Source organism: Hemitrygon akajei, chromosome 1 (assembly GCF_048418815.1).
Source record: "Hemitrygon akajei chromosome 1, sHemAka1.3, whole genome shotgun sequence".
In the NCBI taxonomy this organism is placed as follows: Eukaryota; Metazoa; Chordata; class Chondrichthyes; order Myliobatiformes; family Dasyatidae; genus Hemitrygon; species Hemitrygon akajei.
In genome coordinates, this window is record NC_133124.1 from 201,940,329 (window position 1) to 202,012,417 (window position 72,089).

General features: G+C 44.3%; 1 protein-coding gene across 1 annotated transcript; it reads left to right on the forward strand.

Moving 5' to 3' along the window:
• Nucleotides 1–20,747: 20,747 nt before the first annotated feature.
• LOC140739225 (beta-microseminoprotein-like) lies at nt 20,748–46,105 on the forward strand. Its single transcript, XM_073067358.1, has 4 exons — nt 20,748–20,846; nt 22,865–22,949; nt 33,891–33,993; nt 45,581–46,105. Exons 1-4 carry the CDS (start codon nt 20,838–20,840, stop codon nt 45,687–45,689), a joined length of 306 nt encoding a protein of 101 aa, XP_072923459.1. The 5' UTR covers nt 20,748–20,837; the 3' UTR covers nt 45,690–46,105.
• The last annotated feature ends 25,984 nt before the right edge of the window (nt 46,106–72,089 follow it).

The following is a 72,089-nucleotide window of genomic DNA, read 5'->3' on the forward strand; positions in this document are numbered from 1 at the left end:
CGAGATTACTACCTTTGCGGTCCTTCTTCTCCACTTCCTTCCTAACTCCCTATATTCTCCTTTCAGGACCTGTTCCCTTTTCTTACCTATGTCATTGGTACCTATAAATACCACGACCTCTGTTTCCTCACCCTCCGACTTCAGGATATCTTGGATGTGATCAGAAACATCCCAGACCCTGGCACCAGGGAGGCAAACTACCATCCGTGTCTCCTGATTGCGTCGACAGAATCACCTATCTGACGCCCTAACTATCGAGTCCCCTATTACTACTGCCTTCCTCTTCCTTTCCCTACCCTTCTGAGCTACAGGGACGGACTCTGTGCTGAAGGTACGGCTGCTGTTGCTTCCCCCAGGTAGGCTGTCTCCCCAACAGTTCTCAAACAGGAGTACTTACTGTCAAGGGGTACAGCCACTAGGGTGCTCTCTAGTACCTGACTCTTCTCCTTCCTCCTCCTAACCGTGACTCACCTGTCTGCCTCCCGTGGTCCCGGTGTGACCACCTGCCTGTAACTCCTCTCCATCAACTCCTCACTCCCCCGATGAAGGTCATTGAGCTGCAGCTCCAGTTCCCTAACACGGTCCCTTAGGAGCTACAACTCGGTGCACCTGGTGCAGATGTGGACGTCCAGGAGGCTAGGAGACTCCAGGACCTCCCACATCCGACACCGAGAACAACAAGCTGCCCTCACACTCATACTTTTCCCTTTCCTCAAGTAACAGGAAAAACTGAAACCTAAACCTACTTTGCCTCGCCCACTTCCGGCTAAGCAAGCTGAGCCAAAGCCCTTAAGCCTTCACTCTGCTCCCGACTCACTCTGCTGCCCGCTGTATAAGGCTGTGTCCTTTAAATCTTCCCCGCTTCACTGCCCAACATCACACGCCTGCGCAGTCCCGCCTCTCTTAACTCTGATGAGAAGAAGAAAAATATAGATACTCATCCATACTTTGGTTAAGTGTTGCAATCAAATCTGCCTCCACCAGTTCGTCTGGCCGCACGTTCCACTCTCGCACCAACCTCTGAATGAAGAAGATCCCCCGCAGTTCTCCTCCAGCATTTCACCTTTCACATTTAATCTGTGACCTCTAGTTCAAGTCTTACGGAAGACCAGCTGAAAAGGCCTGTTTGATTTACTCTTTTAATACCCCTCAGAATTTTCCATGGTTCAGTCAAATATTCCCTCATGATTTAATGTCCAGGGAATAAAGTCTTTTGAACCATTACATCGACTCATGGAATTAAGTCTCAGCAACATCCCTGGAAATTTTTAGTGTGCTTCAACGTGATTATAATCTTTCCAATAGCTAGGTCCCAGCTGTCACGCTGCGTTCTCAGAGGACTGGACCCAAGTGCGGAGGAACGGCAGGATCCCCAGAAAGAGACGGAAACCATAAGTTAGATACTGGGACACCAACAGAGCTTCGGCGGAACGACTGCAACACCATAAACAACTCATTCACTCTGACACGATAACACCCACCAAGGCACTGATTTATATAAGCCTAGAATGCGGGAAACATGTCCCAGTGACAATTAACTTGACAAGAGGAAAGCAAAAAGACAAGGGCTTAATAACTCTAATTAAGACATTGATTAGCATGTACAGGTGGTCAAAAACCTAGGAAACTGAACGCTCTCCAGCAAGCCCCAGGGTTCACGAGCCCGCACTGCATGGAATAATCTATATTTCGCTTGCCCAGCGACTTACACAACTTTAATATATCTTCTCAATTCCTGTCTCCGTACTCTAATTTATGAAGGCCAGTGTTGTTAAAAGGCTCTTTACCACCTTATCAAACTGAGAAGCCACTTTAAACCAATTATATATTGTGAATTATGAATCCTGTAAATGACATCCTTCCAACAATGTACTTAACATAGAATAGTACAGCACATTACAGGCCCTTCGGCCCACAATGTTGTGCCAGCTCTCAAACCCTGCCTCCCATATAACCCCCCCCCCACCTTAAATTCCTCCATATGCCTGTCTACTAGTCTTTTAAACTTCACTAGTGTATCTGCCTCCACCACTGACTCAGGCAGTGCATTCCATGCACCAACCACTCTCTGAGTAAAAAACCTTCCTCCAATATCCCCCTTGAACTTCCCGCCCCTTATCTAATGTCCTCTTGTACTGAACAGTGGTGCCCTGGGGAAGAAAGTGCTGGCTATCCACTCATCTATTCCGCTTAATATCTTGTACACCTCTATCATGTCTCCTCTCATCCTCCTTCTCTCCAAAGAGTAAAGCCCTAGCTCCCTTAATCTCTGATCATAATCCATACTCTCTAAACCAGGCAGCATCCTGGTAAATCTCCTGTGTACCCTTTCCAATGCTTCCACATCCTTCCTATAGTGAGGCGACCAGAACTGGACACAGTACTCCAAGTGTGGCCTAACTAGAGTTTCATAGAGCTGCATCATTACATTGTGTCTCTTAAAATCTATCCCTCGACTTATGAAAGCTAACACCCCATAAGCTTTCTTAACTACCCTATCTACCTGTGAGGCAACTTTCAGGGATCTGTGGACATGTACCCCCAGATCCCTCTGCTCCTCCACACTAACAAGTATCCTGCCATTTACTTTGTACCTTGCCTTGGAGTTTGTCCTTCTAAAGTGTACCACCTCACACTTCTCCGGGTTGAACTCCATCTGCCACTTCTCACCCCACTTCTGCATCCTATCAATGTCTCTCTGCAATCTTCAACAATCTAACACACTATCTACACCACCAACCTTTGTGTTGTCTGCAACCTTGCCAACCCACCCTTCTACCCCCACATCCAGATCGTTAATAAAAACCACAAAAACTAGAGGTCCCAGAACAGATCCTTGTGGGACACCACTAGTCACAACCCTTCAATCTGAATGTACTCCCTCCACCACGACCCTCTGCCTTCTGCAGGCAAGCCAATTCTGAATCCACCTGGCCAAACTTCCCTGGATCCCATGCCTTCTGACTTTCTGAATAAGCCTACCGTGTGGAACCTTGTCAAATGCCTTACTAAAATCCATGTAGATCACATCCACTGCACTACCCTCATCTATATGCCTGGTCACCTCCTCAAAGAACCCTATCAGGCTTGTTAGACACAATCTGCCCTTCACAAAGCCATGCTGACTGTCCCTGATCAGACCATGATTCTCTAAATGCCCATAGATCCTATCTCTAAGAATCTTTTCCAACAGTTTTCCCACCACAGACGTAAGGCTCACTGGTCTATAATTACCCAGACTATCCCTACTACTTTTTTTTGAACAAGGGGATAGCATTCGCCTCGCTCCAATCCTCCGGTACCATTCCCGTGGACAATGAGGACATAAAGATCCTAGCCAGAGGCTCAGCAATCTCTTCCCTTGCCTCGTGGAGCAGCCTGGGGAATATTCCGTCAGGCCCCAGGGACTTATCCGTCCTAATGTATTTTAACAACTCTAACACCTCCGCTCCCTTAATATCAACATGCTCCAGAACATCAACCTCACTCATTTGTCCTCACTGTCATCAAGTTCCCTCTCAGTAGTGAATACCGAAGAGAAGTATTCATTGAGGACCTCGCTCACTTCCACAGCCTCCAGGCACATCTTCCCACTTTTATCTCTAATCGGTCCTACCTTCACTCCTGTCATCCTTTTGTTCTTCACATAAATGTAGAATGCCTTGGGGTTTTCCTTTACCCTACTCGCCAAGGCCTTCTCATGCCCCCTTCTTGCTCTTCTCAGCCCCTTCTTAAGCTCCTTTCTTGCTACCCTATATTCCTCAATAGACCCATCTGATCCTTGCTTCCTAAACCTCATGTATGCTGCCTTTTTCCACCTGACTAGATTTTTCACTTCACTTGTCACCCATGGTTCCTTCACCCTACCATTCTTTATCTTCCTCACCGGGACAAATTTATCCCTAACATCCTGCAAGAGATCCTTAAACATTGACCACATGTCCATAGTACGTTTCCCTGCAAAAACATCATCGCAATTCACACCCGCAAGTTCTAGTCTTATAGCCTCATAATTTGCCCTTCCCCAATTAAAAATATTCCTGTCCTCTCTGATTCTATCCTTTTCCATGATAATGCTAAAGGCCAGGGAGCGGTGATCACTATCCCCCAGATGCTCACCCACTGACAGATCTGTGACCTGACCCGGTTTGTTACCTAATACTAGATCTAGTATGGCATTCCCCCTAGTCGGCCTGTCAACATACTGTGACAGGAATCCATCCTTGACACACTTAACAAACTCTGCCCCATCTAAACCCTTGGAACTAATCAGGTGCCAATCAATATTAGCGAAGTTAAAGTCACCCATGATAACAACCCTGTTATTTTTTCACCTTTCCAAAATCTGCCTCCCAATCTGCTCCTTGGTATCTCTGCTGCTACCAGGGGGCCTATAGAATACTCCCAATAGAGTAACTGCTCCCTTCCTGTTCCTGACTTCCACCCATACTGACTCAAAAGAGGATCCTGCTACATTACCCACCCTTTCTGCAGCTGTAATAGTATCCCTGACCAGTAATGCCACACCTCCTCCCCTTTCCCCCCCTCTCTATCCCTTTTAAAGCACTGAAATCCAGGAATATTGAGAATCCATTCCTGCCCTGGTGCCAGCCAAGTCTCTGTAATGGCCACTACATCATAATTCCATGAATGTATCCAAGCTCTCAGTTCATCACCTTTGTTCCTGATCCTTCTTGCATTGAAGTACACACACTTTAGCCCTTCTACCTTACTACCTTTACACCTTTTATTCTGCTTCTCTTTCCTCAAAGCCTCCCTATATGTTAGATCTGGCTTTACTCCATGCACTTCTTTCACTGCTCTATCACTCCAGGTCCCATCCCCCTTGCAAATTAGTTTAAACCTTCCCAAACCATGCTAGCAAACCTACCTGCAAGGATATTGCTCCCCCTCGAGTTCAGGTGCAACCTGTCCGATCTGTACAGGTCCCACCTTCCCCAGAAGAGATCCCAATGATCCAAAAATCTAAAACCCTGCCCCTTGCGCCAACTCCTCATCCACGCATTCAACTGCCATCTCCTCCAATTCTTACCATCACTATCACGTAGCACTGGCAGCAATCCTGAGAACGCCACCCTTGAGGTCCTGTTCTTTGGCCTTCTGCCTAGTTCCCGAAACTCAGACTTCAGGACCTCATCCCGCTTCCTGCCTACGTCGTTGGTACCAACATGTATCACGACTTCTAGTTGCTTTCCCTCTCGTACCAGCATGTCATGCACCCGGTCAGAGACATCCCGGACCCTGGCACCCGGGAGGCAACAAACCATGCGGGTTTCCTTCTCACGTCCACAAAATCTCCTGTCTGCTCCCCTGACTATAGAATCTCCAATGACGACAGCTCTCCTCTTCTCCGTCCCATCCTTCTGCACCACAGGGTCAGACTCAGTGCCAGAGGCCCTACCACCATGGCTCACACCTGGTCGGTCATCCTCACCAACAGTATCCAGGATGGTAAACTTATAGAAACATAGAAACATAGAAAATAGGTGCAGGAGTAGGCCATTCGGCCCATTGAGCCTGCACCGCCATTCAGTATGATCATGGCTGATCATCCAACTCAGAACCCTGTACCTGCTTTCTCTCCATACCCCCTGATCCCTTTAGCCACAAGGGCCATATCTAACTTCCTCTTAAATATAGCCAATGAACTTATTATTCAGGGGAATGTCTACAGGGGTGTTCTGCACTACCTGTCTACTCACCTTCGCTTTTCCCCCTCTGACTGTTACCCAACGACCTGCTTCCGGAACCCTAGGTGTGACTACCTCCCTGTAGCTCTCCTCTATGACTGCCTCATTTTCCCTTATGAGTCGAAGGTCATCCAGCTGCTGCTCCAGATTCCTCACACGGTCTTCCAGATCGCCCAGCCGCAAGCACTTCTGGCAGATGTGACTCTGCAGGAGAGAGGAGTTCCCCCAAGACTGCCACATCTCACAGGAGAGGCACATCACCGTCTCAGGAGGCATTGTAAAGACTAACTGGGAACAAACTCGTCCTCCGCCTCTTCTCATCGAAGCCTCTCAAGTCAAAGCCTCAAAGCTCCACTCCATCACTGGCCCACTCACTCACTGGCTGCTTTCCAAAATGCTGTTTTGATTTTTTTCCGATGACAGGTCATTCCATTTGTGTGGAGGGTTTGGGAGTAGGTGACGCACACAAAGTGGTGGAAGAACTCAGCTAGCCAGGTAGCATCTGTGGAAAGGAATGAACATCTGACATTTTAGGAAGAGACCCTTCTTCAGGACAGCCAATCACTGCTTTCTTTAGCAGGTGGCAGAGATGCTGAAGACAAATGGGTGTGACACGTCCCAAAATAGAAGAGTGATGACTCTTGAAGTCACTCTGATGTCTGAACATTGTGCTAAACTGGCTCCAGAAATGTCCCAGGATAGAAACAAAAATCTGCTGCAAGGCGGAACTCTTCCCTTTCAGTCTTACTCAGTTCCAACTGCAGATAAATTAATGGGAACTGTTTGCCAAGGTCAAATACCTCTAGGGTGCAGGGAATATTTCCCGGCAGTTATGCCGTAAGAAATAATTAAACAGATAGTGTTTCAGTTGCCAGCTGTGCTGAGGGTGGTGGTGGTTGCAACCAATTGTATACGCTGAGCTCGTCCAGGTCGGTGTCATTGGAATCACGAGTTTTCGGGAACTCACCGGGCACTCTGCCCAGTCTCCTGTGTAATGGATTTGTGGCCAATCAAGAGCAGGTTAGCTGTCTTCATAATTATGGGGAATCATGTCTCCCAAGTCGAGCAGATGATTATCCCACATAGCTGAGTTCGGTTATTTTACCCTCGTTCAACGTTCCTACTCTCCACTCTCACATGGTCTGCTCTGCCATCATACCTCCCTTATTGGCTTTGCCTATCACCTACTATCCTTCATCTCCACACTTCCTCTTTCCTCTCACAAATTGCACCTGCACATAGCGGAGTGATTGTCAGCAGACGTTGTGTTCCATATATTTCACATGAGCCCTGATTCCAGCTCATAGAACTGTGGGCTGTTACCCGTTTGCCTGTACAGATGCTGCTCGACCTGCTGAGTGCACCAACAAGACATGTCCTGTTCCGGATTGCAGTATCTGCCGTCTTTCGTTTCTCCTTTCTAATCACAGCACTGGGTGATAAAGTGATGTGCTCAGGGCCGAATATTAATTTCTTAGGGGTGCATTCCCTGGGGTGGTAGGTGGACTCGCCTCAGGCTCGGCTGGGAAATGCAGCTCCAACTCTACTCCCTCTGGCAGCACAGGTGGAAATGGAAGAGTTGAAATCAGGCCCATCTCTCTCAGCAACCAAAATCCCAACTTTTGGGTGGTTGTGATTGTGGGAGAAGATACGGGAAGGCCCATTTCAAAACGCCCTGCCACAATCCACCCCAACACTTCACCACCCTCCCCCCAACTCCCCATGTCCGCACTCTATAAATTCAAAGGGAAGTGATTGCATGAAGTGAAAGATGTCGGGATGTAAACAAATTTTCATATTTCTCTGTTTCCCATGTGAGTACGGCCATAGGATAACACCGGTTTCCTGTGCCCTCAGGGGCAATGTGGCCACTTTGTAAAAGCGGCCACTTGGAGAAAAAATGAACAATCAATGGTTAACAAACACAAGAGATTCTGCAGATGCTGGACATCCAAAGTAACACACACAAAATGATCCAGGAGCTCAGCAGAGCAGGCAGCATCCACGGAGTGGAATATAAAAACGTATGTTGGCTGTGCGAGGGGTGGTGGGTGCGTGGAGAAGCAAAGGAGTTTAACCTAAAAGTTGAGAGATGAAAGAAGTTGGGTGGTGGAAGGGATGAAGTGAGAAGGTGAGAGATAAGTGGAAAAGAAAAACGGACACCTCTACTGATGAAGAAGGAATCCGATTGGAGTGGACAGTAGACAATGGAAGAAAGGGAAGGGATAGCGCAAGAGGAGTTTAGTTCAAGTAAATGGCTAAACTAGAACAATCATATATTTTATCTCTCTCATTTACATTCGTTCATCAATTGCACAAATGGCTTCAAATGGTTCTGTTACGTACCCCGTAACTGGGTCACTTACCAGCAAAGATAGAGAGGTCTGTTGAAGTCTGATGGTACTATTTCTAAAAGTATTTATTGATAAATGGGCACAAAAATAAGATTAATGCAAACATACAGATAATATATGTTGTCAATACTAAATCAAGAAGCGCGGGTATAATAATAATCAATAAGAAATAGCTCTTTCGTTGTCTAGGGGATAATGTATTGTCCGATGGAAATATAACAGTCACTGTTAGTTCGTTCAAGCTGCAGCGTTTTGGGTTTAAGAGAGACGGTTCAAACTTGCCCAGGTCTTTTATGATGCCAATCCTTTTGGAGTCGGGGGAGTTGGTTCCCCCGTTGTTAGCTAAAAGCCGTTGTCCGTGGTACCAGCCACCAGTCCCAGGCAACGGAACTGAACGCACGTGGCCTCCTTCAAATGGCTTCCCGCTATTACGGGATCGCTAGCGTTTCTTCTGGTGCGTCTGAGGGGCTGTTCCTGCAGACCCTCTTTTATCTTGACTCGCAGGGTCGTAGATGTCAATCAGGTTGGGGTGATGCAATCTCTTTCTCACCCAGCCCACTTTGCCTGAGGGCGTAAACGTAGCATAGTATCTCAATCCACAAGTTTGTCTCCAAGAGACAAAGGCCATGTCCCGTAGCTTTACATTGCCGGGGAACGAGACATTCTGCACGTCTCTCTCTCATTTCCTGGGTCCCCTGACCCAACCCAATAGTGATCTTGCGATTCTCACAAAGGAGGGGGCTGCAGGCATAACAGTTCTCAGAGAACACCGTCCAGCCTGGTTTACGGTGCTGGGCAAGGGTGAAGGAAGGGCTGCAGAGAGTAACGCTGCTACCTCACAGCTGCAGAAATCCTTGTTGAATCCTAATTCTGGTTCTGTTTTTGTAGATTGTGCAGATTTTTATAGAAATCATAGAACTCTACAGCACACTACAGGCCCTTTGGCCCACCATCTTCTGCCAACCATGTAACCTATTCCAGAAACTGACTTGAATGGAACTTAGAAAAATAGAGGGCTATGCGGTAGGGAAATTCCAAACAGTTTCTAGACTAGATTACAAGTTCGACACAATATTGTGGGCCAAAGGATCTGCAATGTGCTTTAGACTTCTATGTTTTATGTCCTATGCTCTAATTTGCCTACTGCACAGCCCTCAATTTTTCTAATCTCCATGTACCTATCTAAGAGTCTCTTTAAAAACACTATTGTATTCACCTCTACTACTGTCACTGGCAGTCAATTCCACGCGCCCACCACTCTTTGTGTAAAAATCATACCTTTGACATCCCCTTGTACCTACTTCCACGCACCTTAAAACTGTGCCCCTTGGTGTTAGCCATTTCAGCCCAAAGAAAAAGCCTCTGGCTATCTACAAGATCAATGCCTCTCATCAACTTACACACCTCCATCAGGGCACCTCTCATCCTCCGTCACTCCCAGGAGAAAAGGCCAAGTTCACCCAACCTTTTCTTATAAGGCATGCATCCAATCCAGGCAGCATCCTTGCAAATCTGCTCTGCACTCTCTATAGTATTCACATCTTTCCTGTAGTAAGGTGACCAGAACTGAACACAATGCTGCAAGTGGGGTCTAATACCTTACATATATTTAACATTACCTCACGGCTTTTGAACTCAATACCACTGTTTATGAAGGGCATCACACCAAAGGCTTTCTTAACAATGCTGTCAACCTGTTCAACAGCTTTGAGTGTCCTATGGACACAGACCCCAATATCTCGCTGATCCTCCACACTACCAAAATTCTTACCATTTACATTATATTCTGTCTTCAAATTTGTCCTTCCGAAATGAACCACTTCACACTTAACTGGGTTGAACTCCATCTGCTACTTCTTAGCCCATTCCTGCATCCTATCGATGTCCCACTCTAAACTTTGACAATCTTCCAGACTCTCTACTAACACACCTCCAATAGGCTGTTAGTTTGTCATCAGCAGACTTATTAACCTATCCTTCTACTTCCTCATCCTGTCACTGTCTGGTCCATTTGCTCCTCATTTCTGCTGAATTCCTTTTCCCCGTATTTTACCTGGCTCCTTGATAAAGGCACCTGATTTTCATCTGAACCGGCAGCATAAAAATTCCAGCTTACATCTACTCGGGGCTGGACCGTCACCTCAGCCAGTGCAGCAATGCACATTCTGGGCCACCGAGAATAGTGGACACTAAGTTACTTCGGTGCCTGCGGTTACATTGGGAATTCCGTCATTTTCGTGTCCAGCTGAGTTTTGCCGGCTGTTTGCCGCTACTCCAAGGCAAGATATGAATTCTGAGATTTGCCGGCCATTTGCCGCTCCATGGCTGAGCTCCGAGTCCCGGCTCTGTGTCCAAGTTCCGAGTCCCAGCTCTGTGTCCAAGTTCCGAGTCCCGGCTCTGTGTCCAAGTTCCGAGTCCCTGCTCCCTGTCCAAGTTCTGAGTCCTGGCTCTGTGTCCAAGTTCCGAGTCCTGGCTCTGTGTCCAAGTTCCGAGTCCCGGCTCTGTGTCCAAGTTCCGAGTCCCGGCTCTGTATCCAAGTTCCGAGTCCTGGTCCGAGTCCAAGTTCCAAGTCCCTGCTCTGTGTCCAAGTTCCGAGTCCTGGTCTGAGTCTGAGTCCAGGCTCCATGTCCGAGTCCGAGTCCAGGTCCGAGTCCAGGCTCTGTGTCTAAGTCCCAGGTCCAGGCTTCTTGACAAGGTTCCTCCTGTTTGTCATCCAACGTTCACATCCGCGTAAGCATCCAACTCAAAATCCGTGTCGGTGTCCCGCACTTGGGTTCACACCAGCCACCCATTGCAACAGAACAGTCCAGCCAAACACGGTCCCAGCGGATGCAAACACTGTCGTACAAACTCTCGCTAACCAGAGTCCCCTACTGGAATCCCGTCCAGAGAGCAATTTGTAGGTTTGAAGATTGACTCAGAGATCCCAGGTATCAAATGAGAAAATCATGCAAATACAACGACAATTAGAAAAAGCCAATGTGTCGTTACGAATTGAATTATATTTCTGAGCTACGATCAAGGGACTGTTGCCGAATTGAGCAAGAAAAGTTTTCACTGACTCCCCCAAAAGAGGGACCTGTGTCTGTCAGCCTTTGTGCTCCCCTTCCAAACCCCCTCCATCCGCCCGGGTCATTGACAATCCGGGCAAGCCTTTTGGATCACCTGGAGGCTCCCATTGAGGAGTCTGTACTGTCACGGTCCGGTCCATTTACTACTCATTTCTGTTAATTTCCTTTTCCCCATGTTTTACCTGGCTCCTTGATTAAGGCACCTGATTTTCATCTCAACCAGCAACATAAAAACTCTGGCTTACATCTACTCGGGGCAGGACCATCAATGTGCAGCAATGCGTGTTCCAGGCCAGCAAGAATAATGGACTCTAAGTTGCTTTGGTGCCTGCGGTTGCTTTTGGAATTCCATCGTTTTTGCGTCCAGCTGAGTTTTGCCGGCCGTTTGCTACTACTCCGAGGCAAGATACAAATTCTGTCATTTTCCTGGCCATCTGAGATTTGCTGGCCATTTGCTGCCTCCGTGTCCAAGTCCAAGTCCAGGCCCTGTGTCTAAGTCCCAGGTCCAGGCCCTGTGTCCAAGCTCCGAGTCCAGGCCCTGTGTCCAAGCTCCGAGTCCAGGCCCTGTGTCCAAGCTCCGAGTCCAAGCTCCGTGTCCAAGCTCCGAGTCCAGGCCCTGTGTCTAAGTCCCAGGTCCAGGCTTCCTGTCAAGTTTCCTCCTGTTTGTCGTCCAACGTTCACGTCCGCGTAAGAATCCAACCTGATCCTGTGTCCTGCACTTGGGTCCACACTAGCCGCCCATTGCAACACATCCAGGTCATTTATAAAAAATCACAAAGAGGGGTCCCAGAGCAGATCCCTGCAAATCACCACTGGTCACTGTCCTCCATGCAAAATACGGACCATCTACAACCACCCTTTGCCTTCTGTCGGCAAGCCAATTCTACTTCCACAAAGCAAGGTCTTCTTGGATCCCATGCCTCCTTACTTTCTAAATGAGCCTTGGCTGGGGAACCTTATCAAATGCCCTACTGAAATCCTGTGACCGGCCACTAGTGCAGATTTTACTCTTGTCTCCAACATGAACAGGCTGGGGAGATGATGTGAGTGTATGAGAACAAAATAGGATTAAAGTAGGATTAAAATTGTCCCTTTATCTTTGACACAGACGTGGAGGTCCTGTTCCTCTGCCGTCCCTCAATAACAGTACTCCATATGTGTCTGAGTTCGTATCCAGGATCAAAACGGCCTGCAATGGAGGCCAATTTACTATTCTTTGTCATAATTGCCTGGATGCTTGCTTCCAGTCGGCTGCGTCAGTCAGAATAAGATCATAAGACCAGAAGACACAGGAGTAGAATTAACCCATTGATTCATGGATGGGACCTGGAGCGATAGAGCAGTGAAAGAAGTGCATGGAGTAAAGCCAGATCTAACATATAGAGGTGGAAGAAATGAAAGGACTGACTATTTTGTAAATGTATAGAAAATTCAAAATTATGAGGTGCAAATGGAAACGGGAGTCCTTGTGCAGGATTCCCTAAAGGTTAGTTTGCAGGTTGAGTTGTTGTTGAGGAAGACAAATGCTAGACAAACGTTTAAGATTCATTTCAAAAGGACTAGAATATAAAAGCAAAGATGTAATGTTGAGGCTTTACAAGACACTCGTCAGGACTCACTTGGAGTATCGTGAGCATTTCTGGGCCCCTTATCTAAGAAAGAATGTCCTGGCATTGGAGGGGGTTCAAAGGAGGTTCACTAAAAATAATTCCAGGATTGAAAGGCTTATCGTATGAGGAGTGTTTGATGGCTCTGGGTCTGTACTCACTGGAATTCAGAAGAATGAGGCAGGATCTCATCGAAATCTGTCAAATGTTCAAAGTCCTTGATAGTGTGGATGTGGAGGACATGTTTCCTATGGTGGGGGAGTCTAAGACCTGAAGGCACAGCCTCAAAATAGAGGGACTTCCTTTTAGAATGGAGATGAGGAGGAATTTCTTTAGCCGGTGGGTGGTAAGTCTGTGGAATTCACTTTTACAGGCGGCTGTGGAGGCCAGTCATTCAGAATATTTAACAGAGAGGTCGATGAGTTCTTGATGAATTGGGGCATGAAGAGACATAGGCAGAAGGCAGGAAATAGGGGCTGAGAGGGAAAATGGATCAGGCATGATGAAATGGTGCAGCAGACTTGATGGGTCAAATGCCTAATTCTTCTCCTGTATTTTATGGTCTTGTGGTCTTATTGACTAGAATATGAAAGCAAGGATGCAATGCCAAGGCTTTATAAGGCATTGGTCAGAGAGCACTTGGAGTATCGTGAGCTGTTTTGGGCCCCTTATCTAAGAAAAGTTGTGCTAGCATTTGAGAATGTCCAAGGAGGGTAACGAGGATGATCCAAGGAATGAAAGGATTAACATACTGTAAAACCCTGGGAAAGGGTTCACTGCCAACATAATGGGCTTTCTGTAGAAGCAGTGTTTGGGTTATGGTTAGAGATAATGAGTGCTTTGAAATGTGAGCTGGGCCTTTGTTAGCAGGAGATGAAGAGGAAAAATGCTGGAGAGGACCAGTCATAGGTTTCGACACAGTGGGGGTCCATGATTTGATGGAGTAAGGTGCTGCAGTCGATTGAGGATCGAGGAATATTACTTTTGGAAGAGTTGAGCTCCAATTTGTGCACATTTGACTGTTTAATTATAATGGGCCCTTTTTGGGTTTTTTTCTTTCTTTTCTTTACTAACCCTTTAGTTAAGTTTCATAAATATAATTCCTTTAATCGTATGTAGTGTGCTGTCTGGTATTTCTTGGCACTGAGTTGTAACAGGGTTGCACAAGTTGCACAGCATCCACATAAACCAGGGTTTGGGCTGGGAGAGCCGTCTTAATCTCAAGGGTTTGGCAGGACCAGAGTGTGTATTGAATAGACTTACGCAGCCAAGAAAACCAGTGGGGTTTCAATGTGAAATGCATTTGATGGCTCTGGGCTTGTACCCACTGGAGTTTAGAAGAATGATGCCAAACTCTCTGTAACCTATCGAATATTGAAAGGCCTGGTTGAATATGGAGAGGATGATAAAGGATCTAGTGTGTAGCATGGCCTCATGGACTCCAACAGTTCAACATCCCAATATTCAATTTATGATGGAGATGGAGGAGAATGGTTGCCCCCATTCCTGGACACTCCAATATGATAGAAACTGAATGGTAACATCGGGAATGGTGTCTATCAGAAACCCACTCACATAGATATATAACTCAACAATAACAATCACCAACATGCCTCCAAATGTAGAGCAGCTCTTTCTACTTTGATTAACCATGCAAAAACTATTTCGGACAAGGAGAGTCTCCATGAGGAAATAAGACAATTATGCATGAAGTTCCTACACAATGGCTACAAGGCGAAGGAAATCATTCAGGATCTTAAAAGGGCCGACGGGAAAGCCAGGAAACCTAACAATGAGGATGAACCTGTCACTACTGACTGTCTTCCTTATTTTCCATGGTTTTGGGAAGGATCACCAGGATCCTGAAGAAGTATCGGCTTGTACCACCAGCAAACCCAGAAGGAAGCTCAAATCCCAGCTTATGTGGGTCAAGGACGACCTGGGACTCAGGTCGGTTGACGTTTAAAGGATTCCCTGTGAATACAGAGCAGTGTATATCGGCTACACAGTGGAAACCTGCATCAAGGAGCATAGAAGGTCTATCCGTGTGGGAAATTGATGGTAGTAGAACATTGCATTCACAATGGCCATAGGGTTTACTTAGATGGCACAAAACTACTGGGCCACGCCAGTGGCTTTCAGGACTGCCTGGTGAAGGAAACCATTGAAATAAAACTAGAGAAAAAGAATTAAGAACTGGTATTTGATTCTAAATGAGGTGGGACAGTAGAAACCTGATTGGTTGAGGACTAATCCGGAAGGCAGCTGGATCAGATTGAATACCTGGCCGTGTGCTCAGAGTCCGTGCAAAGCAGTTGGCTGGGGTCTTCACGGACATTTTCAATCTATCCCTGGTCTAGGCAGTTGTTCCCACAAGCTTCAAGGTCGCCACCATCATGACAGTGCCAAAGCATTCCACTGACACGGGCCTGAATGACTTCCGCCCAGTTGCACTCACCCCCATCACTGCAAAGTGCTTTGAGAAACTGGTTCTATCACATCTGAAATCCTGTCTGCCCACTACCCTGGACCCCCATCAATTTGCCCATCGCACCAACAGGTCAACAGAGGATGCCATCTCCACAGCACTTCACTCTGCCCTGACCCACCTGGAGAGCCCCAACTCTTACGTCAGAGTGCTGTTCATTGACTTTAGTTCAGCATTCAATACTGTGATCCCCTCCAAGCTGATCACCAAACTTTGCCAGCTTGGTATCAGCTCATCCCTCTGGAAATGGACCTTGGACTTTCTGACTAAGAGACCTCAATCTGTTAAGTTAGACAACCTCTCCTCCTCCACTCTCACCCTGAACACCGACGTGCCTCAAGGCTGTGTGCTGAGCCCTCTTCTGTACTCCCTTTTCACCTATGACTGCGTTCCTGTACATGGTTCTAACTCCATAATCAAGTTCGCAGACGACACCACGGTGGTTGGCCTGATCAGAGGGGATGACGAGACGGCCTACAGGGACAAGGTACAGCACCTGACCGCGTGGTGTGCCGACAACAACCTGGCCCTTAACACCCAGAAGACCAAGGAGATCATTGTGGACTTCAGGCATGCTAGGAGCCACACTCACATCCCAATCTACATCAACAGAACTGTAGTGGAGCATGTATCAAGTTTCAAATTCCTTGGTGTCCACATTTCCGAGGATCTCACCTGGTCCCTGAACTCTTCCATCCTGATCAAAAAGGCGCAACTGCGCCTTTATTTCCTGCGGAGCATCAAGAAAGCTCACCTCTGTCCCAGGATACTGACGGACTTTTACTGCTGTACCATTGAGAGCATACTCACCAACTACATCTCAGTGTGGTACGGCAATTGTCCCGTATCAGACCGCAAAGCACTCCAACATGTGGTGAAAACTGCCCAGCAGATTATCGGCACCCAATTGCCCACTATTGAGAACATCTACCATAAACGCTGCCTGGCCAGGGCAAAAAGCATTATCAAGGTTGCATCTCACCCTAACCGTGGACTTTTTACTCTCCTCCAATCCAATAGGCGCTACAGGAGCCTCTGCTCCCGCACCAGCAGGCACAGGAAGAGCTTCTTCCCTGAGGCTGTGACCCTGCTGAACCTCACATCACAGCACTAAGCAGTATTGCACCCATATTGTATTGTCTCAGTACTTTTATATTTGTGTGCTGTAACATTTACTTTTTATTTGCAGTTATTTTGAAAATAACACTATTCTTTGCATTTCTGGTTAGATGCTAACTGCATTTCATTGGCTTTGTATCTGTACTCGGCACAATGACAATAAAGTTGAATCTAATCTAATCTAGTCCAAGGAGGGAAGGGTGACGAGGCTATATGTACCACCAGACTAGACATGCCTAGGTATTATCCCTGATAAAGATAGCAGATTTGTCATTGAAACGTCTGTTAAAGTTAATACCTGGACCCAGCTGGAAGCCCGAGGAGAATTTATTCATGTGGGAAGTATGTTTCCAATAGTGGGGGAGTCTAGGACCAGACAACATGGCCTCAGAATAGAGGGACAGCTATTTAGAACAGATATGAGGAAGTTCTTTAGCCAGAGTGTGGTGAAACTGTGAAATATATTGCCATAGAAGACTGTGGAGGCCAAGTCACTGGGTATATTTAAAATGGAAGTCGATAAGTTCTTGATTAGTCAGGACATCAAAGGTTACCGGGAGAAAGCTAGAAGAATGGGGTTGAGAGGAATAATCTATCAACCACGATGGAATGGCAGAGCAGACCTGATGGGCTGAATGGCCTAATTCTGCTCCTGTGTCTTATGGTCTTTTGGTCTTATTTAGCAGCCAAGTCTTGCTTTGCTTCTTGTGGAGTGACTAATAGTGCGAGGCAGGCCAGTTCCCTTCCATTACTTCTGCCTGATAAAAGAAAACATTTTCCAAATCAATGAGCAAATACGCTATCACATCAACAGGAACAGTCAGTATTTACACACTGAGATAGCACACATCTGTCAACAAGTTAAGTAGCTACAAATGAGTGAGGTGGCAAAGTACACCCTGGTACACTCTGTCATGAATACACGAACAATGTGTATCAGCTTCTTTGCCCTGCTTCTTTGGAGCCAGATCTGCAATCAGGCCATGGATTAATAGATTCATATTACACAGAAATAGACCCATCAGTCCACACTGATCCCTGGATTGATGATGTGTGAGCAGGAAAAACGGTGTCATCTGGGTCCATGTGGAGAGGATCCAAGGAATCAATGGCCATTGCCTATCAAGCAGATGTGATTCTATCAGGCCTAGTGACCATATCCATGTGCAGAGACAGTAAAAGGGAACAATGGTGATGAGGGACATGGCATCTGCTCTAGATGGTCTCTTGTAATGTACACAGAGAGCTCCCAGCACGCTATGTACAGTACAAGAGCAAAAGGATGTTTGCTGTTCTAACAAATAATCATTGTTGACTTGATCATAACGTACTGAAGTATAATTGGAGTTATAAAGTTACAAAGTGCCTGCTGAGGGCCTTGGCTGGATCCCTAAGAAGTTCCTTAGCACATCCTTAAAGAACAACAAAATATAAAAGTCTTTCCCTCATTTTCACTCCCTTGTCTCTCTAATATGAGAAGCAGGTACAGATTTTCCTTTGTATTTGCTGTGAAGGAGAAAACAAAGATGATTTTGAAAAATAAACAACCAGTAAACTTTGATTCTCATGAATCCCATCCCACCCCTGCACCCACCCCCCCCCCCCCCCATCCACTGAGCTTGGCTTAATGGAAGTGCTCAGACAGAACATGTCACGTTGTGCACTGGCAATATCAAAACCCAAGTGGGGAGGAAAACAACAGACTCCAATGTAGAGACAGCGATGAAAGTTTATTCATAATTCCAAAAGAACATCGATGGCGGGGCTGAGCAACACTACGAGGAGTTAACATTCTCAAAACTAAGACCCTGTGATTAGCACATATCAGGCAACCACTTAAATAATACAGGTAACACGGAACCTCCGAGCCTGTCAAAGTAAACTTAACAAGCTTAAGCAGAAAGCACCAAGAGACTGAATTGCAAAGACAGAGTCACTCAAGAAAAAAACACAAAGAACTCTAAACGATTAATGTTTCTTGATTAAAACATTTAACCAATTCTGATGCTCTAATAACCTCAGAGCCCAATGGTCTCCAGTGCCCCACACAGTCCTGAAGAGCTCATTATAGAACGAGGCTGGTACAGTGTTGTTGGACACACTATCTCTCAGAAGAGTCACTAAATGAAGGACCTATCCATCTCAGGGGGTTCTTGAGAAAAAGTAGTGGTGTTCTTCCTAGTGCTGTGGCCTGTTCCTCTCTCAACCATAAATCTAGTCATCTTCACCTTGTTGTCAGTACTAGCTACATTGCAGCAGAGTCTGAAGTTCCGAGCCATTTGGGCTTTCCGATCACTATGAACGCTGCTATAAAATCATGTCTCTTTCTTTCTCCAATACAAGTAGACCCAACATCATCACGGACACGGTCCCAGTCTGCGAAAAAGCTTCATCCAGCTGCTGTCACTGAAGAGTAACATTCTGCAATTAGTAACCAGCCTTTGTACATCTCCATCCAACATCAAGAAGGTCTTAAAGCCCTCTGCTTCTTACTGAAAGATTGTCTCCCATCAAGAACCCTATGCATTCTAAACTAGGTTCCTTCTGACTGGGGAGCCCTTATAAAAGACAATGTTCCCAAATTAGGGCTCAAAAATGCATCACTCACCTGTTGCAAGCAACTCTGGCTTCATAAAGTAATGTCTTGAAGAGGATCAGAACATCTTATGAGATGATCCTATATTTTCTTGCAGAGATCTCACCTTTAATTGCCTAACTTCTCTCAAGGCCCAGCAGACTGGAAGGCAGCAGATCCATAAGGCCCCTATTGCCACACCAAGGGAGATGCAAAACAGGGAATACTTAATTCAACATTTATCACCAGCCAGTTCTTGCTTCACCCTTCCCTCCAGCTAATTATTCTGACTTTCTCCCCTCTGTCTTTCAGTCCAGATAAGACCATAATACATAGGAGCAGAATTAAGCCATTTAGCCCATTGAGTCTGCACTGCATTCCATTTTGGCTGGTATGTTATCCCATTCTCCTGCCTTCTCCCTGTAACCTTTGACATCTTGATTAATCAAGAACTTATCAACCTCCATTTTAAATAGACCCAATAACTTGGCCTCCACAGCTATCTGTGGCAATGAGTTCTACAGATTCACCATCCTCTGGCTAAAGAAGTTCCTCCACATTTCTGTCCTAAGGGATGTCTTTCTATTCTGAGCCCTAGACTCCTCCACTGCCGAAAACATCCTATTTGTATCCACTCCATCTATACCTTTCTATATTCAATGGGATGCCCCTCATTCTTCTAAACTCCAGCAAGAACAGGCCAAGAGTCATCAAATGCAACTCATGCATTAACCTTTTCATTCCTGGAATTATTCATGTGATCTTCCTCTGGACACTCTCCAATGCTAGCACATCTTCTCTTAGATAATGGGACCAAAACTGCTCACGATACTCTCAAGTGCAGTCTGACCAATGCCCTATAAAGCCTCAGCATTACTCCTTTGCTTTTATATTCCAGTCCGTCTGAAATGTAAACTAACATGGCACTTGCCTTCTTTATCACTGATTCAACCTGTAAGTTAACCTTTAAGGAATCCTACAAGAGGACTCTCAAGTCCCTTTGCAATTCTGATTTCTAAATTGTCTCTCAATTTAGAAAATAGTCTATGCCTTTATTCCTTCTGCCAAAGTGCATCACCTTACATTCCCCTACACTATATTCTATCTGCTACTTCTTTGCCCGTTATTCTCAGCTGCCCAGTCCTTCTGCAGACTCTCTGCTTCCTCAGATGAAAGGTCTTGACCTGAAACCTTAAACTTACATTTCCTTCCACTGATACTGCCTGACCCGCTGAGTTCCTCCAGCTTTTTGTGTGTTGTTCAGGGTGAAACACCATCCCTTTTGCCCAGAATGCAGGCTGATCCTCCCAAGAGGTTGTAAGAGAGTGCTACTGTCTTATAAATGTAGTGTCAAATGCAGCCCAATGTTTTCATGAGAGAATGTGATAGATCCCAAGGCCAATGCTTCTCTGGAGACTTGGAGGACATTTGCGCAAGACATCCTTGAACCAACAGCACGTGACAGGGTTGTTAATTTCCCATCATTTTGGGGTGGGTGACTGCACCGTGTGCAAACCATCTCAGCATTTGCCTGCATTATAACAGTGAGCTCAAGTAAGAAGCATTTCATTGGCTGATCTGTACCTTGGAATGTATCAAAGGGTGATATAAAGTGCATTTTTTTTTCTCTTCCACTGTTTGAGGAACGTAACCAAGAGCTGCCTCTGTCTCTGTCCTTTTCTGTAGATACCAGGAACTTTTTTCTGAACACACACATGTTACATCTAGTGTGCTCCAGGTTCTGATGAAGAGGACTTCCCCTGTTGCTCTGTTTGGTTGAAAGAAGCACAGCCAAGCTTGCTCCTGGACAACTTGCCATCCATGCAGATTGGCTGAGACGCCGATCCAGCACTGACATTAGCACAGCCAGCTGTGATCTCACTGCCTCACCGAAGACTCCAGAGTACCAATAATGGCCCAGGTCAGTCTGTATTTCCACCTAATTCTTAATGTGTATTCACTGTCGGGAGATCTGAAGGGCTGTTTGAATGCTCCTATCCAGATCGGTGAGACCAGATCAATGACAATATCCTCACTATTTAAGATTAAAGCACTTCAGTGCTTACTGCAAAGGGTGAGATGGGCGAAGCTCTCTCCCACAAGGATCAGAAAGCTCCAGCTCAGTTCGTCATTTTGGGAGAATTTGATAGCTAGATACTTTATTGATCTCAAAGGAAATTGCAGTGTCACAGTAGCATTACAAGTGGACAGATGTACAAATATTAGAAGAGAAGTAAGAAAGAATAGAAAGTTTTACCTCAAACAGTCTAGCAGCAGGGGGTCATCACATCTCCAGCTATAGGTTGACACATTATAGAACCCAATAGCCAAGGGTAAGAATGACCTCATATAGTGCTCTTTGGAGCAACGCAGTTACCTGTTACTAAAAGTAATAGTCATATCCTGACATATTAACAGGTTTGGAACCGAGACATCTGGAAGGAGTTCAGATGAAATTCTGCCATGAGTAATAGAACAGGTTTGAGGGACTGTCTGGCCTCTTTTTGAGGTTAGCTTCCAAGATCTGTGGGTCTCGGAGGTAAGAGCAAGGTGACTGGGAGCACTCTCAGAGAGTTAGAATGGACAAAAGGGGCCAAATGGTCTCCCTCAGTGTTGGGTGTAATTGCTCCCTGGTCCAGTGAGCTCAGCAGTAAAACCACTTGCTGATGAGGGACCAAATCACCTGAAGCGGTCGAAGGAACTCGGCCACTTCAGCCACTGGAGCCTTGAACATTGCCTCAGATCCCGGGACAGGAGGGAAAGAGGAGCATAACATGCCTCATTAGAGTCAGCCCTTCAGCCCATCATGTCAATGCCAAGCATCCATTTTCCAGGTATACCAGCCCGTTTACCAGCACTTTATCCATAGCTACTCTACCTTGGTGATTGAAGTGCTTGTCTTAATACTTGCAAAATGCTGTGAGCGTTGCTTCTCCATCAGCCACTCAGGTAGTCCCTTCCAGATTTCAGCATGGGAGATACATTCATCCACAGATCCCTTTTAAACCTCCCACCCCTTACCCGCAACCTATGTCCTATAGACTTAGACACCTGTGCGGTGACATGAGGTTTCTTCCTGTGATCCATATCTATGTCTCTTATTGTGTATATCTCTGTTAGGTTCCCCTTCAGCCTCAAATGCTCCAAACAAAAAAAGCCCAACCTGTCTGGCCTTTCCTCTTACACAAAATATTCTGCTCCAGGTTACATCCTGGAAAATCTCCTCTGTACCCTCTGCAGTACAACCAGATCCCCAGAATCAGGTTTATACCGCTGGCATATGTTATGAAATGTGTTATGTTGTGGCAATGGTACATAATCATTTCAAAAAAAAACTATAAACTGCAATAAGATGTATATATTAAAAAATTAAGTTAAATAAGCAGTGCAAAAAGAGCTGAAAAAGTATTGGGATAGTGTTCATTGATTCATTACCCATTCAAAAATCTGATAGTGGAGGGGAGGAGGCCATTTCTGAAACACTGAATGTGTGTCTTCAGGTTCCTCCTTCTTGTTGGTAGCAATGAGAAGAAGGCATGTCCTGGGAGGTGGGGATCCTTAATGATGGATGATGCCCTTCTGAGAAATTGCCTTCTGAAGGTTTTGATGCTGGGAAGCTAATGCCCATGATGGAACTTGCTGAGTTTACAACTTTCTGCAGCTGTTTCCAGTCCTGTGCAATTGCCCCTCCATACCAGACAATGATACAACCCGTTAGAATCCTCTCCATGGTACAGTTGTAGAAATATGTGATCCTTCCTGCTGGTTTACATATTCTTATCGTCTCTCAGAATCTGCACTGATTTTGGACTATGCCAGGGATGAACTCGTGACACAGCTATTAGGGCAAGCTGCTGACGGTGATTTCATAGGCAGGTTATGGGAGGTGACAGATAGTCTCATTTGGTCACACATTGAAACTTACATGTGTTCTTGCAGAGAGTTATTGTCTGTGTCGCACTGCTCCTGATGGCTTTTGACTTGTGCCACGGTGATTGCAAGTTTGTGATGAAAACTGAGAGTGGTAAGTCAAATTCCAAAATACCCAACCCCTTCAATGTCCTCTCCTCCACCTATTCTCCAAAGAAAGGAAGGCAGATCTTAAGTACAACAATCTGATTGTGTGTGTATGTATGTGCACGCGTGTGTGTGTGTAAAATGGATGGAAACAAGAAAGGGAGAGAAAAAGCAAGGAAGTTAGAGAAAAAGAAGAAAGGGAAGAGAAAGGGAACAAAGGAAGAAAAAGAGACAAAAAGATAAAATGTGATATAGAGAAAGGGGGGAAAAGAAGACAAAAAAGAGAAAAAATGTGAAAGTGAGAAGGGAAGAGAGAGAGAGAGAGAGGGAGAGAGAGAGAGAAAGCTGGTAGGCTATCACCAACATCAAACAACTGCACACCATTACCCTTGCATTTATATCATGGTCTTTGGGTCTCCCAATGAGTTTTTTAATGAACAAGGTATCTCTCAGTTGTTGTCATTGTTGTAATAAAGGAAATAAGGCTGCTTAAAATGTGCAGAGCAAACTTCAACACTCATCACTGTGATAATGAACAGATTCACTTCAATCAGAAAAATGGTGTCAATTGAAGCATGAGGTCACCAGGTATCAGCGGCCAGTGCTTCTTTGATATACTGCTGTGGAACTTTTTGATGTTCACCTGGGAGGGCAACTAGTCCTCAGTTTCAGCTAAATGACGGCACTGCCCGTGGCATTTCAGTGTCAGTGTCAGTATAGACCTCAGTGACCAGTGTGGGACTCGAGTCACTGACCCAGAGTGCACAAAAGAGTTTTGAATCACTTCTGACTGACACAGTGCATAGTGCAGCAATCCTCATTACAGCACTGTCAGGTCAGCAGAAACTTGAACACTATTTCTAGTATGGTACTGAGGGAGTCTCAGAATCTCAGAACTTGCCTTTTCCAAATGAGATCTTAAGACAGGACCTTGTTATCCCTCTCAAGTAGACACAAATGATCCCATCATCCTATTCTGAGGAGAGCGATGGGGTTTCACTCTGATATGTTAGCCGACATTTAATAAAGATCTGTGATTAGATAAATAACTGTTAGAGCTTGTTGTGCACATATGATATTAGTGCCAACTTTGCTCCTTCCCTTCCCTTCACCTCCTTATTCCTCTTCCTTACAAACCTGATGAAGGGTTTAGGCCTGAAGCATTGACTGTTCATTCCACTCTCAGGGTTTTCTGTCCTTTTTAATGCCAAGGACCAATACCATTCAGCAAGGGGTCCATGGACTCCAGGTTGGGAACCCCCTACCAGATGCTGCCTGACCTATTGAGTTCCTCCAACTTTCTGTGCATATTGCTCCAGATTTCCAGCATCTGCAGAATCTGCTATGCTGATGACTGCACAATTCCATCGCAGTGAAGAAAGTCTGACTTACATGCAGTCATGGGCAAATGTGGTAAGTTACAAAAATGCCAGGTGATGGCTATCTTCAACACGAGGTCTAGCCACCTCACCTTGTCACAAAACCATGGACATCCTGAAGGACAATACTGATAAGAAACTTAGCTGGAGCCCCCAATAAACAGGGCATGGAACAAGAACAGTCAGAGGCCGTGTACACCGACAGGGCATGAATTAGGAGTGTGCCTGAACACCCAACTCATCACTATAAACTTATCTTCAACAATTTTCCAGAACTCAACACCATCCAAGATAAAGCAGAGATTTTTCACAAACACAAGGAAATCTCCAGATGCTGGAAATCCAAATCAACACACACAAAATGCTGGAGGATCTCAGCAGGCCAGGCACCATCTGCAGGGTGTCCTGATGAAGCGTCTCAGCCCGAAACATCAACTGTTTACTCTTTACCATAGATGGTGCCAGGCCTGCTGAGGTCCTTCAGCATTTTGGGTGTGAAGAGGAGATTTTTGTTTATTTTTTTATCTCTATGTTGGTACAACCTGATGTCCTGGCATGTCCAACACCCCTGCAATCAGCCACCTGTAATTCAGAAAACAAAACTGCCTCTATCTGCTACATTAAGTCATTTGGTTCCATCCTATCAATTTCCTTTGTCCTGTCAGTTCCTCCCATCACCTTCTCTGCAACATAAAATTACATTTGCCACTTAGAAATTCAAGGACAGCTGGTGCAAGGGAAGTGAACCACCTCAAGTTGCACGTAACCTTGACTTGAAAATATACTATGCATCCTGCATCATTGTTCAGTGGAACTTCGTGAGTTCCATTACCACTCAGATCTTAAAAAGTTGCATCATGATTCATTGGTAATGGGCAATGAATGCTGAAATTGCAGGAGATACCCACATCCCAATGAATGAAGAAACAGAACCAGTGAAGAAACAGGACCCAACCAATCAGCATTCATATCATAGCTAATCATTTACCTCAGTGCCACTTTCCTACATTTGCTCTGTATCTCTTGATTACCTAAGTACTGAAAAATATATCACTTTTTGTCTTCAGCACATTCTGTGAGCTTCTCCCTTATGCAGACAGTCTCGGAGACTCAGGGCTCTCTGGAATGAAGACATTTATTGGTTTTTCCCTCTTCATTCTGTGCTCCTGTTCAGCCACAGAAGACTCACCTTCACTATCAGGTCCAGTTACCTGACGGTGCTGAAATTTGCATCGTGAATTGGATGGAGAAGATAGCTAACATGAAACAGAAACTGAAGCTGTGGGGGTGGGGGGGGGGGGAGGCTGTTCCCTCTTGATAATCATTGAGTGCAAGGAGCTCCAACAGTTTGAAGTTCAAAGTCCAAAGTAAATTTATTATTGAAGAATGTATCTGTCACCATGTACTACCCTGATATTCATTTTGATCTTGCTCTGACCAAAACCCTGCTCGTAGACCGAGGCAATGACTCCAGCCGACTTTTGGTTCATCTGGAGATCTGGGATCAAGTCTGTGGGGATAAAATTTTCAAAGTACCGGAGAAGGGGCAGGAGGGAGTGGGGAGGGTAATAGAGCAGATGTACCCTTCGACCTGAATTCCACCTTCTTATATGGTTGCATCTGTCGATCCTGTGTGTGGATGACATACTGAGCCCCTTGCTGTGAAGGATCGACCCTGCCTCGTGACATCAGAATGTGCCACTCATCCTGTCTGTGCCTTTGTGGAAAAAATACCCTTTGGGCGCATCCACTAAGCATTAAAATTCCTGGAGGCATAATGGGATAAGGACGCAATGGATCTTATGGGATGGTTCCCTCATCCACTATCAAGCCACTGGGGCAAAATACCTCACTGCCAGGAATTTCAAATAAGCACTAAGACTTTACTTGGATGTTGGACAGAATACACGTTCCCGGATAGATCCTTAATGCCCATCCAGTCTCAGTCACACTAGATGCTGCTTCGGGGGGCTGCAGTGCAGACAAGACTATCGCCCACGTTCTCCAAGTGTGCAAGTTCCATTCTGTTGCTCAGCGAGCCCTTGGACTCGGGTGCAGTGGCTACCTCCCTGCTCACCGTTGGTTTATCGAGCCTCTTCCGGGCTGCTCACACCTAGGAGTACAGATCAAAAGGGAAACAAGCAAAGGCTGGAAATCTGAAGGGAAATGGAAATTACAGGAAGCACTCGGTTGTGGCAAATTAATCCTTTCTGATGCTAAGCATCATTTCTCGCTCCTGTTACGTACCCCGTAACTGGGTTGTCAAACCAGCAGAAATGGAACACTCGTTGGAGTCTGTAATGACTAGAAACTAATAAAGTTTATTAGCAAATTAAGTAATACAGTACACTAAATGCAAGGATATAAATGTAACAGGTTAGCAATGATAATATACACATATACACAGAAATATGGGAATAGGAATCAGCCAAGCTCTATCGAAGTCTAGGGGTAAATGATCAGTCTTCAAGTGAAGCAGAGTTCAGTTCAGTTTAGTGTAGTTTGAGGCAGTTGTTGTGGTACCGTTGGAGAGAGAGAGAGTGAGAGATACAGCTGAAATTTCAGGCAAACCCATTGTCTTCTTGTCCCGTTGTGGTCACCGACTGTGACCCCTCTGTTCCAGATGCGACCGCTCTTCCGTTGTGAACCCGTCACCCAGCCAAGGGTGGACACACAACAGGTCCCCACCGGCTGTACCTTTACACCCTGTGAGCCTCTGGCCGATTCCCGTGAATCGGTCCTCCAAACTCCCACCAACTTGCGGGGGCACAATGCTGTCTTCAGGGTCTCGTGGCGTGTCTCCTGTGTCTTAGCAAACCCGCTATTTTAGTCCCCCCCCCCCCATGGGGTATCACCTGTCCATCAGACTTCACCACTTCCTGTTCTCTCAGCAGGAGTGTTAACGAACAGTTCAGGATCAAAGCAAATGTCCGTGGCAGTATCAGTGCAGACGCCAAAATACTGAATTATGTGTGTCTCTCTCTCTATCTCTCTCTCATTAGCAGCATCCATTCTGCAGCTCTGCTTGGCTTCACACATAACACTCCGATGGACAGTCTGAGTGCAGGTGGACACAAGGGATTCTACAGATGGCTGGAAATTTTGAACAACATACACAGACTGCTGGAGGAAATCAGCAGCTCAGGTAGCATCAATGGAGGGGAATAAATGGCTGAGATACTTCGTGTTGAGTCTGAGCCCAGGGCAATACTCAGTCAAGGCACTAGAGTGCAGCAGCATCTCAGCAGCAACTTCATCTTCTCCTGCTGTTACGCTTAAAGGTTCGATGTGTTGGGTGTGCAGAGATGCTCTTCTGCACACCGCTGTTGTAACTAACGTGTGATTGTTTGAGTTATGGTGGCCTTCTTGTCAGCTTGAACCACTGGCCATTCTCCACTGACCTCTCTCAATATCAGGGCTATTTCGCCCACAGACTGCCCCTCACTGGATGTTTTTCTTTAGATTTAGCACCTTTCTCTGTAAACTATAGAGATTGTAGTGCATGAAAATCCCAGGAGATCAGCAGTTGCTGAGATAGTCAAATCATCCACCACAACCATTCCACCGTCAAAATCACTTAGACCACATTTCTCCCCCAGTCTGATGTTTGTTCTGAACAACAATTGAACCTCTTGACTATGTCTGCATGATTTTATGCATTGAGTTGCTGCCGTATGTTTTGCTGATTAACTATTTCCGTTAAAAAGCCATTTACTCGTGTCCCGTAATAAAGAGGCTGCTGTATGCAAGTTACTTGAAGTACAGGGTATTTATTTTTATTGTGCTTTTGTTATTGTATTCTTCACACTTATTATGTTTTTTATGGAGTGTCTGAACCAGAGTAACAATCATTGTACGTTTCTTCACACTAACGTAGAATGACAATAAGCAATTTTGAATCTTGACGTGGGCAGACATAGACAAGTGGAAGAATCTGAGGGAGAGAAGAAAATAGGGTTTATTTCATGATTAGTGTAAATGGGTGCCTGTGGGATAACATGAACTTAGTGAGCTGAAGATCAACACACACAAAATTCTGAAGAAACTTAGCAGCTCAGGCAACATCTATAGAGGGGAATAAATAGTCGACTTGGAGATGCCAGACCTTTCATCGGGATTTGACTGCTTATTCCCCTCCATAGATGCTGCCTGTATTGGTTGTTGGTTTATTATTGTCACATGTAGCAAGATACAGTGAAACACTTGTCTTGCATGTAGCTTATACAGATCAAATCATTACATAGTTCATTCATCCAGAATAAGGTAACACTACAACAGTGCAGAAAGAAGTGTAAACCTACCAATAAAGTGCAGAACACGTGAATAATAAAGAACAAGACCATAACAAGGCAGATTGTGAGGTCAAGAATCCAACATATCATACAAGAGGTATACTTAAGAGTCTGATAACAGTGATTATAGAAGCTGGTGATCTTTGAGCCAGGTAGTTCTTGCTTAATGGCTGCATTGATAAGATGCGTTGTTTGTGATCTTTCAAGAATCATTTGATACTGGCATAGTTCCAGAGGACTGGAAAATTGCTAATAAGAAGGGAAGAAGGCAAAAGAAAAGAAATTTTCCTCAACCATTGACCTCAATGGTTGGGAAAGTGTTGAAGTCCATTATTAAGGATAAGGTTTCAGGGTACTTGGAGACTAATGATAAAATATGTCAGAGTCAGCATAGTTCCTGTAAAGGGAAATCTTGCCTGACAAATCAGAGTTCTTTGAAGAAGTAACAAGCAGGGTGGACAAAGGAGAGGCAATGGATGTCATTTACTTGGATTTTAGAAGGCAGTTGAAAGGTGCCACTCTTGAGGCTGCTTAACAAGATAAAATCCCATGGCTTTACAGGAATGATGCTGGCATGGACAGAGGAATGGCCAACAGGCAGGAGGCAGTGTGTGGGAATAAAGGGGGCCTTTTCTGGTTGGCTGCCAGTGTCTAGTGGTATTCCTCAGGGGTCAATATTGGGACCACTACTTTTCACATTGTTTGCCAGTGATTTAGATGATGGACTTGATGGCTCTGTGGCAAGGTTTGCGGATGATACAAAGATGGGTGGAGGGGTAGGTAGTGCTGAAGAAGCAACGCAGTTGCAGAAGGACTTAGACAAATTGGAAGAATTGGCAAAACAGGGGCAGATGGTCTACAGTGTTGGGAAATGTATGATACTGCATTTTGGTAAAAGGAACAGAAGTGCAGACTATTGTCTAAATGGGGAGAAAATTCAAACATCAGAGGTGCAAACGAACTCAGGAGTCCTTGTGCAAGACTCCCAGATGCTTAATTCACAGGTTAAGTCTGTGGTAAAGAAGGAAAATGGCATTCATTTGAAGGGGAATAGAATATGAAAACAAGGAGCTAATGCTGAGGTTTTAAAATACACTATTATTGGAGCATTGTCAACAATTTGGGGCCCTATATCTCAGAAAGGATGTGTTGTCCTTGGAGATGGTCCAGAGGAGGTTCACAGGGATGATTCCGGGAATGAAGGGTTTAACGTATGAGGAGCGCTTGGCAGCTTTGGGCCTGTACTCTCTGCAGAATGCAGGGGGATCTCATTGAAACCTACCAATTGTTGAAAGGACCGGATTAGGTGGATGTGGAGAGGCTGTTTCCTATGGTGGGAGTGTCCAGAACTAGAAGGCACAGCCTCAAAATTGAGGGGCAACCATTTAGAACAGAGGTAGCAAGGAGTTTTTTTTTAGCCAGAGCGTAGTGAATCTGTAGAATGTTCTGCCACAGACAGCTGTGGAGGCTGAGACCATGGGTATATTTAAAGTGAAAATTGATAGTTTCCTGATTGGCCAGGGCATCAAAGGTTATGGTGACACACAGGTATACTGTATAAGGTTGAGTGGATTCCAGAATCAGCCATGATGAAATGGTGGAGCAGACTCAATGGGCTGAATGGCCTAATTCTGCTCCTATGTCTTATGGTCCTAAAGGAATTTGTATCTGCAGTTTATTTAATTTCTCAGTAATATAGTAAATTGATTGTTTGATTAAGCATTCTCCTATGGGTTACATGTAAAAAACACATGAATGACAAAAGTTTGCACCCACGACCCACTAAGCAAGCAATAGCAAAGCCCCCAAAGAGAGACCATGATCTGCAGTACATCAAAAACTGCAGTCCATAACCCAGCACTTTGATACGCCACATGCTCTCTCGCTCACTAACAAGGGATAAGAGTGGTGTCCTCTTTCCACAGCAAGAGAGAAACCAACAGATGGATGTTTTGATGTTATAATCTGAAGCAAAGATTATTCGAGTTCACCGGACTCCAGAAAGTGATCCCCTGAGTGCAGAGGCCTCCGACTGCTGCACCTGCTGTCTTGATGTTATAATCTCCACAATGTTCCAGTTGGCAAGGAATTAAATCATCCACAGGGCAGCATCACCAAGGCCCCAAAGGTACATGTCTTCCAGGCCATTCCTGGAGAGACTGAAGACACTTGGCAAGCTCTGGAAGCAGAAACTAACTGCCATATTGACCCGCAGTTTGAGCGCAGCTGTAGATCACGGACTCCGACAGGACCTCAGCCACCTTGAAAAGGAAAAAAAAAGAGACATTAAAGAGAAGAATTGAAGCTGCCTTGCAGATGATCTCAAAGAAGTCGACCTCTGGCACTATCCTTTGCTCCTCTGGTCGCACTATTGCCGCACAAGCATTACACAAGTGTGCTGAGAAAATTCAAGCAATGGTGGATGCCTGAAAGTCAAAGGATGCGTGGTCCTTTTTTAGGTTTTGTCAATAACTCTAACAGTTAATGCCAAAGCTTGCTACTGCGCTCCACCCCTTGAATGCATTAATGCAGATTGGGAAGAAATGGCAGTGCACAAAGAAGTGTGAATTGGTTTTCCAAACGACGAAAGAAATAGTGATGCCAGACACTGTTCTCACACATTGTGATCCACATCATCCAGTGAAGCTTGCCTGTTATTGCCTCCCCTAATGGTACGGGTGCAGTCATGTCACGTTATGAGTGATGGAAGCGAACACACCATAGCCTTTGCATTATGCTCTCTTACCGGTGCAGAGAAAAGATACGCACAGATTGACAGATAGACCTTGAGTCTGGTTTGGGGTGTAAAATGTTTTAACCACTCCCTGTACAGGAGAGAGTTTATCTTTGTTACTGATCATCAACCACTAGTGTTCATTTTCAATCCACAGAAAGATGTTTCACTAACAGCAGCACTAATGCAGGGATAGGCTCTGTCTCTTGGAGGGCACAATTACAGGATCAAATTCAAGAGGATAACTAAGTATTGGAAATGCTGATGGACTATCCTCTTTACCCTTGGAAAAGGATATACCTGAAAACTTGACAAAGGGAACACCCTTCTTGTCACATTCTCCTTAATGCAAATCAATTGTCTCCCTATTACAGTGGAGATGGTCCAAAGGGAAACCAGAAAAGACCCAACACTGTCTCAGGTCTGCATGGCCAGCCAAAGTGTGCAGAAAAATATCCGATTCCCCATTTTTACCAGCGTCAGGATGAATTTGCCCTTGACAGTGGTTGCTTTATGTGGGGATTGGGAGTTGTTGCACCATCCAAGCTGAGGGCTGAAGTGATGGAGGAGCTGCACGCTGGGCATCTAGGCATGGTCAAGATGAAAGCGTTGGTTCAAAGCTTTGTCTGGTGGCCAGGGATAGATCAGCAGATTGAGCAGCTTGCCGTGCACTGTTCAGGTTGTCAGCACGAGCAGAAGTTGCCATCAGCTCTCCATCCCTGCTAATGGCCTAGGATTCATGCAGATTTTGCCAGGCCATTCAAGGGCACAATAATAATAATAATAATAGGCATCCGTTAGTGTCATGAGACCATGGATTTGCGCCTTGGAAGGTTTCCAGAGCGCAGGCCTGCACACGGTTGTATGGGAGACCGGCAAGACTTCCCCTCTCCACGCCACCGATGTTGTCCAAGGGAAGGGCACAAGGACCCAATCAGCTTGGCACCGGTGTCGTTGCAGATCAATGTGTTGTTAAGAGCCTTGCTCAAGGACACAACACGCTGCCTCAGCTGAGGCTCGAACAAGCGACCTTCAGATCACTAGGCCTTATCCACTAGGCCACGCGCCAACACTCAAAGGCACAAATTTCTTGGTAGTAGTGGATGCAGTTACAAACTGGGCAGAAGTGTTCCCGATGGCCTCCACTACAGCCTTGCACTCAGTTGATATGTTGAGAAGGCTGTTCTCAAGGGCTGGTATTTCAGAACACTTAGTCAGTGACTTGGCAGAAAGGTTTGTCCAGAGTCTAAAGAACACACTGTGAGCAACGTTGGCAGGACGCACTAACCTGACACTGAATCAAAAGCTCGCTAATTCCCTCCTTCCATATTGCAATGCAGCACACTGCGCAGACAACAACTCTCCAGCTATGCTGTTCCCGGGTCACCCCTTATGCTCACACGTGGGGCTACTCAAACCCAATCTCAGGAGTATGCAGGACAAACAGCTGAGACAAATTGTGGGCTTCGCAAGCAAGGTGTGGACAAGCAGTCCTGGTGACGGACTGCAGAGGTGATCAAAAGTGGGTACTTGGAAAGATTAAGGGCAGAACTGGACTACTCTCATTGAGAGTACGGCTGATGTCATCTGGAGACAACACATCGATCAGTTGAGGAGAGCAGAGTCAAATGTTGGAGAAGAAAGGTGCTCAAAGCTGTCAGAACCACTTTCTGCAGTCCCAGAGTCAACTCCTACAACCACCACGGAGGAGGCCCCAGAACCTGAGATTGTTTTATGACCACGTCTCATCGGCCAAGCAGAGTGATCCCCCTTGTCAGGAAGGACGTTATCCCACAAGAGTAAGAAAACTTCCACAGCAACTAAATCTTTAGCCCTTAATGGGACAATTTAAAATTTGCTATGCTGTGGATGTACAGTATATATAGTAGTTGTATTATATGGTAGACTGTGTATATAGATGACTAGAGAGAAACATATTGCATATTTGAGTTGAGCTGCATTCTGTATAGAGTTGGAATTTATAGCTAAGCAGGGAATGGAGCATATTTAATATTTCAGTAATATTTGAGGAATACTGTGAATATATTGTTTGACTGAGCTTTCTTTCTTTGCTTACATAGTTCATTATGGATTATGTGTAAGAAGCACGAGAATGGCATATGTCATTATGGCACCAAGTCATATGTGAGCGCCTCACTAAAGAAACAAAAGGTTAAAACTATACACAAGTTCCTGGGCTTTCTTTCAATTAGTTTCTGAAGTTACAAAACATAACAGTAGTTTCTGCCCAGTGGGAGAGAGAAGAGAGAACATCCTGAGTTGGCTGAGTTTCTCCGGCACTTTGTGTGTGTTGCTCAATATGTCCAGCATCTTCAGAATCTTTAGTGTTTGTGCTGAGCCAAAGAGCCTGTTTCTAAGCTACTTAGCTTTATGATCTGACGACTGAATCTCGATCAACCACCCTGATCTGAGACGGGCTCTGATCTTTATGATCCGACGACTGAATCTCGATCAACCACCCTGATCTGAGACGGGCTCTGATTTTGCCAGTGGTGTCTGACAGTGAGATCTCTTGTTTGCAGAGTGTTTGGAAAAGGGAATTTCGCATAGCGTTGGCTCTATGTGGAAGGGTGACGACTGCTACTCCTGCTACTGTGGGAAGGTCACTGCGATATGCTGCACAGAGTAAGTCACACACGTTTGACTCCTAAGGACAAGAATGCAGGTCCTATTAGTTCGAAATTTCCATGTCCTTTAAAATCTGGAATTATTTTCCATTTAATTGGCATTTTTAATTGTGTATGCTTGATACCTGTCAAGTTTAAAAGGCTTGTAACCCCTACACCCTAACCTCTACAATCACCCCCCCCCCCCACTGTTGTGGTTTTTCGTGCTTTTCAAATGACCAGGAGACGCAGAAAATTCTTCAAGAAGGGTTAAACTTTAATTTGCAAATCAAAGTTGAGACAGTCATTGAGCTAGTCGCTGAATGCCTCCCGATTCTCGGATACAGCCGCTTTTTAAAGCAAACCTGGTTTCGCTGCATTAACATATCCAAGCGGTGCATATCACAGTACATCCGTTACTATTGTTTTTACCTATTGACTTATTCATGTTCTAGTCTTGACTACATAGCTTTAATTACACAGCAGACAAGTTCAAAGCAAAATATCCCTGAGTTACTTTTCATTAACACATATTGTCTCTACATTGCTTTAGTTACACAGCCGACATGTTCAAAGATCCCTGAGTTACTGTTCATTAACACATATTGTATCTACATTCAATTGGATACCTGATTAGCATATATTGACACATCATTGTCTTTTAGCATTTCACACAGTTTTGGTTACACAGCAACTTCACAACTGGCGACCGCTCCCAGCCACCTCTCCCTAGCATATACCAACACACCATAGTTTTTAGCATTAAGTTTTATACTCCATAATATTCATATTCTCCAATATATTCCCCCTTTGAGACCCCTCTGGGTCTCACACTCACACAGTGAGAAGACTAAGAGTCTGCGCACAAAAGCCCCAATAAACTCAAGCACTTATTCCCAAATCTCAGGTTAAACTAAAATTTCCTGCGCCAAGACCTCAAAGTATTCTCTCCCTGTTACCCTGGGCCGCTGAGCCAAAAACCTGTCCCTTTGTACCTGAGACAGGGAAAAAGACTCAAAAGCCCTTACAATCTGCTCCCACACTGTCGTTCTGCTCCTGTTCATCCTGCAGGTGTTGTAGGCTGTAACGATACATTTCCAGTGTTTCTGTCTCCACTACGCCAGCTTCAGCAATCGTCACGAGCATCGGAAACTGTTTGGTTGCAGTACGCACTACAAAAGATTTGAGACAAGGAAGAAAACAGCACAGCACAAGCACACAGCTCAACAACACAATACTGACAGTTATTGCTACTTTAGTCATCCATGCTCCCCATCCTCCGAGTCTACTTTCCAACCAATCAAAGAACTGATGTCCGAACCCTGCATTCTGTTGGACCTCCGTCCGCAGATTCCTTAACTTATCCATTGCTCTGGTGAAAGACCCTTCTGGGCTAGTATTGTTCGGTATGAAAGTGCAGCATTGGTCTCCAAACATTACACACACACCCCCTTTCTCTGCCAAAAGCCAAACCAGTACCTGTTTTGCCACGCCACCCTGCTAGTTGCAGCTAGCTGTTGCCTTAAGGCCTCCAGTGCATCATCGGTGTAGTTGATGAATCTCTGTTGATTGTAGTATATATAGTTTATCCATTCAACATTTTTGCTTACCCCTATCACAGGTATGATAGCTTCCCAGTGAGCATCTCATGCGGTGTCAGGCATGTCACTCGATTAGTTTGCATGCGGTAACTCATCAATGCTAACGGTAAAGCATCGACCCAATTAAGTTTAGTATCTGCACCAATTTTGTTTAATTTGGCTTTCAGGGTTCCATTAATTCTCTCTACTATGCCCTGCGACTGAGGGCGGTATACACATCCAAACCTTTGCTTTATCCTCAGCGCCTGTAGTACCAGTTTGACCACTTTCTGGATAAAAGCTGAACCATTGTCTGAGCTAACTTCTGTAGGTATTCCAAACCTGGGGATTACTTCATTTGTCAGGAATTTTACCACTGTCTCTATCATGTCTACATAATCGATCACTAAATGTTCAAATGGTCCTTCAGGTACAGGAATGTGGCCTATTGGGGTTGTAATTCCCTTCCGAACATTATTTTGTGCGCATACCTCACACTGTGACAAGACAAAGTCCACTGAAGCCTGTAAATAAAGGTGACCAAAAACCATCCTTCTTTATTTCCCTTATCACTTCCCCCTTTGCACAATGGTCCATCCCATGTGCTTCTGAAATCAGAATCGTCAGTAGAGGGGTGGGCGCTACCAACAAACCGTCTTCCGTGCTCCACAAGCCTTCCGGGTTCTGCTTGGCCCCCCTTTTTCTCCACATTGTCTGTTCTGCCAAAGTTGCCTTACCTTGTATTTCAATTAGGTCCTCCACGTCAGGTTCTGGAGTTAGGCTTACCTGGGGGGCAATGACGGCTGACATACATCCAGACGCTTTTCTAGCTGCCTCGTCTGCAGCTTGATTTCCCTTTGTTATTACATCGTTTCCCTTTTTATGTGCCTGGCATTTGACCACAGCCAATGCTTTAGGTTTCATTATGGCTTTTATTAAGTCTAGAATTTGCTGACAATGTTGTATGGGAGCTCCGCTACTTTTTTTTTAAAAACCTCTCTGCGTCCACACTGCCCCGAACAAATGGCATACTCCGTGAGCATATGCTGAATCAGTATAGGTGTCTACTTTCTTACCTTCCATCATTTCACACGCAGCTGTCAAAGCTTTGAGTTCTGCTAGTTGGGCGGAACACGGTTGGGGACAGGACTCCATCCTAATAATCTGATAGCTCGACTGATCCTGCTGCACCACTGAGAATCCTGCGTGATTTCCATCATAATCCCTATAACAAGAGCTATCTACGAACAGAACCTTTTTATCCATCTCCTCTAGTGGTTCTGACCGTAAATCTGCTCTCAATTTGGCAAATGCCATCGTCTTCCCTACACAATCATGGGGTTCTCCTTCATAGTCTAAAGGGACAAAATCGGCTATATTACTGGTAGTGCATCTCTGTATAGTTATGTCAGGAAATGTCAATAGCATCTGATACGCTGCTATCCTGGCTGGTGTCAACACAAATTTCCCTTTTTCCAGCAGTTCTGCTACTTTGTGGTGCTGTCTGCAATTCCTGCTTAATAGTACTGAAAGCTATCTCCGCCTCTCCATTCCACTGTAAGCCGTTCTTTAAATTAGTATGTCCTGCTTCTTTCATTATCTTTCTTAAAGGTGCCACAATCTCAACATATTCTCCTATCCAATCTGAGCTGTACCCTGCCATTCCCAAAAATGTCATCATCTGCCCTACAGTCTGGGGTTTTGGGGCCTTAGCTATTGCCTCAATCTGATCTGGTGCTATCGCCTTCACTCCCTTGGATATTACCCTGCCTAAGTACTCCACTTGCTGCGTGCAGAATTGCAGTTTCTTTTTGGATACTTTATGTCCTCCGTGCGCTAGCTTCTCTAACAGAGTTACAGTGTCCTGCTTACACTGTTCCTCGCTGTGGGAGCAAATCAACAGGTCATCCACATATTGTAACAATGTACTTCCCAACGGCATGCCCTCTAGGTCTGCCTTCAATACCTGATTAAAAATGTGTGGTGAATGTTTAAATCCTTGCGGCATTCTGGTATAGGTATACTGGGCGCCTCTGTAGGTAAATGCAAACAAATACTAAGCACTCCTATTTAAGCAACCCCTGCACTGTCGACGCTATTCCTTCTTTATTTTCTGGTCTTAGTGGGTATCGTGGTCTCCTGGGTGGAATTGCTCCTCTCTTTAGCTTTATTTCCACCGGACTAGCTGTTTTTATTTTCCCTACGTCCGCGTCATGCTGTGACCACAGAATAGGCGGCAACTCATCTAACCTTTTATCTTTCTGCTGGCCTCTTTCCTTTCCCAGCAAGGGCATGTGTGGTTGGGGAGTTATTTCGACCTCTCTCACTGTCCCTACCATATCTACACTTACCATTATTTTAATACAATTGTTGTCTTCTGATATCCACACCTCTGGCGTGATTTTCCTCCACACTGTTACGGTTTCAGCACTCTTAACTAAAGGTCCTAAGTCTTTAGACTGATATCCCTTATTTATCACCAATGTTACGTGGGGCGCAGCCTCCGGTATCCTGTACCATTTTTCTAAAAAGGTGTTCCACTTAACTTGTAGAGCTGCCCCTTGCTTTCCAATCATCACAGCCTCCCCTTCCAGGTGCTTTTGGGTACATACCTCTAGGTGCCACCGCTCCTCTAACTCCCTGTTCTGAGTCTCGTCAAAAATCACTGTACAATGTAGCTCAGATTTGGGCACTACAGCCCTAGGTAATAGAGCCTGCATGCCCTTTTTCCATTTTTCCCAGGTTTCCTGAATCTGATCTGCAATGTCTCCTATCCAAAAGGCATTAGCCTTCTTGTCTTCTTGCACTATCAATTGAACCCCTGCTCTTTTCACACTCAGCCCATTTCTGGTGCATTCTAATTTTAATTCCAGTTTCAACAAGGCATCTCTGCCTAACAAATTAATCGGAGTTCCTTTAAGTACTAGCACCGGCAAAACAATTTCTTTACTTCCCATTCTCAACCGCACTGGAGCCGTGCACTGTGTTAACTGTGTTTTCCCGATAACCCTACCGTCTTAATAAACTTTCCTGACATGGGAAGGTGAAGGGCATACTGTGGCTGGCTGATTACATTCCCAGCACAATCTCTCTACCTCTCTTTCCCACTGTCTTCTCACTGGTCTCCTTTGCCCATAGCTCCTCTGTCCCCCTCCTTGGGACTTCCACTCCTGTCTGGGCTGTTTGAATTTAGTTTGTTCCTGATAGAACATTTGTGGGGATGCTCCCTCAAAGTTAATTATTGGCATGGGGTTTTCCAGCCCTTGTCTTACAGTATGATCGGCCCCTCCATATAGCAGTGTTTTGTCCAGTTCGATGGCTGTACTCGAACCGGTGGTTGTTGGCAGCATCTTTTTATTTTTCTCTTTTTCCTTCTTTTTGAGTTCTTCGAGCTGCATTTGTGTTAACTTTCTTTGCACCTCTTCCTGCTGCTCAGTCAACCTTCGTTTGTCTTTCCGGTATTTCTCAACGGCATGGACTACGTGGTCTCTAAATTCTTGTGGGGTCTTTGACGTTAACCCAACCACCTCCTCCAGTTTGGATTTTACTTGTGGTGGCATTGCATCCAAAATGCTATGTCGGAACAGTGAGGTCATAAATAAGCTATTCTCCACCTCTTGCTCAGTCTCCAGTCTCCACCTTTTCAACTGGTTTTCTACGTAGGCTGCTGGGTTTTCAGTGTCTCCCAGTGGATCCCCTTTTAAGGCTTTGGGGTCCACTTTGGGCGGATAAAGCTTTCTGAGGGCCTGCCATACCCTCTGCCTCACTCTGTCAAACCCGTCTCCATCAGTTCTTGGGTCGTTCGAGTTTACTATGCCAGCCATTTCCATTAGTTCGTTAAATTTGGAGGTTCCCATCAACCTTATCAACAGTGCCTTCAAATCTCCCATAGCCAATAATCGTCCTGCTGTTTCTTCCTCAAAGGCTCTCATCCATTTCCCTGCTCCTTCATGTAAATTGTGCAGAGTGTTTTTCAGCCCTTCTAGGTCCTGGGATCCCCAAGGGATATACTGCACTTGTCCTGATCCTTTAACTAACAACGGCATCATTCTTCCTCCTCCTTCCCCCCTGCCCTGGCTTTCCTCCTCCCCTGACTCCCCATCTGTCTCTGGGTATGTCTTTACTGCCTCCCACACAAATGTCTCCGGGGTTCTGCTCTTCCCTCAGTCTCCCTGTGGAGTCCTTCCTTTCTGTCTTGATTCAATGCCTGGTGGGCCCCTTGAATATTTTTCGCATCTCTCCTGGTAATCCCATTTTTGTAACTTACCTGACTCTCTCTCTACTTCCGCAAGCCGCTCCCCTACTGCCTCCTTCTGTCCTTCTAGGCTTCTGCCCTCTACCTCTTCCCCATAAATTCTCACACCCTCTCTCTCTCTCCACTTAACTCTTGCTCCTCAAATGAGTCACCTTCTCTAGTCTGTTTATTCCTATGGTATAATCGGTACTCCTCATATTCCTTCGCCTCCCTCAAGTATATCATCCGTTCAATCTGTTCTTGCATTTCTCTCTGTACCTGTTCTATCTTTATCTTTTCTGCCTGCATCTCCTGCCATATCGTCGCTTTTTCCTTCTCATATTGTTTTTTCTCCTCCTCATTATCCCAAACCTGTACTTCTCCCTGCATGTTTACTGTTCCCGTTAGCAGGGGGCACTGCTTAGGGGTTCCTTCCTCATTATAGGGAGGGGGGTTTTCTGTTGCCAGCCTCTCACTGTACCTTTCTCTCTCTCTCTCTCTCTCTCTCTCTCTCTCTCTCACACACACACACACACACACACACACACACACACACACACACACACACACACACACACACACACACACACACACACACACACACACACACACACACACACACACACACACACACACACACAGTTTCTCCAGCACCTCTGTATCTTTCTCACTTGCAATCAATATTCTACCTGTCCTCCTCAGCCTTTCTCCCTCCGTTCTAAAGAGTTTTAGCACTTCCATTTCTTGTTCTCTTTTTTGCTCCCTTTTCTTAGATTTATCTTTTGATTTGTACTTTTTAGTTAGTTCCTCCATTTCTTCGCACAAACTTACATCAAATGTTCCTTCTTTTGGCCACTTTGTGACCAGGTTTTTGGTTCTTTTTTCCCATTTTTCTGAAGTTTTTGTGATCTCATTTTGAAAAAATGGGAATTTTTTGCTCAGAATCTCTACTGCTGTTCCTTTACCTGTCATGTTATCTCTCTTGTTAATGTACTTTTGTCCCTACTTCTATTCTAACACCTCGCCCGAGCAGACCCTTCTTCTCTTAAGGCGGTAACCGTGAGGACTTTCTTCCCTAATTCTATTCTAACACCTCGCCCGAGCAGACCCTTCTCTCAAGGCGGTAACCGCGAGGACTTTTTTCCCTAACTCTATTCTAACACCTCGCCCGAGCAGACCCTTCTCTCAAGGCGGTAACCGCGAGGACTTTTTTCCCTAACTCTATTCTAACACCTCGCCCGAGCAGACCCTTCTTCTCTTAAGGCGGTAACCGCGAGGACTTTCTTCCCTAACTCTATTCTAACACCTCGCCCGAGCAGACCCTTCTTCTCTTAAGGCGGTAACCGCGAGGACTTTCTTCCCTAACTCTATTCTAACACCTCGCCCGAGCAGACCCTTCTTTCAAGGCGGTAACCGCGAGGACTTTTTTCCCTAACTCTATTCTAACACCTCGCCCGAGCAGACCCTTCTCTCAAGGCGGTAACCGCGAGGACTTTCTTCCCTAACTCTATTCTAACACCTCGCCCGAGCAGACCCTTCTCTCAAGGCGGTAACCGCGAGGACTTTCTTCCCTAACTCTATTCTAACACCTCGCCCGAGCAGACCCTTCTCTCAAGGCGGTAACCGCGAGGACTTTTTTCCCTAATTCTATTCTAACACCTCGCCCGAGCAGACCCTTCTCTCAAGGCGGTAACCGCGAGGACTTTTTTCCCTAACTCTATTCTAACACCTCGCCCGAGCAGACCCTTCTCTCAAGGCGGTAACCGCGAGGACTTTTTTCCCTAACTCTATTCTAACACCTCGCCCGAGCAGACCCTTCTCTCAAGGCGGTAACCGCGAGGACTTTTTTCCCTAACTCTATTCTAACACCTCGCCCGAGCAGACCCTTCTCTCAAGGCGGTAACCGCGAGGACTTTTTTTAACGTATTAACTTATTTGTACTTACCCTCACTGCAGTGTTCTTGAGCAATCCTCTGAGCCTCCTCCGTTAACCCCCAATTCTGCCAGATTCTTTGGACCGGAGAGACCCTTTGGCAGCGGTTCCACACTTCCGAGACTCCAAGACCTCCTCAAAGCCAACAGAATTCTTAGTCCAAATTGTCGCAAAAAAGCACTTTCCTTTTGTTTTGGGTGCACCCATAATTCTGTTAGCCTTGTGGGGGTCCCTAGAGGACCGGGAAGCGTTCCCAATCTGCCGTTTCCCTTCTGCGGGTCTCTGCCCGATCCTGTTCGTGACGCCAATTATGTTGTGGTTTTTCGTGCTTTTCAAATGACCAGGAGACGCAGAAAATTCTTCAAGAAGGGTTAAACTTTAATTTGCAAATCAAAGTTGAGACAGTCATTGAGCTAGTCGCTGAATGCCTCCCGATTCTCGGATACAGCCGCTTTTTAAAGCAAACCTGGTTTAGCTGCATTAACATATCCAAGCGGTGCATATCACAGTACATCCGTTACTATTGTTTTTACCTATTGACTTATTCATGTTCTAGTCTTGACTACATAGCTTTAATTACACAGCAGACAAGTTCAAAGCAAAATATCCCTGAGTTACTTTTCATTAACACATATTGTCTCTACATTGCTTTAGTTACACAGCCGACATGTTCAAAGATCCCTGAGTTACTGTTCATTAACACATATTGTATCTACATTCAATTGGATACCTGATTAGCATATATTGACACATCATTGTCTTTTAGCATTTCACACAGTTTTGGTTACACAGCAACTTCACAACTGGCGACCGCTCCCAGCCACCTCTCCCTAGCATATACCAACACACCATAGTTTTTAGCATTAAGTTTTATACTCCATAATATTCATATTCTCCAATACCACCGACACCAAACGTAAGTAATAACCCCATATTCATAACCATAAACCTTGTATAAGGAGGAGGAAGATCCCAATAAAGGCAAGTGTTGGACCTGGTTAACAGAGACGTGAGTCAGATTAAAGTGTCAGGGTCACATGACACAGAATCCCAAGCAACAAGAGGAAAATTTTCCCCACTGCCACATAAGTACAGCATAACCAGATAGTGACACGCATTTCATTATCTCAGTTCATAAAACGCCAAAAAAAAGCCTAGATACCGAGAAGGCAAAAAAAACCCAGAAAGTTAAACCCAAGCTGGGACCACGAAAAACAAATCACTACTGAACTCAAAGTAACAGGGTTGAGTGACACTGAATCTTCAGTAAACCCTATTAATTTAATCCTGGGGATCCCCACACACTCAGATACAAAATAAAGATCAGTGCAAGCTAAAAGTAGGGAAGTTACTTCTTACTTTGGGATGAAGCCCAATGACTAGGTCACATTACAATCTACTGCCCAAAAGGTCAAAATAAAGTTGTTTACACGTTTTGGCTTTCTATAGCCTATAAGGAAATCAGAGTCGTGCAACGGTTAGTTCTACTGTCTCACAAGACTTCAGCTAAGATTGGAGCATCCACCATGGTCACTGAAAGAGATCTTATGATGTAGTTTGGGGTAAACCTGGAATGTGATGCTAAACTCAAACCACTATAGTACCCACCTGACATTGGAAGTTTCGAACCTGGATCTTTTTGTCGAAGGAAACATGGAGAGATATGAGACAGCACTGGAGTTATGTGTGCAATTTTTTTTTATCGATGTACCATAGAGAGCACCCTAGCTTGTTGTATAATAGGTTGGCATGGCAACTGTTCTGTAAATGACCGCAAGAAACTGCAGAGAGTTGTGGACACCACTAAGCACATCACGGAAGCTAACCTCCTCTCTATGGACTCTCTCTGCACTTGTCACTGCCTGAGTACAACAGCCACAATAATCAAAGACCCCTCCCATCCCTGGGCATTTTCTCTTCTCCTCTCTCCCATCGGGCAGAAGATAGAAAAGAACCTGAAAGAATGTAACATTGGGTTCAAAGGCAGCTTCTGTCCCATTGATATCAGATTCTTGAATCAGAATCAAATTTAATATCACTGACATATGTTGTGAAATTAGTTAATCTTTAACTGTGAATTACAGTAAATATATATATATATATATATATATAGACTTATCTGACCACGTGATAACTACATGTCTCACATGAACAACTTCAGGTCACTGAAAGCAGTACTCCACGGAGAACTCTCTCAGGGCAAGAGAGATCGTGGTGCCCCACACAAGGGGTACAAAGACCAACTTAAGCAGCAGCTCTCTCAGGCAAATATGAATTGCAGCAGCTGGCTTCTGACAGAAACTGCTGGAGAATGCTGATTCACGGGGGAGCCCAGAATTTTGAGGAATCCTGAAGAGCATAAATAATATTTAAATTAAATGAGTAGTCCAAAAACAGAAATTCACATGCAGCATCCTTATGTTCAATGTCCATTCAGAAATCAGATGGCCAAATGGACTTCTTGTACAGTAACCTATACTCATTCTACTTAGTGTTCTCCGTACTCCTGTCAACTCATGCCAGGTTCCGCCACTCACCTAAACATTTGCTGTTGCTGGGTCTGAATCATGGACTTCCACATCCAATGGCACAGTGGCAGAACCTTCACCAAAAGGGCTGCACCAGGTCATTTCATCTTCTTAAAGGCAATAAATTGTGACCTTGGATTAAGTATTGGTATTGGTTTATTATTGTCACAAATACTAAGATACAGTGAACAAATTGCCTTGCATATTGCTCATATAGATTATTGTGGTAGAACTAGGTAAACAATAACTATGCAGGATAAAGTGTAAAAGCTATCAGAGCCAGTGCAGTGTGCTAGACGATAGAATGCAAGATCATAATGAGGTAGATTGTGAGGTCAAGAGTTCAACTTATTGTACAAGACGTCCATTCAAAAGTCTGATAACTGTAGTATAGAAGCTATCCTTGAGCCTGGTGGTATGTGCTTTCAGACATTTGTATCTTCTGCCCAGTGGGAGAGAGGAGAAGAGAGAACATCCAGGGTGAGTAGGGTGCTACACTGAGCCAGTGAGAAGTGTAGATAGAGTCCATAGATGGGAGGTTGGTTGCTGTGAAGTGCTGAGCTGTGTCCAAAACACGTGCAGTTTCTTGCAGTCACATCCAGAGCAGTCACTATACCAATCCTTTATGCATCCAGATAGAATGCTTTCTATGGTCATTGGTAAATATTGGTAAGGGTCGACAGAGTGACACTCAGATCCAGAAAGTTAAATTGAAAGTAGAGATTATGCCTTTGTTTTGAATGGGAGCAGGGCAATTTGTTCTGACTTTATTTCGTAGAGCATAAGAGAAGGAAAGGAGATTTGATAGAGGAATAAAAAATTATGGGGAGGTGTAAATGCAATTCGGCGTTTTCCACAAAGATTGAGTGAGACTTAAGCTAGAGGTCATGCTGTGTCTTAAGTGCGAAAGGTGAAATATTTAAAGGGGAACCTGAGGGGGAACTTCTCCACTTAGAGGATGATGAGAGTATGGAACAAGCTGCAAGTGGAAATGATCTACTTCGACATTGATGAGAAATTTGAGTAAGTACTTGGATAGGAGGGGTGTGGAGAGCTATGGTCCAGGTCTGGATCAATTGGACTAGGCAGAATAACCGCTTGACACTGACTAGATGGGCCGAAGGTCCTGTTTCTGTGCTGTAGTGCTCTATGTTTTTCTATGCCTCTATAAATACTTGCAGCATTACAACACACGTCAAAGGCTTTGGAGCGTCCTGAAAGAGACGCTGTGCTACAGAAAGTCAAATCTCTTCCTAGATTACTATGTAGATAAGTGGAATGTAACTTCAAGTGTGATCACTAACCCAGTGTCTCCTTTCCTCTCCCTTTAGGTACATTCAACCTCCTGATGTCTCCAACAGCTGCGAAATAATTTTTGACAAGAGACTTTGCAGATATAAGACCTACAGGAAAGATAACCCGAACATCTTGTGTGACTAGAAATTGGGAATGGAACAGTGAGATTCATGGGAGCAGCTTGACCCTTGTCCCCTAAGCTGCCTCCATATCCTTGGACTAACCAAAACACCCAGCCATCCTTCAATAGACCTTCAGTGCAATGGAGTCTAAATGTCATGCTGTAACCTCATCCACTGCCTGTCAAAGCCTTTAAGTAATTAAATAAATCCTATCTGATCAGCTTCTGTTTAGAACATAAACTGAATGCACACTTACAGCCTTTTCCTGGAATTCCTTAAACGTGGAAATTTTCTCCAGTATTCCAGCGATTTTTATGCTCGTGACATTATTGCTCATCCCGAGAAGGTGGTGGTGAAGTGCCTTCTTGAAGCACTGCAGATCTTCTGGTGAAGGTACCTCCAACAGTGCTGTTTGACAGGAGTTTCCTGGAACTCAGTCTAGAGCTAATAAATACAGGGTTTGGAACAGAGCATAGAACAGTACAGCACAGCACAGGCCCTTCAGCCCAAGTTGTGCCAGACCTTTGGTATGCTCCAAAATTAATCTAACCCATCCCTCCCACATAGCTCTCCTTTTTTCATTCATTTATGTGCCTATCTGAGTCTCTTAAGTGACCCTAATTTAACTGCATCTACCTCTTTGCCTACTAGCACACTCCATGCCACTCTCTGTGTAAAAATCCTACCAGAGAGCTTTCCTCTGAACTCCTTAAAGTTATGCGCCCTTGTATTATCCATTTCTGCCCTGGGAAAAAGCCTTTGGCTGCTCACTCTATCTGTGCCTCTTATCATCTTATACACCTCTGTCTAGTCTCCTCTTACCCTCCTTCAATCCAATGAGAAAAGCCATAGCTCGCTCAACCTATCCTCATAAGACATGCTCTCTAATTCAGGCAGCAGTCTGGTAAATCACCTCTGCATCCTTTCTAATGCATCCACATCATTCCCATAATGAGGCGACCAGAACACTGACATATTTCTAGGTCAAGAAGAGAATCTGTATGGGTTGCCCATGCACCGACTACCCTTGTCTCAGTACATGGTAGAGATCACAGGTTAGGTAGATTTTCAGGGATTATCTTAAACAGGAATGGAGAGAAATGGAGGGAATTCCAAAGCTCTGAGCTTGGACCCTTGAGGCTTGGCCACCAATGCCTGACGCAATGCAAAGTGCCAGAAATGAAGGAGGCCAGAGATCTTCGAGGGTTTAGAACACAAGTGAAATGCAGGAGAGCAAGGTGCACAAGACATTGAAAATGGAAGAGATTTTTAAAATAGGGCTCCAATTCATTTGATATTTTGGGGAAGAATTGTCAAATTGGAGACAAGCCATTTCAGACTCTGGGAGATTATATAGATTTTCTAAATCCACCTGCAGCACATGGAGCTCCGATAACGCTCTCCAAGTTTCCCCTCTGTAAGGAGCTCATGACATCAAGCAGGTTACAATGAAGCCTTGTCTTCTGCTGCAGCCTGAGGCTCTGTGTTCCTTCTTCTTTTTAGGTAATCTCTCAAAATCAATGATAACTTGTTTTAACTCTCTAATGCATCTGCTTCTACAACCACACCTGGCAGCACATTCCATACACCCACCACTCTCTCTGTAAAAAAAAATTGCCTTTAAAATCCCCGCTATACTTTTCCCCAGTCACCATAAAATTATACCGTTCCATGTTAGGCATTAGCGCCTGGGAAAAAAGCTTTGGTTGTCCACTTTACTTAAGCCTCTTATCATAAGACCATAAGTCCATAAGACATAGGAACAGAATTAGGCCATTCAGCCCAATCTGATCCTGGATCCCACTGCCCCCCTTACATCTGCCTTCTCGCCATAACCTTTGATACCCTGACTAATCAGGAAGCTATCAATTTTTGCTTTAAGTATATCCACAGTCCTGGCCTTACTGCAGTCTGTGACAGAGCATTCCACAGATTCACTTCTCTCTGGCTAAAAATATTCCTCCTTACTTTTGATCTAAACGGTTGCCCTAAAATTTCAAGGCTGTGCCCTTTAGTTCTGGACACCCCCACCATAAGAAATATTCTCTCTACATCCACCTTATCTAGTCTTTTCAACATTCGATAGGTTTCAATGTGACACCCCCACCCCTACCGCATTCTTCTAAATTCCGGTGAGTACACACCTAAAGCTGCCAAATGTTCCTCATGTGTTAACTCCTTCATTCCCGGAATCATCCTCACGAAACTCTTCTGGATTCCCTCGAATGACAGCACATCCTTTCCAAGATACGGGGCCCAAAACTGATGACAATGCTCCAAGAGCAGCCTGGCCACTGGCCTCAGCATTATCTCCTTGTTTTTATATTCTATTCCCCTTGAAATGAATGGCAACATTGCATTTGCCTTCTTTACCACAGACTCAACCTGGAAATTAACCTTCTGGGAGTCTTGGATGTTTGGACCTTCTCCCTACTTAGATAATAGTATGCACTATTTTTCCTTTTACCAAAATGCATTATCATACAATTCCCAACACTGTATTACATCTGCTACTGTTCTGCCCATTCTTCCAGTTTGACGAAGTCCTGCTGAAATTGCATTGATTCCTCAGCACTACCTACCCTCCTCCTGTTTTCTTATCATCTGCAAACTTTGCCACAAAGCCATCAATTCCATTATTTAAATCATTGACAAACAATATGAAAAGTAGCAATCCCAGTACTGACTCCTGAGGAACACCACCAGTCACTGGCAGCCAAACAGAAACGACCCCTTTATTCCTACCCACTGCCTCCTGCCTGTAGGAAGCAGAAGGAGATGAGTTATTAACTTCAACCTTTCTGCATAATCACTCAAAGATTGACCTGCATGTGTATGTAACGAGAGCTGTATAACTCATCTCCTTCTACTGCACTTACTTATCAATCACCCATCTGTGGACACTTTCTGGAGGTCCAAGATCCGTATGCTCCACGACTGCTGGACTAAATACATCAATGTAAGAGAGGACTATGTTGAAAAATAAATGTGCTAGGTTTTCCAAAATTGACTCCTTCTACCTTAAGCCACAAATTTATCAATCACCGCTCGTACTTGTCCCTCTCAAACTGCAGTATGAATTCAATCATATCATGATCACTGCCTTCTAAGGTTCCCTTTACATGAAACTCCCTAATAAAATCTGGGTTTTACACAACACCCACAAAGACAGCCTTTCCCTGAGTAGGGTCAACCACCAGCTGCTCTAAAAAGCCATCTTGTAGGCTTTCAACAAATTCCCTCTCTTGCAATCTGACACCAACCTGATTTTCCCAATCCCCTTGAGTATGGAAGTCCCTCATTACAATTGTGACATTATTCTTATTACATTCTTCAGCCATGCATTTATCTGCAATCTCACTCTATTCCTATCCTCACTGTTGCATGGCACAAGCAGCAATCCCAAGATTACTACCCTTGAGGTCATTGCTTCTCAACTGCCTTACCATCTCCTTCTACTCTCTTCGTATTCTTATACATCCTATCAAGTCATCTCTCATCCTCCTTCGCTCCAAAGAGACATTTAAGAGACTCTTATAGGCATATGTAAGATAGAAAAATGAAGGACTGTTAGAGAATATTCTGGACTTCAGCCATCGATCTCATGTTGTAACGTGAACAAAGTCACCGGAGACCTATTTGGAGAAAGAGGCTTGTTCAACCCAATATTATTTGACATTTTATATGCTAAAGATCAAAGGACAATTCAATATTTACAATGTATCTACAATGCTTCCTTTGGATTACATATACCTTTCACACCTCCTTCTTCACACCCCAAAATGAATGTTAAATCAGCATTGTCTGGTTTCCCAATTAACTGCAGTTCACAGCTCTTAGGAACCTATTGTCCAGAGCACATCTAAAATTTAATCTACAGTCCATATTCTGATCTGAAGATAGGTCGTTGAAGTTAGTTGCTCTAAATGCAGAATATTCTAACAGGGCTGTGTGGGAGGAAAGGATTAGATTTATCTTGGATTAGGTTAAAAGGTCGGCACAGCTTCAGAATCAGAGTCACGTTTAATATTACCAACATATGTCATGAAATTTGTTAACTTTGCAATAGCAGTTCAATACAATACATGAGAAATATAGAAAAAAACTGAAGTAAGTATACATATGTATATTAAATAGTTAAAATAAGTAGTGCAAAAATAGAAATTATATATATATATGTACACATATACACTGTTACGTACCCCATAACTGGGTGTCTGACCAGCAGAAAAAGAAGAATCCGTTGGAGTCTGGTGGTACCAAGCTAGAGGTGTTTATTAGTAAACTACACAATACAATATCAAAAATGCAAATATACACATAAAACAAGTTAGCAGTAATAAACCTAAAAGTGTAGGAATAATAATAATCAATGATAAACAAGCTCTATCGATGTCTAGGGGTAAATGAATTGTCATAGGAAAGTATAGAGTTCAGTTTAGAAATGCTGAGGTGGTTATGGTTGTTGTATTGAAATTGTTGGAGAGAGAGAGAGAGAGCGAGCGAGATGTAACAGCAACAGCTGCGGCAGGCAAACCTTTTGTGGTTTTCTTAATCCGTCGTGTCGTTGTGGCCATTCAGTTATGACCTCTCTGGTCTTCAGCTAGACCGTTCTTCTGTGGTGGACTCGTCACTCTGGCATGAGTGGACACACACACACACAAGTCCCCACCGGCCCTGCTGAAACACTGTGAGCTTTACTGACCGATCTCCTGATTCGGTCTCTGAAACTCCCACCTTTCCTGTGGGTTCCCAACACTCAGTCAATGTCCACTGGTGTGTCTGAAGGGTGTCTCTCCAGACCTGTCTTTTATCCCCACTCACGGGGTCTCAGCTATCCATCAACTCTGAATGACTGTGTCCATCAAATCAGGCCACTCCTGCTATCTCCTGAGGAATGTTAACGAGCAAAGTAAAGTCCTTGTAGTGGAAGGTAAATAATCCGGAAGAGTTAAAATACAGAAAATCAACAGTCTCCCTCCCCCTCTTATCTCTAGCAGATGTTCTTGCCTGTGTTTCATCTCTCTCTCTCATGAACAGCATAGCAACAGCAATAGTTTGTAGTTCTCAGGAGGGGGGTTGGGAATGGTTAACTCTGCACCCCATTGACCATCAGGTCTATTTATCATTCATAACAACACATATATATGTTTCTCCAACTATGTATGTGTATCTTTGCTGAGGGGAGGCTCCCAAGATATGGACATTAATCTTTATATCTGCACACAGACTGAGCCAGGCCACTGGCTTACTGAATGTGCCAGCCAACAGAAGGTCATTCAGCTCAAAGTTAGCTCTTAGAAACAAACTAACACCTCCTGTTCTGTAAAGGATTATTTCTTTTCAGAGCAAGGATCTGCAGTTCAGGATATTTTCTGTAAATTGAAATATTCTGATAAACTGCAGTTCCATGGCTAAACCCATACAACTCCAGAGAGAATGAAAAGTCCAAAAATACCTTTCTTCCATGAAAATTTGACCCAGTTCCATTCCTCTGCGTGAGCTTAGTGTTGGCTTGGGGAAGAATTAGGCCAACCAAGAAGAGCAGATTGTATCACAATTCTCAAAAGCTGACTGCTTTTGAGCACTGCAAGGGAAAAAGTGTCAGAGTAAGAGAGAGACATGAAGAGTGAGAGAGGGAGTCAAGTCAAGTCAATTTTATTGTCATTTCGACCGTAACTGCTGGTACAGTACATAGTAAAAATAAGACAACGTTTTTCAGGACCATGGTTTACATGACACAGTACAAAAAACTAGACTGAACTACGTAATAAAAAAAACAACACAGAGAAAGCTACACTAGACTATAGACCTACACTGGACTGCATAAAGTGCACAAAAACAGTGCAGGCATTACAATAAATAATAAACAGGACAGTAGGGCAAGGTGTCAGTCCAGGCTTCGGGTATTGAGGAGTCTGATATCTTGGGGGAAGAAACTGTTACATAGTCTGGTCGTGAGAGCCCAAATGCTTTGGAGCCTTTTTCCAGACGGCAGGAGGGAGAAGAGATTGTATGAGGGGTGAATGGGATCCTTCATAATGCTGCTTCCTTTGCAGATGCAGCGTGTAGTGTAAATGTCCGTGAGGGCAGGAAGAGAGACCCCGATGATCTTCTCAGCTGACCTCACCATCAGCTGCAGGGTCTTGCGATCCGAGATTGGAATCTTGCACAATATCACACAATCCTGTACTCGAGATCAGGATTGAACCTGGGTTACACTGGAGCTATGAGGCAGCCCCACTACTCGCTGTGCAATTGCATTACCTCCTAATGCTCTTATGGACATTTCCTCTGCCCCTCACCCTTTCAGAGTATCTCTGACCAAATTTCATCAAACCAATCGTCATACAAGAAGGAGAATTACGGTTTCAAATGCACAAAGCTAGCAATCAACATGAACATTCCTGAGTTCTTTGTCAGTGTTTGCCAAGTAATTCTTGATTATAACTTCCACATCCCATGTGGATGGCCATACCAAACCAAAAGGTGTGAATACTCACAGCTTGACAGCCACCCAAACATCTTTCTCCTGTCTGGAAATATCTACATAGTCGCCAGTTCCTCCCCTGCAAGCTTGGCCAAACTATGTTTAATCTTGCCAGAGGTTCTTCAATATTCCAGTCAGTTACACACAAGGTTTTGCATCAACAGAAATATCCCATTTCTGGACATTCCAACTTGTTGTCCATTAGCCAATACGTGAAAGTCTCCCTCCAAATCTGAATTGATGTAGCTTGGAGGTGTAAGACAGTATTTTATGCTGTGCACAAAACTTCTCTAAGTTGTCTAGAATAGAACTATTGCCCATTATGAACACAAGAGATTCTATGGATGCTGAAAATGCAGAGTAACACTCACAAAATGCTGGAGGATATCATTGGATCAGGCAGCATCTGTGGAGAGAAATAAATCGTCAACATTTCAGGCTGAAAGACTTCATCAGGACCTAATAGATGGTCTTAGCCCGAAAAGTCCACTATGTTCTGAGATACATGTAACAAATAAAGCTAATCTTTATCTTTAAAATGTATTTCTGGAAATGCTTTATTTTTTTCTATTCATGGCGTCCTGTGATTCTTGGTTTGCGGTTAACACTTCACCAGATATTTGTCTAGACCACATTGTAAACAAGAAGGGCTCCCAATTCCCATGTGGCCTGCAACACTCTGCAATGAATTAAATGCAGTGTAGTCTGACAGAACCAGCAAAGGGTTAATGGGCAAGTGACACTGCTAACAAATGCAGTTCTACAACAATGGGCAATTTTAGTACTGCTGCCTCACTGCTCTACCAGTCTATGCTTGACTCTGATCTCAGTGTTGTCTGTGTGGACCTTCCACATTCTCCTTATGGATTTTTCTGACGCTCTGTTTATTTCTTGCATCCCAAAGAAGCATTGAATAGCAGGCTACTAGAATTGCCATCAGTGTTGGTGAGTGGTAGATTCTGTAGGGGTGTTAATGAACAATTGAGAGCGTATAGGGTGAAGAGAAATAAGAAAGAGATGGGTTTGGCTATTGGAGGTGGCATAGAATTGACGGACCAAATGGCCTTCTTCATTTCCCAGAGTGGAAATGGCTAAGGTGAAGGGGCATAATTTTAAGGAGATTGGAGAGAAGTATAGCAGGTGTCAGAGATAAGTTTTTTTTTAAACAGAGAATGGCAGGTGTGTGAAACATCCTGACGGGGATGGTGATAGAAGCAGGTACATTAGACATCTAAGAGACTCTTAGATAGATACATGGATGACGAAAAAATGGAGGGTTATGTAGGAAAGAAGGGTTAGATTGGTCTTGAAATAGGTTAAAAGTTTGGCACAACGTAGTGGCCCAAAGGGCCTGTACTGTGCAGTAATGTTCTATGTTTAATGTCATTTGAAATTATGAATAGTTTCTACTCTCTTCTTTGCCTGTCAAAGTAAGAACCATGATTACTGCTAGTCTGCTGAATATCCTCAGCTTTTTGTTTTCTTATTTCAGATCTAGTACCTACAGGTGTCTGCTTTTCTATGCAACATACAACTACTGCAGATGGCAGCATGACACACTCAGGAGCGGTCAAACCATCAGAGGGCAGCGGCAAAGAAAATAAAGCAGATAGAAACTTATCATTGTTATTCTTCATCACATTCATTTGTATTTTATTCCAGCGTTGCTTAGCAAAGTAAATTGGTCCTGGAAACGCAATCCTTCTGGTGGTCAGGTGATCCATTCAACCTGTCTCCTCTGAGTGTTTTTAGTAATTAACCAGAATAATGGCTCACGACAATTGCTGAAAGCTTTCATCAAGTCGGTGACGTTTGCAATGCTATTCAGGAATAGCAGAGTGTGCACACTCTCTCCCCACCATTGCACACATTTATAAAGTGCACTGCCACAAGAAAGCAGCATCCATCATCAAAGACCCACATCACTCAGGCCATTTACTCCTATTGCTACTACCACTTGGGCACAGAAACCTTATGTCCCAACCTTCCAGGTTCAGGAAAAGTTATTAACCTAGCACCATCAGGCTCCTGAACCAATGTAGATAATATGACTCACCACTACTCTAAAATGATTCTACAATCTCCAGACTCACTTTCAAGAATTCTACAAATCACGTTCTCAGTATTATTTTTTATTATTTTTATTTGTGTTTTATGTGTTCATCAGTCTTTGCTCATGTATGGCTTTATGTCAATTCTGTTGTATTTCTTCCTTTTCCTGTAAATGTCTTCAAGAAAATGAACCTCAAGGTAGAATATGGTGATGTATATGTATTTTGATAATAAATGTACTTTGACTTTGACTGACTTTGGACTTGTCCTAGACAAATCTCCAACATCCCCAAGGCATGTTGCAAAACCACTTGTTTTCTGTTAGTTACCCCCTCAATTTAGATTAATGTCAAAATGTATCAAAGGAGAAGTGACAGGTATGACTGAGAGAGAAATCATATGCAGGCATACAAGGAAATAAGCAAGAGAGCTCTGGAGTTAATGGGATTCAACTCTGGGAGAAAACCAAATGGCCTCTATCTGTGCCATTGCACAGAAATAGTCCCTTCGGCCCAACTCACCAATGCTGGCCAAGTTGCCCACCTGAGCTCATTGGCCCCTATCCCTCCCTACGTGGTCTTGTGTAGTTGCTAGAATACGGCCTTTTTTTTAAACAAAACTTAACCACAAGTGTAGGTTCATCCTATTTCTTGCATTTCTCATGAGCAACATTGCAGACATTCACCATCCCTGCATTTCCACCGGGATGTCTTCCTAACATCCTGAGCACACAGCACCTCCCTCCTGTTGCTTTGGACACTCACAGTCCCTTATCTCAGGGCTGTTCATTATAAAATAAGCTCAATAAGCTTGGATGGGTATCTTATTCAGCATGAACCAGCTGGGCCAAAGGGCTGGATTCCATGCTGTATGACTCTGTGACTGAGGAAAACCGAAACAAGACAAGTCTTCTGGTCAAGATGGCGCCAGCGAACTATTTCTCGGGCGACACTTCCAGATAGTCAACCATTTCAGTTTTTCTATGTCTTCCACTTGTTCTCTTTATCTTAATTTTGCTTTGGAAACTGTTGGAGCCCGTGACTTGCAGTCTGTATTTCAATCTGTTGACCCCGACAAAACTCCAGGAGAGAAACGCAAGCACAGGCCACCACGAGAAGAAGCTCAGAGACCCAGATGAGGGGCTGTGATCAACCACATTTCTCGCCAATTAAAGAGTCGAGGAAGATTGAAACATCGAGGCAAATTCAGATGAGAGCGAGCAGCTCTTAGAGAGGCCACTGGTTCGAGTTGCTACCTTCAGAGCGGCTGCTGCTTCATGTCACATTCCTTAAAGGGGCTCCTGGTTCATCTTGCTACCCCTTGGAGAGGTCACTGGGTCCCGATGTTCTTGGAGATGTTATCAAAATTCTGAAATTTATGGATTGGACTGTAGTTCATATTCACCTCTTTCAGTTCTGTGTTTTGTCTATGTTCTTACTCCTTCATTGTCTTGTTGCTGATTGGTGGGCTGGGGGGTTTGGCTGTTCTCTTAGTTTTTGTGCGAGGGAGGGGTAGGCAGGGGAGGGGGTTTGGGATTTGTGAGCTTTTGTTCCTGTTCTTACGGGGAGGGGATTGATGTCTTACTTTCAGCTACTTCTATGGTTTTCAATATTCTATGGCTATCTGGAGAAGGAAAATCTCAGGGTTGCGTTCTGCACGAATACTTTGATAATAAAAGGAACCCTTGAACAATGGGGTCCCAGTAGAATGAAAAGCTTGCTTGCAGCAGCAGCACAGGACAGAACACAAATTATACAAGACAACGAAGGAAGAAACTACTAATCAAGGCAACGCACACAAAGTGTTGGAGGAACTCAACAGGTCAGGCAGCATCTATGGAGTGGAATGGAATATTTCAAGCCAAGGCCCGTCATCAGAACGGTCTCATTAATGTCAAACGAGATTAGTGCACGAAACAATCAAAAACGAGTCCATGGTAGCACTATAAGATAGTAGTGTTCATCTTAGACATTGAGTTGCATTCCTGATTGGGGTTAGATTTTTTTTTGAACAGAGAACATAGAAATCTACAGCACATTACAGGCCCTTTGGCCCACAATGTTGTGCCAACCATGTAACCTACTGTAGAAACTGCCTAGAATTTCCCTACCACATAGCCCTCTATTTATCTAAGCTCCGTGCACCTATCTAAGAGTCCCTTAAAAGACCCTATTGTATCTGCCTCCACCACCGTCAATGGCAGTGCATTCCATGCACCCACTGCTCTCTCTGTGAAAAACTTATTTCTAATATTTCTGTTGTACCTACTTCCAAGCACCTTAAAACTGTGCCCTCTTGTGTTATCCATTTCAGCCCTGGGAAAAAGCCTCCGACTATCCACATGATCAATGCCTCCCATCATCTTATACACCTCTATCAGGTCACCTCTCCTTCTCTATCGCTTCAAGGAGAAAAGGCCAAGTTCACTCAACCTATTCTCATAAGGTATGCCCTCCAATCCAGGCAATATCCTTGTAAATCTCCTCTGCACTCTCTCTATAGTATCCACATCCTTCCTGTAGTGAGGTGGCCTGAACTGAACACAGTACTCCAAGGTCTGACCAAGGTCCTATATAGCTGTAACATGATCTCACGCCTCTTGAACTCAGACTCACGGTTGATGAACGTCAACATACCATACGCCTTCTTAAACACATTGCCAACCTGCGCAGCAGCTTTGAGCGTCCTATGGACGCAGACCCCAAGATTTAGGTCAGGTTAAACATCTCTGGGTGGCCACCCACTTCAATTTGACTTTCCATTTCTATTATGGTTTGTAACTCCAAAGCATAAAACAAATTGTAAGGAAACACAGAGCCAAGACTGATTGTCTTATTTTAGTTTTTACTTTAAGCAAGATGCACACATATGATGGGGTGACAATGATGATGGATGGCATTCACATACTTTTACATATAACCCTGAATGAATTATTTCAAAACAAAGAATGCTTAATCAAACAATATATTTGCAATATTACTCAAATATCTTTGAAATATTAAATACACAGCAATTCCCATTGTCCATGGCCTTTACTGCCATAACGAGGCCAAACTCAGGTTGGAGAAACAGCAGATCATATTTTGTCTGGGTATCCTTTAGCTAATGCCATGACCTCGATTTCTCCAACTTGCGGCAATTTCCGCCCTTTCCAGCTTCTCTCTTTTTCCATTCCCCATTCTGGGTACTCGCTCATCCTTTTTTTTCCTCCTGACCCATCCATCGCCTCCTTCTGGTTTCCTTGCTCCAGCATTTTGTATGTGTCGCACAAACACCTAATGGCTGGTTTCTTATTTTATTGAAGGTCTTAAATTCCGCCGCATACCTGGGAGCTTTAGCTGAGCTGAAACTCCGACGCAATGCTGAGAGAGCACTGCACTGTCGACTTTCAGTGAAGATCATGAACCAATGCACTTTATGAAGTATGTTCTGGTACAAGTGTTATTGCTGGCTTCTATCATCTGTCTACCAGGGGGCAGCAGTTAGCTGCTTTCTTGGACCATGGCAGCCCAGTCATGCTCCACTTTGCAATGCACTGAGGTTGGCAGGTCTAACTAAATTTTGGCATGGCAACAAGGAAAGAAAAATGACATTTCTCTAAGGAATGCTGGCATGTGACCTGGAGAGGATGGCAATCCCATTGGCAAACGGCCCCTGACATTCGAGGAGGTGGAGATCACAGGTTTGGGAGGTGATGTTGAAAACCACTAGGCAAGTGGATTTTTCTCTCAGATGTTCTCCACCTGTCGCGAGGACGATACAGGAATTATGGAGCGAGTAGAGACTTATTTTTAAAGGAAAATAGAAAACAAACAACAGATCCCAGAAATCTGAAACAGAAAATGCTGTGGAAAAACTCAGCAAGCCAAACAGCATCTGTAGAAAGAGAAACAGTCAAAGTTCAAAGTCCAAGGTAAAATTTATTATCAGAGTACATACACGTCACCGCATACAACCCTGAGATTCTTCTTCCTGCGGGCATACTTAGCAAATCTATAGAACAGTAACTGTAAATAGGATCAATAAACAACAAACTATGCAAGTGCAGATACAAATAAACAGCAATAAGTAGCTAGAGCATGAGATAACAAGAGTTATTAAAGCGAAACCATCAGTTGTGGGAACACCAGAAATAGAATGCGTGTAGCTATCCACTTTCATTCAAGTAACTGTTCTTGAACCTGGTGGTGGGAGTCCCAAGGCACTTGCACCTTCTACTTGATGGCAGTAGCAAGAGAAAAGCATGGCCTGGGTGGTGACGATCTTCAATGATTGGTGCTGCTTTTCTACAGCAACACTTCATGTAGATATGCTCAATGGTTGGGAGGGCTTTACCCGTGATGTACTGGGTCGAATCCACTACCTTTTGTAGGATCTTCCACTCAAAAGCATTGGTGTTCCTATATCAGACTGTAACACACTTTCCACCACACACCTATAGATATTGGTCAAGGTTTTTGATGACATGCCGAATCTCTACAGACTCCTAAGGAAGTAGAGGCATTGTTGTGCTTTCTTTGCAATTACATTTTGATGATATGTATTACATTTATATGATGTGTGTCCACATTTCTGGTCTGTGATTACTTCTTCACAACTGGGAAAGACAGAGGAGGACATAGGTTTCCAGCAGGAGGGAAGGCTGGGAGAGATGTGTAGAACAAAGGGAATTTCTGTGACAGGAGGAGTCAAAATTGCATACTGGGGACAGTTAGTTAAGCTACTAGCCTGTGTATGTGTCGTCAGTGGTAAAGTTGGGACCTGAGTTCCAGTTAGAGTTATGCATGCAGGATAAGAATAAATAACGAGAATGGAAAATGTTGGAAAAATGAATTCGCCATGAACTGACCGATTCATACAGCACAGAAATGGTCCTTCAATCCAACCTGCCGTGCTAACCAAGATGCGCATCTAAGCTAGTCCCATTTTTTCAGCCTTCGGCCCATATCCCTCCAAATCCTTCCCATCGATGTACCAAATACAGCTCAGGCATTTCACGTGTCTGAAAGTGCATTGCATTCAGTGAACTGTTCAGAAGTGCCTTATTTTTATTTTGGAGCCTGAGGGCTTTGTCTGTATATTTTGGTACTATTCCCAAAATAATTTTATTCAGGATCTCAGTCACTTTTCAATCATGCATATCCTGAATCATTGGACAGGCAGCACTTCATGTTAAACATTCCCTTTGCTACTGTAACACAACACTCTTCCCTCTCAGCAACATCAGAAGAGAAATAATAATCATTTCCAACAAAGAATTCACTGGAGGAACTCAGTGAATTAATCAATATCTGTGAGATAAAAGGAACCATTGACATTTATGTCAAAACCTGAAACCCCACAGGGTTTTGACCCAAAATGTGGAGAACTCCTTTCCTCTCACAGATTTAGAGAGTTTGCAGTTTACAGAGTTTAGAGGGTCTGCCTGGTTTAGAGAGTATGGATTATGATCAGAGGTTAAGGGAGCTAGGGCTTTACTCTTCGGAGAGAAGGAGGATGAGAGGAGACATGATAGAGGTATACGTTATTAGGAGGAATAGATAGAGTGGACAGCCAGTGCCTCTTCCCCTGGGCACCACTGCTCAATACAAGAGGACATGTAGGATGACAAGAGGACAAAAGGGGTGGAAAGTTCAAGGGGGATATTAGTGGAAAGTTTTTGACTCAGAGAGTGGTTGGTGCGTGGAATGCACTGCCTGAGTCAGTGTTGGAGGCAGATACACTAGTGAAATTCATGAGACTGCTAGACAGGTATATGGAGGAATTTAAGGTGGGGGGTTATATGGGAGGCAGGGTTTAAGGGTTGGCACAACATTGTGGGCCAAAGGGCCTGTTCTGTGCTGTATTGTTCTAGATGCTGCCTGACCCTCTCAGTTCTTTCAGCAGATTGTTTGTTGTTGTAGATGCTCTCTCTCTCTCTCTCTCTCTCTCTCTCTCTCTCTCTCTCTCTCTCTCTCTCTCTCTCTCTCTCTCTCTCTCTCTCTCTCTCTCTCTCTCTCTCTCTCTCTCTCTCTCTCTCTCTCTCTCTCTCTCTCTCTCTCTCTCTCGTCAAAAATCAGTGTTGAGCTCAGGTTGCAACAGAGAGGACTGATGCTTTGCTGCTGCATGTGCATGGGAGGGGGAGGAGCGCTTTGGGGTTCTAACCTTTTCCTTATAGTCCTTTGGGGCGTTTCTTCTGTTTAGTGGACATCTGTGTAAAGTAAGAATTTCAGGTTGTATATTGTATACTTTCACTGATATTAACTGGAACCATATTAACTGCAGAGCTACAGCAAGTGTCATGTAGAAGCAGCTCAAACATGAAAGACAGCGTGAACCAATTCCTGACCGCTCGTCTCAGCTACTGATGATAGGGGAAGCAATGTGAAAGTGCACTTCTATGACTATGCAGTTCTTTTTGCTGGGGAAGAATCTTCCTCACGGGATATGCACAGTTAAGTGCAGAACTAAGCCAAGGTGTGTAATTCATTGAAATAAATATTTTAATAAATACTTATTAATTGAAAAAATATACATTTAGTTTAATAGCTTGTTTGCTGAATCACAGTGACATCACATGTTTAATGAAAGCTTTCATCAAATACCACTAATAATTTTACAGACTAATTTCTAAAAAACGCCTAAAGGGCTGAGCAAGGTTGAGATCAGCAGCCCGACTGGTAAAACAGGTTTTCAGATCTCATTTATGGAACTAAAAGATGTTTCAAAATTCCTTGGCTGCCTCAAGGCTTTCAACACAACCATTCACTCAGTCTGAACTGATCTAATCACTCTCCTCGCAACCTGGGCTCAACACTGACTTTTGGCCTGTTAGCTACTGATATTAAGAGTTAAGAGTGACAGACCTGCTTATCATCTTTCTAGCTGTCTCCAGCTTCATCCTCCCCCACTTGACTCCATCTGCCTTTTTTCATTGTTCCCTCCATCTATCATGTACAGGAACTGTCTCCCAACACTCTTCCCCTCCTCTACTTGGATCCATCTGATCATCGTGCTTCACCCTTCCTTTGTCCACCAATTAACTTTTGCCCCCTTCCTTCCCTGGTCACACCACTCCATCTCCCCAACTCCCCTCGTCTCTTGCAATAGCTTCCTCTCTACTCCACTCTGAGGCATGTTTTCCACACTGAACATCAAGACTATTCTCGGGTTGGAGAAGCAACATCTCATACTGGGTAGCCTTCAAACTGATGGCATAAATAACTATTTCTCTAACTTCTATTAATTTCTCCACCCTCCCCTTATCTCTTCTTCCATTCCCCCTTCTGGCTCCCCTCTTAGCTCTCCTTTTCTCTTCACCTGCTCATCACCTCCTTCTGGTTCCCCTCCTACTTCCCTTTCTCCTATGGCCCCCTCCCCTCTCCCATCAGAATCTTTCTTCAACCCCTCACCTCTTCCACCTATTATGACCTTCCAGCTTCTTATTTCATCCTCCACCCCATCTGCCAAAAGTGGAACTTCCCAATGGCCAGACATTTTAATTCCAATGTGCCGGTCCATGGCCTCCTCTTGTGCCAGGATGAGGCCACCCTCAGGGTGGAAGAGCAACACCATATATCTTTTCTAGGTAGCTTCCAACCTGATAACATGAATATCAATTTCTCCATCTGGTAATTTTTTTCCATTCCCCTCCACTCTTCCTCTATTCCCCACTCTTTCCTCTTACCTCTTTTCACCTGTTTATCACTTCTCCCTAGTGCCTCTCTTCCTTTCCTTTCTCCTATAGTCCACTCTTCTCTCCAATCAGTTTCCTTCCTCTTCATCCAGTTACCTTTCCCACTCACCTGGCTTCATCTGTCACCTTCCAGCTTGTAATTCTTCCCCTCCTCCACCCTCTTATTCTGTCATCTTTCCCCTTCCTTTCCAGTCCTGAAGAAGACTTATTAATTTACCTGGATGCTGCCTGATGTGCTCAGTTACCTTCTCATTCTGTTTTTCTCCGCTCCTTGACGAAATGTCTCAGCTCGAAACGTCGTGCCCATTTTTCTCCATGGATGCTGTCTGACCTGCTGAGTTTTTCAAACAAATCCTGTTTTTATTTCATTCAAAAACTAATTTCTTCAGGGAAGGATGGCAGAAGGATATTCCTCAAAAAAGTTCAAAGTTTAAAGTAAACTTATTATCAAAGAACATATATGTTACTAAGTACAGCCCTGAGATTCATTTTCTTGTGGGCATACTCAATAAATTCAATAACCATAATGTTATTATATGTGCAAAAGACAACTAACTGTGCAAATATAAATGAAATATTATATTATTATTATTATTATTATTATTATTATTATCATCATCATCTCTGAAAACAGGATTTAGCTCTCCATTCAAGCATATGCAATTCTGATAAAAAAAAATACACACCACCAAACTTAATGAAAGCACAACCCAAAAAAAAAGAAATTATCACTGCAGAATAAACAGTTAACCAATGGAAGAGTATGACCCTCCATGGAAGACGTCCCCATGATTTGAGCAGACTAGATGTCAACAAGGAAATGTCAAATGCCTGGCTCAGAGTTGGAGACCTCTTCCCAGAAACAGAGGATTTCCTGGTGGCATTACAGGACTAGGTGTTTAACACACTAAATGATCAAAATACAAAATAAAAGACCACCAAATTCAAATGATAAATGCAGAAGATGCCTGAAATATCGACTGTACTTTTTCCATGGATGCTGCCTGGCCTGCTGAGTTCCTCCAGTGTTTTGTGTGTGTTGCTCTTTCTCTTTTGACTGATGCCGCCTGATCTGCTGGGTGCTTCTCAAGTGAAGCCAACCAGGTGGCTCAAAGACAAGTATATTTTAAGTGCCAATTTAGCTATAATTACTGTTTGAATTGCCTTTCAACTCAGGGCAATTTAGCCTTCCTCTCAGCTACTCATGACTATACGTCCAAAGGCCATATCAATTGCCCTCTTCCTCCTGCAGACATCATAAACCACTATCGTCGTCAGATGGAAGTTAAGGGAGAATTAGTAAAGTCTCCCAGGCCGGGCAGACTAGAAGGCTGTACAGAAGTCTTTGGAGGATGTAACAAGTGAGTGTGGCTTTAAGATAGAGGTGAGGTTTATGGAGAACATTCGAACTGATCTTCTGACAATAGCGAATCTTCCAGATTATCCACAGCCAAGACCCTCCCCACCACTGAGCACACTTACATGGAGCACTACCACAAGAAAGCTGCATCCATTATCAAAGACCCCCACCAGACCATGCATTCTTGTCACTACTACCATTGGCCCTCCAACATGAGGTTTAGGGACAATTATTACCCTTCAACCATCAGGCTTCTGAACCAGTGCAGATAACTTCATTCTGCTGCATTGATTTTTTCCCCTGTAATTGCCTGAAAGAAAATTAATCTCGAGGTAATATATGGTAAAATATCAGTGCTTTAATGATAAAGTTACTTTGACCATTGAACTCTGTACTGTGATATGATCACTTTGAGAGTCCCACCCTGCTCCAAGCCGTAGTATTTCCTTGCCTTGTTATAAAATTCCTCAAGTGCGTTCGCCCACGCTGCAAGGGAATATCATTCCAGCATAGTTAATTCTCGGGCTCCTTCTGCTACTGCTGATTTGGTTATTGAAATCCACTAACAGATTAAAGAATTGCCTCAGCCTTTAACCCCTGCCACATGGTTCTTGCTTTGAAACAGTCAATTCCAGACTGAACTTGATGTCTACTTTCTTTAGACAAGTGTAGATTAATCAGGAATTTGTAGCTGGGAAGGCAGCAGAGAATTTGCTTGTTGCTAAGTTTTATTCTTGGGCCAGAATTATTCAAATTCGATCAGTATCTTCTCTCAGGAGCGTCAAAGAGAAAAAGAATTCAACTCAAAAGGCATGGGAGGAAACTCTGTTTAGAAACAGCTCCCCTCTATCGACTATGCTTACACTCCTATCTGCCTCAGCAGAGCAGTCAGTATAATTGCAAGATCCCACAGATGCCAGACACTCCCACTATTCCCACTTTCCATGGGGCAGAAGTAACAAAACCCTGAACGGACAAACCACCAGGCTCAAGGATAGATTTTAATCCACTTTTATGAGACAATTGAATAGTCCACTAGTATGATAAGATGGAGTCTTGGCCTCACAATCTACTTTGTTATGCCCTTTCACCTTATTAGTCACCCACACCACACTTCCTTTATTACATTCTATTCTGCTTTGTTCTGTTATTGTACTACCTCAAAGCACTGTTGTAATGCAATGATCTGTATGGACAACATGCAAAACATGGTCTTTGTTGTCCCCTGACACATGTGTATTTACCAATTTGTAACATCTTTTCAAATGCTCAGAAATTAGGAGCAGCCCGGTAGTGTAGCAGTTAGCATAACACTGTCTCAGTGTGAACGATTGGGGTTCAATTCATGCCACTGCCTGTAGATGTTCATATGTTCTCCCACTGACTGTGTGGATTTCCTCTGGGTGCTTCAGTTTCCTCCCACATTTCATAGAGTTAGTGAGTTGTGAGCATGCTCTGTTGGAGCCAGAAGGGTGGCGACACTTGCGGGCTGCCCAGCACAATCCTCACTGATTTGATTTAATGCAAACAGCACATTTCAGAATCAGGTTTAATATCAGCAGCATATGTTGCGAAAGTTTTCAACTTTGTGGCAGCAGTACTATGCAATACATGATAAATATAGAAGCAAAAACTAAATTATAGTAAGTATATATACGTATATTAAATAGTTAAGTTTAAATAAATAGTGCAAAAACAGATTTTTTTTAAAAAAGCAGTGAGGTAGTGTTCATGGGTTCAATGTCCATTTAAGAATCAGATGTCAGAGGGGAAGAACCTGAATTGCTGAGTGTGTGCCTTCAGGTTCCTGTACCTCCTTCCTGATGGTAATAATAAGAAGAGGGCTTGTCCTGGGTGGAGGGGTCCTTCATGATGGACACCGCCTTCCTGAGTCACCACTCCTTGAAGATGTCTTAAATACTGCAGAGACTAGTACCCATGATGGAGCTGACTAACTTTACAACTTTCTGCAACTTAATCCGGTCCTGTGCAGTGGACCCTCACCACTCCATACCAGACAGTGAGCAGCCAGTCAGAATGCTCACCATGTAGAATCTGTAGAAATTTTCAGGTGTTTTAGGTGACAAACCAATCATCCTCAAACTCCTGATGAAAGTTAGCCCCTGTCTTGCCTTCTTTATAGCTGCATCAAAGTGTTGCAGCCAGGTTTCACTTCATACTTTGATGTTTCAATGTACACATGACAAATAAAGCTGGTCCTATCATAAATATGTACAGTAGATGCATAAGGCCACGCAGCATAGAAGTAGACCTATTATGTTGATGTCAACCAGTATGCACCCATTGTATTGATCCCTTCTTCTAGCACTAGCTCCATAGGTTTCAATACCTAGACAATTTAAGGACCCAAATGGACACTCCTTAAGTGCCACTTTGCTTCTACCACACCCTCCAGTAGTGCATCCCAAGAACTCACCTTTCTCCGAGTAGAAAAAAGTTTTCCTGAGGCACTTCACGACAAATCAAATTCAGGAGTATGCACCACTCCTATCTGACACTGAGGCTTGCATTCATACCCACAGCAAACATGCAGGGGAATCCAAAGCTCCCTGAAAGTGGCAACACAAGTGGATAGGTTGTTAAAAGCATATAACGTGCTAGCCTTCATCCATTGGCGCACTGAGTATCAAAGTTGGGAAGTCATATCAGAGTTGTATAACCTTGCTTTACAGTTAAGTAACAAGAATGGACATGGAGAAGATGTTTCCAATAGTGGGGGAGTCCAGGGGCAGGTGCACAGCTTCAGAAAACAACGATGTCACTTTAGGACAGAGATTAGGAGTAATTTATTTAGCCAGAGGATGCTGAAACTGTAGAATTCATTGTAGTCGAGGCCAAGTATTTGGGTATATTTAAAGCAGAGGTTGATAAATTCTTGATTCGTAAGAGGGTCAAAGGTTACAGGGAGAAGGCAGGAGAATCAGGTTGAGAGGGATAATGAATCAGCCATGAGGGAATGGCGAAATTTGGCTCCTATGTCTTATGGTCTTACAGGCTTCCGCAGACCTGGGCTGTCTTTGTGTCAATCTTAACTACGTGAGCTGGCAAAGAGTGAGAGGAAGCGGACACATGATTGGATTCATTGACATATATTGGAGTATAAAAGTTGCATTGTTTGCTGTGTAATCAGAACTATGTAGTCAGCTTTGAACTTGTTATTTGCTACACATGTATCCAATTTAGTAGGAGAATTAAATCTTAAGAATGTAGAAGACAATGGTGTGTTAATGAGAGGTAGCTAAGAGATGTAGATTAGAACAGGATTAAGTCAATGGGTAGAAACAATAGTGGCAGATGTACTTGTGATACACAACTGTAGACGGATTGGATATGCTAATGCAACTAAACCAGGAGATTGCTATAAAAAAATGCTATGTACAAGGATCGGTGGGCAATCAGCGACTAGCTCAATGACTGTCTCAGCTTTGATTTGCAAATTAAAGTTTAATACTTCTTGAAGAATCTTCTGCGTCTCCTGGTCGTTTGGGGCACGATAAACCACGACAAAATTGGCGACCGTGGCAGGACCGGAAAGAGACCCGCGGAAAGGAAACGGCAGATTGGGGACGCTTCCCAGTCCTCTAGGGACCCCCACAAGGCTAACAGAATTAAGGGTGCACCCAAACAAAAGGTAAGCGCTTTTTGCAACAATTTGGACTAAGAATTCTGTTGGCTTTGGGGAGGTCTTGGAGTCTCAGAAGTGTGGAACCACTGCCGAAGGGTCTCTTCGGTCCAAAGAATCTGGCAGAATTGGGGGTTAACAGGAGGCTCAGAGGATTGATCAAGAACACTGCAGTGAGGGTAAGTACAAATAAGTTAATAAGAAGTTAAGCTAAGAAAAATTCCACGTGGTGTTGGAAAATCCCTGTGGATACCGCTTCGTATGAAACGAAGGTCTGAACGGGCAGGGAAAGGGAAAATAGAGAAAATCCTCGTGGATACTGCCTTAAGAGATAAGGGTCTGAATAGACGAGGTGCATAGAGCAAATCCCTGTGGATACCGCTTCGTATGAAACGAAGGTCTGAACGGGCAGGGAAAGGAAAATAGAGAAAATCCTCGTGGATACCGCCTTAAGAAATAAGGGTCTGAATAGACGAGGTGCAAAGAGAAAGTTCTGTGGATACCGCTTTAAGTAGAGGTCTGTACGAGCAGAACAGAATAGAAAACAAGGACAGTCCAATATATAGTTTAAAGCGCTGGTAGATAGACGATAGACTAGGCATAGAATTAGAGTAAATAATATTATCCAGTAAACGAACTGTGAATCTCTGAAATATCTTAAAAAGAGAGAACAACATGACAGGTAAAGGAACGGCAGTAGAGATTCTGAGCAAAAAAATCCCAGTAAGTAAATATGAGATCACAAAAACTTCAGAAAAATGGGAAAAGAGAACCAAAAACCTGGTCACAAAATGGCCAAGAGAAGGAACGTTTGATCTAAGCTTGTGCGAAGAAATGGAGGCACTAATTAAAAATTACAAACGAAAAGATAAATCTAAGAAAAGAGGGCAAAAAAGAGAACGAGAAATGGAACAGCTAAAATTCTTCAGAACGGAGGGAGAAAGGCCGAGGAGGACAGGTAGAATATTGATTACAAGCGAGGAAGACACTAAGGTGCTGGAGAAACAGCCTGTTAGAGAGAGAGGAAGGTACAGTGAGAAGCTGGCTTCAGCTCCGTACCTGGATGTGAAAGAAACAGAAAAGCCCCCTCCCTATAATGAGGAAGGCACCCCTAAGCAGTGCCCCCTGCTGACGGGAACAGTAAACATGCAGGTAGAAGTACAAGTTTGGGATAATGAGGAGGAAAAAAGACAATAAGAGAAGGAAAAAGCGGCGATATGGAAGGAGATACAGTCAGAAAGGATAAAGGTAGAACAGGTAAAGAGAGAAATGAAAGAAGAGATTGAATGGATGAAATACTTGAGAGAGGAAAAGGAGTATGAGGAGTATCGGTTATACCATAGAAATAAACAGACTAGAAAAGAAAGTGGCTCATCAGGACAGGAAGAGATGAGGCATTGAAGAGGAAGTGGAAAAAGGATAGGAGATGAGAGTCTTGGAGAAACACAAGAGAGAAGGGAATCAAGCACAAGTAAGGATCATGAGGAGTCCCTGCCACAGGTGTACAGACACGGACAGGAAGAAAGAGAAGGTGACTCATTGGAGGAGCAAGAGTTAAGTGGAGAGAAAGAGGATGCGAGAATTTGTGGGGAAGAGGTAGGAGGCAGAAGCCTAGAAGAGCAGAAGGAGGCGGTAGGGAAGCGACTTGCGGAAGTAGAGAGAGAGCTAGATAAGTTACTGAGAGGGGATTGCCAGAGGAGATGCGAAAAATACTCCAGGGGCCAACCAAGTATTGAATCAGGACAGAAAGGAAGGACTCCACAGGGAGACCGAGGGAAGAGCAGGACCCCGGAGACATTTGTGTGGGAGGCAGTGAAGACATACCCCGAGACAGATGGGGAGTCAGGCGAGGAGGAGAGCCAGGGCAGGTGGGAAGAAGGAGGAAGAATGATGTCGTTGTTAGTTAAAGGATCAGGACAAGTGCAGTACATCCCTTGGGGATCCCAGGACCTAGACGGGCTGAAAAACACTCTGCCTAATCTACATGAAGGAGCAGGGAAATGGATTAGAGCCTTTGAAGAAGAAACAGTGGGACGATTATTGGCTATGGGAGATCTGAAGGCACGATTGATAAGGTTGATGGGAACCTCCAAATTTAATGAACTAATGGAAATGGCTGGCATAGTAAACTCGAACGACCCGAGAACTGATGGAGACGGGTTTGACAGAGTGAGGCAGAGGGTATGGCAGGCCCTCAGGAAGCTTTATCCACCCAAAGTGGACCCCAAAGCCTTAAAGGGGGATCCACTGGGAGACACTGAAAACACAGCAGCCTACGTAGAAAACCAGTTGAAAAGGTGGAGACTGGAGACTGAGCAAGAGGTGGAGAATAGCTTATTTATCACCACACTGTTCCGACATAGCATTTTGGATGCAATGCTTCCGCAAGCAAAATCCAAACTGGAGGAAGTGGCTGGGCTGACGTCAATGACCCCACAAGAATTTAGAGACCACGTAGTCCATGCAGTTGAGAAATACCGGAAAGACAAATGAAGGTTGGCTGAGCAGCAGGGAGAGGTGTAAAGAAAGTTAATACAAATGCAGCTCGAAGAACTCAAAAAGAAGGAAAAAGAGAAAAGCAAAAAGATGCTGCCAGCAACCACCGGTCCGAGTACAGCCATCGAACTGGATGAAGCACCGCTATATGGAGGGACCGATCATACTGTAAGACAAGGGCCGGAAAACCCCATGCCAATAATCAACGTCTTTTGAGAAGCATTCCCACAAATGCCCTATCAGGAACAGACTAAATTCAAACAGCCCAGACAGGACTGGAAGTCCCAAGGAGGGGGACAGAGGAGCTATGGGCAGAGGGGACCAGTGAGGAAACGGGGGGGAAAGAGAGGTAGAGAGATTGTGCTGGGGATGTAATCAGCCAGGTCAGATGAGAAGAGATTGTCCGTTTACACCATGGCCTGTCACACACCAGCAGGAACCGATAAGAAGGGAACTAAAGTTTAGCCAAGGACTAGCCCCCACAGGCCCAAGCGGACCTGTGAACCCCTATGCAAGGTATTAGGGGTGCCCCGAGAACTCGAGTGGGAAGGGACATTACCCAATGATAACAAGGGAGGCAGACGAGGAACCCATTGTTCAGGTTATGTTAGAAGGGCAACTGACACCAATGATGATAGATACTGGAGCCACGTACACTTGTGTACAGCCACAGTATGCCCTTCACCTTCCCATGTCAGGAAAGTTTATTAAGGCGGTAGGGTTCTCGGGGAAAACACAGTTGACACAGTGCACGGCTCCAGTGCGGTTGAGAATGGGAAATAAAGGAATTGTTTTGCCGGTGCTAGTATTTAAAGGAACTCCGATTAATTTGTTAGGCAGAGATGCCTTATTGAAACTGGAATTAAAATTAGAATGCACCAGAAATGGGCTGAGTGTGGAAAGAGCAGGGGCTCAATTGATAGTGCGAGAAGACAAGAAGGCTAATGTCTTTTGGATAGGAGACATCGCAGATCAGATTCAGGAAACCTGGGAAAAATGGAAAAAGGGCGTGCAGGCTATATTACCCAGGGCTGTAATGCCCAAATCTGAGCTACATTGTACAGTGATTTTTGACGAGACTCAGAACAGGGAGTTAGAGGAGAGATGGCACCTGGAGGCATGTACCCAACAGCACCTGAAAGGGGAGGCTGTGATAATTGGAAAGCAAGGGGCAGCTTTACAAGTTAAGTGGAACACCTTTTTAGAAAAATGGTACAGGATACCGGAGGCTGCGCCCCACGTAACATTGTTGGTAAACAAGGGATATCAGTCTAAAGACTTAGGACCCTTAGTTAAGAGTGCTGAAACCGTAACAGTGTGGAGGAAAATCATGCCAGAGGTGTGGATATCAGAAGACAACAATTGCATTAAAACTTCCAATATAACTCAGAGTCCTGCCATATGCAGAAGTTCGCTGATGACACGGCCATAGTGGGGTGTGTCAGGAATGGACAGGAGGAGGAGTATAGGAAACTGATACAGGACTTTGTGATATGGTGCAACTCAAACTACCTGCGTCTCAATATCACCAAGACCAAGGAGATGGTGATGGACTTTAGGAGATCTAGGCCTCATATGGAGCCAGTGATCATTAATGGAGAACGTGTGGAGCAGGTTAAGACCTACAAGTATCTGGGAGTACAGTTAGACGAGAAGCTAGACTGGACTGCCAACACAGATGCCTTGTGCAGGAAGGCACAGAGTCGAATGTACTTCCTAAGAAGGTTGGCGTCATTCAATGTCTGTAGTGAGATGCTGAAGATGTTCTATAGGTCAGTTGTGGAGAGCGCCCTCTTCTTTGTGGTGGCGTGTTGGGGAGGAAGCATTAAGAAGAGGGACGCCTCACGTCTTAATAAGCTGGTAAGGAAGGCGGGCTCTGTCGTGGGCAAAGTACTGGAGAGTTTAACATCGGTAGCTGAGCGAAGGGCGCTGAGTAGGCTACGGTCAATTATGGATAACTCTGAACATCCTCTACATAGCACCATCCAGAGACAGAGAAGCAGTTTCAGTGACAGGTTACTATCGATGCAATGCTCCTCAGACAGGATGAAGAGGTCAATACTCCCCAATGCCATTAGGCTTTACAATTCTACCGCCAGGACTTAAGAACTTTTTAAAAGCTATTATTAATGCTTTTTGAGACGGTGATTTAGATGCATATCATATTTTTTTACTGAGTTAAGTATTGTATGTAATTAGTTTTGCTACAACAAGTGTATGGGACATTGGAAAAAAAGTTGAATTTCCCCATGGGGATGAATAAAGTATCTATCTATCTATCTATCTATCTATTGAAGTCCTGAGATATGGACTATTGTTTTACAGAAATGTGTTAAAAACAACTCCAAATATGGAATGGGAAAACACTGAATCTAAGACTGTGTACCTCCCGAGTCAGGGAGGGGAGGGGTAAGGAAGAAGGATAAAACCTGCTGCCCTGTAAGGTTCAGGGTTCCCTTCTCTGAAGGCACCCAGCTCTGCAGAACTGTTAATAAACTTTGTTTCCTTGAATTTGTCTTGAAGCCATTATTCGGGAGCGTGGCTCGTTTCTGACAGTGTAAATATGGTAGGGACAGTGAGAGAGGTCGAAATAACTCCCCAACCACACATGCCATTGCTGGGAAAGGAAAGAGGCCAGCAGAAAGATAGAAGGTTAGATGAGTTGCCATCTATTCTGTGGTCACAGCATGACACGGACGCAGGGAA

Coding starts and splice junctions, on each gene's coding strand:
- LOC140739225 (XM_073067358.1), top strand. Junction 22,950..33,890: donor TGTGATGAAAACTGAGAGTG/GTAAGTCAAATT, acceptor TCTTGTTTGCAG/AGTGTTTGGAAAAGGGAATT. Junction 33,994..45,580: donor ACTGCGATATGCTGCACAGA/GTAAGTCACACA, acceptor CTCTCCCTTTAG/GTACATTCAACCTCCTGATG.